General features: G+C 43.2%; 1 protein-coding gene across 1 annotated transcript; it reads right to left on the bottom strand.

Moving 5' to 3' along the window:
- Positions 1 to 20,689: 20,689 nt before the first annotated feature.
- EGFR (epidermal growth factor receptor) lies at positions 20,690 to 65,447 on the bottom strand. The gene is given in 28 exon segments (XM_086615039.1): positions 20,690 to 21,066; positions 22,081 to 22,186; positions 22,287 to 22,334; positions 22,429 to 22,596; positions 23,059 to 23,156; positions 25,627 to 25,773; positions 26,986 to 27,061; positions 27,922 to 28,077; positions 31,404 to 31,589; positions 36,329 to 36,420; positions 36,423 to 36,429; positions 37,682 to 37,804; positions 39,500 to 39,641; positions 41,443 to 41,478; positions 47,215 to 47,372; positions 49,552 to 49,651; positions 50,648 to 50,780; positions 51,817 to 52,016; positions 52,737 to 52,827; positions 54,030 to 54,103; positions 54,196 to 54,322; positions 54,804 to 54,920; positions 55,802 to 55,943; positions 57,356 to 57,474; positions 60,406 to 60,474; positions 62,318 to 62,452; positions 63,161 to 63,347; positions 65,301 to 65,447. Coding segments are annotated over 28 exon segments (3,495 nt in total). The 5' UTR covers positions 65,382 to 65,447.
- Between the last annotated feature and the right edge of the window lie 6,642 nt (positions 65,448 to 72,089).

The following is a 72,089-nucleotide window of genomic DNA, read 5'->3' as shown; positions in this document are numbered from 1 at the left end:
AAAAAAAATTGTCGATGTGTTGTGCTTTTGACACTTTCAGAATTTATAATATTAAGTAGAATCATAGAATGGTTAGGGTTGGAAGGGACCTTGAAGATCATCTAGTTCCAACCCCCCTGCCATGGGCAGGGAAACCCTCCACTACACCAGGTTGCCCAAAGCCTCATCCAACCTGGCCTTGAACACTGCCAGGGATGGGGCATCCACAACTACTCTGGGCAACCTGTTCCACTGCCTCACCACTCTCAGAGTGAAAAATTTCTTTCTTATATCTAACCTAAATCTGCTCTCTTTCAGTTTAAATCCATTGCCCCTAAATGTAAAATATGGAAAATGGATATTTATTCTCCAAAAGATCTGCTTCTGGTGGAAAAGATTGATGTTAATCGTAATCTCTCCCTTATCAGAGATACCACGTTACTTTTAGAGGAGCCATTATGTCTTAACACTAGCAAACAGCTATCGGTGGTGACTACTCGGAGTCTACTGATTGCTAAAGCCGGTTACAGTCTATACCACCCCTGGATTTTTCTTTGCATTCAGTGGAAATTCATACCTGTGCTATTTTGGGTCTACTAACAACATCAGTGATGTATTTTCTGCCTAGTGCCTTCTGGTTTGTCAATGTTGCATTTATTATTATTTTTTTTAATATTGGTGTCTGTGTTGAGTTTGCATTGCCTAGATGACCTCTCTTTTTTCTTTTCTCTCTCTCCATGAAAAAAGAAATGCTTCCCTCTTTTGCGGTTGATCAAGGCTTAGAAACCCACTGCCTCAGGTATTTTGAGTCTCTTTTGAGTTTAACCTTGTTTGACAGGATTCTTGCCAAGTGCCTCAGGATGCAAAAGAATCACAGACGCATCATCTGGGAATAGATTTTGTGTTCGAGCCAGACTGAATTGACTTACTGCTTATATAGGGGACTAGGGAATACACATATTTACTACATCCGTCTTCAAGTCAGGAGTTCACTTATGTACAGGAGAAGCAAAACTTAAGATTTATGTTTTAACAGAATTGTCAGATATGTTCTGCTTGCCAGATTTATTATTTTACTACTTTTTTTTTTTTCACATCTAGTATTCAAGTGAATGTTTTCTGATACCTAATGTTTTCTACCACCCCCATGCTGAATGGCAGTACCACATTCAAACTAATAAAAGGTACCCAAGCACAGCACATTTTGTAGTTCAGTTTTCTTTCATTCTGAGCATTTTCTAACCAAAAGAAGAGCTGAGTTTGGCTGCAAATCTTGCCAAAGCTCAAGTGTATTCCTTGGACATAGTCCATAATAGCGTTGGTCAGAAGCCGTGCAATTTCACAGGGATCGTTGGGAACGCTTTGTCACAGAGAAGGAAAATGCCCTTTTTGGTGACATTACTACCATTTGAGCTTGTGGTGTTAATATTAACAAGATATCATGTGCCAGATGGCCATCTTAACATAGACCAACACCTTGTTTTTTGCAATGTGCAAATATACTTATCTAGTAATTCTCATTTTTCCTAAATTTCACGTACTCATATCCCTGCACTGCCATTTGCTGTAGCACTTGAGCTTTTCAACCACGTTCATTTCCTTTTCATTAATACTACCAAGTCCTTACTTTTAAAAAGGTGAAGGTTGGTGTTGGGCTACTGTGGGAGAAACAGAACATAGAGGGAGTTATTGGGAGTAGCTGGAGCCAAGGACAGCTAGGAAAGCCATTAATTTCATCTTCGGTGCTTGGCATAACTGAAGATGTGAAATCTTGGGATAGGAAGTCTGCCACAAAAAGAATCAAGGTTTAAGGGAGCTACAGGTCTGCAAATTGGGAGAGCATAAGGAAATGGCTTTTGGAGGCTTAAAAATACATGAGATAGGACATTGATTGCTTTGCAACAAAACCATTTCATGCCAGCATTGATAAACTTATTGGATCACAAAGTACTGAAGCTGCTCACAGTGTAGCTGCTGCTTACAGGTGCAGTTTGAAAAGCTGAGGAAATGCTCAGCTTTCATCCTGCTTCCCTTCTCTGCATTCATGCAAGGGCCAAGTGTGATATGGCATGAGATTGTTTTTACTCACAAGATGCCTTCCATCCTTCCCTTCACCTCTGACGCAACATTCCTGTTCCAAACTGCTGAGCTATTTTTGCTAGAAATTTCAACAAAAATAAGCATTTTTGGCAGATACTTAAAAAAAAATACAGCTAGAAAAGGGAAAAGCTATGGCCCACTGAAGACTGCAGGGAATTCTTGCATAATTTGATCTAAAGCAGCCGCTGTGACTCCTGTTCCAATTACTGTTCCTTTTTGACAAACCAAAGATAACCAATGTAGAATTAAACCATTTGGGAGGCAGAATAAATCACAGTCATCAGGCTGCAGAGTGCTTCATTAAGTAAGTTAAGCTATCAGCTTTCCGTGGAAAAAAATATGGGAAAAAAAATAAAACGTATCTATCAAACAAAGCAGCCCTGAGGGGAGAAGGCAGCATGAGTGTAACAAATTCTGTGGCTGACAGGATGGAGACAACTACGGGCTTCAGTTAGAGATCTTCCTCCTCAGCAGGGTGCACGCTCCTTTTCCTAGCAAATTTCCTTGGTCTTGGCCAGGAGGAGTTCCTTGGCCATGTAACACAAATGAGAGGTGAGAGTAGAGTGAGAGAAAAATGAAAAGCCTGGGGGATATTCCCAGAGAGGCGTTTCTTGCTCAAGGAATATGATAACAGATGCAGAAGGTGTTTTTTTAGAGTTATACTGAGCTGTTTGAGATGTCATGAGGCAGAAGAGGTGTCAAGTGGAACAAGAGGATCAGACGTGTTGCTGGCATGAGTGGTACAGATTTAGCAGTCAAAGCCTGGTGAGATGGGATGGGGAGGAGAGGTGTGCTCCTCTCACTAGAAGCATTCCCTCGCATCACTTCAGGCAATTCTGAGCCAAAAGCTCTTGCAGGATGGGAAAAAGGAAAGAAAGTGGATTGATGCCTCCATTCCCACTCTAGATGTGTGCATAATAGGTATATTTTCTTGATCATAGAATGGTTTGGGTTGGAAAGGACCTTTAAGTTCATCTAGTTCCAACCCCCCTGCCATGGACAGGGACACCTTCCACTAAATCAGGTTGCTCAAAGCCTCATCAAACCTGGCCTTGAACACCTCCAGGGATGGGGCAGCCACAACTTCTCTGGGCAACCTGTTCCACTGCCTCACCATACTCAATGTAAAAAATTTCTTCCTTAGATCTAATCTAAATCTCCCCTCTTTCAGTTTAAAGCCATTAGCCCTTGTCCTATCATTACATGCCCTTGTAAAAAGTCCCTCTCCAGCTTTCCTGTAGGCCTCCTCTAAGTACTGGAAAGCTGCTAGAAGGTCTCCCCGGGGCCTTCTCTTCTCCAGGCTGAAGAACCCCAACTCTCTCAGCCTGGCTTAATTGGAGAGTTGCTCTTAATATGCACAGAAAGTTATATTCTGGTAGCTGCAGAGTCTGAAATCTTTAATGTTGAGTTACAATCAGACATTGCAACCTTCTGTGGTACTAAGGTCTCATTCCAAGGATAAACGGGCAGATCTGTCTTCATGATGATTAGATCTAGCATTTTGATGATGTCACCATTTTATTCCAACGATTAAACTGAATCCCTCTTCCTACTTCACATACATCAAACAGTTGTCAGAAGACAACTTTCAGTAAACTCTAATTCAAGATAGCCATGTACCACTAATTTAGAAATTCATCTTGTTTCTTTACCATTTACATGGGTTTTCCGGGTCTCTCTATGACTATTTCCATCTCTGGTTTGGAATATAAACAGATAGAGGGTTTAGAAAAAATAAATAAAGAGGAAATGCTCTGTGTTTTCTAGCTATGGGTAAATACCCAGATGAAGCATCCTCAATAGATTAAAGAAGTAAGCTCTTAAGAAGCTTATCTAGCCTCATCTTCTACTATTAAACCTTTATTTTTTTCAGAATTAGCACTGGTTTGATTTTTTTCCTGAAATTGTTTGCTTCCTGAGTGGTCTGTCTTTGCGATGCGTGTACCTCAAACAACCTCAGATGCCCACCCAGTATACCTTAGCACTGCTGAACTCCAGGCCAAGCCTGCAAGTCGGGCACAATGGTCCCACTGTGGAAAACAACTGTCACAGGAAAAAGTACTGGTAGTTTAGGAGCTTCAAGAGTCCCGCAAAGCTTTGCAGAAGCGAGGGATGGAGAGGGTTTATAGGAGGTGCGCTTCAGCCGTGCAACATGAGCTCAAGCGCTCTTTGAACTTTCTGGTGATGAAAGGTTCTCTGAAAGATGAGGAAACCCTTTGTATGATGCAAACAAACGATGGTTATATGTCTCAAAGAGGTAGAAGATGTGAAGTGTGCCTTGTGTGAAGCTGAGTGAAAGCTTCAGTGAAAAATTTTCAGAAAGTGAATGTAATGATCTTTAAGGTCCCTCTGTGCAAGCCTGCATAAAAGCTTTCATCTGCTTCAAGAGAGGCATCCTGCTTCCTGCAGGAAAGTTAAAGAGAGGAATTCCATTGATAGTAGCCTGTTTGGTGTTTTAGTGTGTCTTGCAACTGTTTCCACACCACAAAACTGAAAATACCCCATTTGGACAACTCTGCTTTGCTTCCAACACAGTTAGCAAATGATGACTGAAGAAAAGGTTCTGATGTTTCCAGTTACTCACCTGCAAATTTATGGATCTAGTTTTCTGCTTGCACGGTTTCCCTTGACTGACAAACTGCTGAAACTAGTAAAAAATTGCAGCTGGACTAGTAAATAGCAAATCCTGCTGCTCTTGTTTAATTGTCAGTGATGCCTGCTTAGGATAATTTTGTCACTCTGTCATGATGGTCATCACAGAAGCCCAAAAACTGAAAAAATGCATGGACTCTGTCATGGCAGAGCCTTTAAAAATGTTCATTTGAAATTAACTAAGTAATATAATCTCCAGCAAAGCCGTGTGATGCTAAAGCAGTCACAACTGCATCAGGCAACAAAATCTATGAGAAAGTCATAAATCATCTGGAGTTTGGTTCAGAGCAGGAAGAAACACCTCCTATGAACACATTGTTCAGTATTTGGTTTCAGGTGGGTTCTTAGACCTTACTGTAGCCAATGATGGGAAACTAAACTTTATGGCCACGTTCCTAAAACAGATGAAGGTTTATGAGAGGGTAAGGAAAAGTTTCCGTAAATGAATCAGGACAGCATTTTTGAAAGCAATAGTAGTCAGATGGCAATCCCTGCCAGGAAACTGTTTAAGTGTGTGTGGACTTTGAAGAATTGGGTCTTAAGTGATCTGCTTACTTAAAATCCCATTGTACAAGAGACTCAGCCACTTAGAACTCTATTTCTCTGAGCTTTCATAAAGGGACTCATATTATGCCATACAGTATTTTTGATGCCCATAAATCTAAGAGGAAATCCATACAGAGTCACGTCATCCCTGGAAGTGTTCAAGGCCAGGCTGGATGAGGCTTTGAGCAACCTGATCTAGTGGACAGTGTCCCTGCCCATGGCAGAAGGGTTAGAACTAGATGATCTTTAAGGTCCCCTTCCAACGCAAACCATTCTATGATTCTGTGATTTAAGAATACAGATTTGACTACAGTTCTACCTTTTGGATTGCAATTATCATCTAGTGAGTTCAGCTCAGGTTTTATAACATGCAGGAGCAATTGATGCTCTTATCAGTGGCATGGCAGCAAGCCTGGCTGCAGTGAAGTTTCGTAGGGTACGCTCTGGCTTTGGCCTTCAAGTGAGCTACCAAGTTGCCTCCCCAGAATGTAAGGATGCCCAGAAAAAAAAGTCAAGTAAGAGAAGTAACCGCAGCAAAGCTGAAGCCCGTATCTATGCATAGAGGCTTGTCTATGCAAATAGAAGCCATGGTCCAAACTGTCAATTTATGCTTATTAGGGCTTTGCTCATGCAAATGTTGCGTGCTTACATTACACCTGGAACAGCTTCACTGAGCTCCTGTGGGACTACTTTACAAAGTTAATCATGTATGCAAGCCTTTGCAGGCCCACCTAGAGAAATTCACCCCAGCAGAGAGGGCCAGTGTGCCATTAGTCATGTTTTAGAGACAAGAGAAACGTAAATGATGCATGAGTTTTTACACAGGTTGTATACATGGATATACATTTCAATCACATCAGTAGTGCTATTTGAAGTATTTATAGAAGTGCTTTGCATTCAGTGGTGAGTTAAAAAAAAAAATCTGTGAATCTGTGCTTCAACTAATATCTTAAAGGGGTATTTAGAAACTTGACTACCATTTTCCCTGAGGCCCTTCCCACGATAACTACAGTACTGAGAGATGGAAGGTTAATTAGTGAATATTTGTAAAGGACTTTGAAGATGAAAAGCTGTCTTTTTTTTTTTCCTCTAATGCTGAACATGCTGATGACTATGAAGGTGGGATTTCTGACAACCTCTTTGCTTTGCATGCTGCACTGAAGCGGTTCGCTATGGATCCCATTCGCTGCCAGATTTTCACTGACACGTTTCCCTGCTCTGCTTTGTCAGTGTACCTGCTGCTGCCTTTTGGTTTTGGTCTGCTGCTGTCTCTCCCACGGGCCAGGGCTGCCCCAGGGTGCCCGCTGCTGCCAGAGGAGGCTGGGCTCAAGTGCCACGTTGTGCATCACCGGCAAACACCACTGTGGGCCAAGTGGAAGACCCTCCCTGTTTGTAATGTTCGAGTCCATCCAAGTTTCTCCGTGGCTTCAGCAAGCCACAGAAGCGTAACCTTGCAACCCAGGAAATGAGGCTCATTGAACAAGACCTGTGAGACTAACCCTTCTCATCTACAAAGGCAACCCACGCTGAGGTTACGCTTAGCATAATACATCCTACCCTGGCAAGGCAGAAAAGATGTGGCAGCAGCTTTGCCACTGGCAAGTCAGACAAAACCTTCTTTCCATGAAATCCCATGTAAAATGGCAATATTTGGGGTAAAGAGCCACGTGCTAAACAGTCTGCATAAGTGCATCTTATTCATTTAAAAACAAGAACTCAGCAACAACAATAGGCTTCGAGTCTAATTCTCACAGCTTTCTGCTGTTTTAATAAAGAACTTCCCATTGTCTTCATTAGACTCATTAGGTTGTTCTTCATCTACTATATGCTTCCAGAGGAACCGAAGCATGGAACAAGGCAAACAACAGTCTCCTTCATCACACAAGTTAGTATATTTTCGTATTCAATAAAATTAGCTAATGTTATTCTGCCAGCCATCTTGATGGGCCTAATTTATTAAGCTTTCATTAAGGTAGACCACTGTAGTACTGGAAAATTTTGTGACTAATAGAAGTAGGTTTATAAAAAAGGTCATATTGATACAAGTATGTTTTGAGGCCTTTAAACATTTGAATGTGTTTGTAGCTGAAACATGACAATACCTTGAGAAGATGGAAATAGCAACTGTTGAGTTTTGTTTTAGCCACTGCTAGTCACTTGATTGCTTGTGGCTTTGTCTGCCTGCTTTGCTTCTCCACATGGTGAAATGCACCTTCCCTATAAAAAGCATCCAGAGCACTATGACAGAAATCTATCAGTAGAGCAAACCAGCAGTGTTACTGAGAGAGTTTGTACTGAGACAGAGCAATGTGCAGAGTGAGAATTTTCTAAAGGTACAAGCTCCCTGCAAAATAAAAAAACAATGCATTTCACCAGTAAAGAGCAAATTCTCAGCCAAGAAGCCTCTTTAGCCCAACCTGTGTTAAAATATTTGTTGTGGAGTAATATGATGTTGGAGGGAAGGCATTTATACCACTTTAATAATTCTCTCTCTTTTTCTTAACATTATATTATAAATTATCACAAGTCTATTGAGCACTAATTTCTCACCGCCTATGTATAAGCAGTTGCTCTCTATGTATTTCTTTTTTAAATATAAAGAGTATCCCTATTACATATTTCAAAGCAAAAATCGTAGTCAGCATACTAGAGGATGAGCCATAAATGTGTAAACTGATATAAAGAGCCACTGGCTCAGTGGATTAAATCAGCAGAGCTCCAATTGGACCCCCTTGTTTTATATTCACTGGAGAGCTGAAGCAGCCCCAGCACCAGGGAATAACTCTTCTACTTGGTGAATGGGAGTCAACTGCCAAAAATGTTTTAAGGGTGGCTGGAGCCAGGCTTGCCTGCTCGTTCCCATCAGTATTATTGAAATTCTAGCTGAGTGTCATCAGATCAAAGGACTATATGGCAAAGTATCTTTCCTCTCCCAGTGGCTAAAAGTAGGTGTTCAAGGAAAGTATGTGAGAAAGAGGGCATGTTTACCTCTTGGGGTAATTCAGTTTGTAATTAACCTGTTTATTCATTTCCCCAATAGCCTCTGGGTATTTTTTTGGTGTTTCTTTGCGTAAGAAAGTAAAAATTTCAGTTGTAGTCATTAAATTAGTTTAAAATAGATGTTAATAGAATAGCAGTCTGTTACCCAAAGAAGTTTTCCAAGCAAACATAAATGATAACCTCAATACTCAATAACCCAGCATTCAGGATGAAATGTCACGTATGAGCTCATTAAACACTCTTTGAGGTAATACCTTCTCTATGCAAGCAGCTGACAGGCTTGCAAAAATCAGAAATTGCATCCTGCAAGAGGAGATATATATATGCGCCTGTGCCCTGTTCTACCTGCTGAGCAAACCTCTTTGCATGGAAAGGTTAGAGCAGAAGACAACACATACGGCATCTCTTTGTAAAGGTCATGCTTGGTACAGGGGTTTTCTTTTCCATGCAAAATCTAAAAGGTTGATTTTGAAGGGACCTAACTGAGCTGCGTACCTGAGAAACCTTGCTAAGAAACATGCAGTACACAAAACAGTCTGCAGCCTGTATGTAGTTCAGCTACAGAGCTAATGCTTGTGACATTACACTGACCCTTTGTTAAAGGAGCTGTATAAAAGGCTAGCAGCACTGTAAATGAAGTCTTAAACATATGCTCAAAAATTGACTTCTATAGGTACTTCCTCCAAACTGCCTCTTCCTACAGCCTGGCACATCTCCTCCTCGCTTCCAGGTAGGACCTCTTCCTGCGGCACTGTCCAAAACACCACTTCCTACATCCTCCTCTACTGAGGAAAACAAGTCCAAAAGACCATCTGAAGAGGAAGTCCACCTAATTGTATCCAAAACATCTCTAGAGTGCTCAATCCTTTGTCATGAAACAGGATACCAACATCTATAAAGGCATTCAGTTAATAACTTAGGAAATGGTGGGTGTGTACATTAATGCACTCAACAACAGTGACCATGTTTTGACACAGATTTATTTTAAAGAAAATGCCAGTTTTCTCAAGCCAGTCAAGAAACCACTGACATGTCTTTTCTTAGCTCATCCCTCCTCCAAGTTTTTTGTTTAGCCCTTAAGAAAGATGTTATTCTTCCATCTTGACAGCCCTTTGTGCAGCCACATCACCTCTTTGCTCCCTCCCCTTCGGTCATCCCACACCAGCCCAGTTTGCATTTTATTTTCTTGCTTCCTCACCTATGTGTAATATGCTTTCCTACCTCCCAGGGTCCTTGTGAGGCAGCCAGGGCCACCATGGAGGTCTCTGCAGGCTTAGTTTGAGTAGTCTGAATGTGCCACCTCCACCCTTCTGCCACCGGCTTCCCCCTGCAACCAGCTTAGTGAAAATCCTCCAAGCTGATCTAGCTACCAGCATTTGAATGGGCTCCTCTCTGGCTAAATAGTGATTTCAGGCTTCTCAGTGAGTATTGTCCTCCTGGGAGAAGTGACCTATTGGTCTGAACCAGCTTCTATTGAAAGGAAGAATTAGAAAAGCCAGTGCAATAAGCACTCTGACAAGGATGCTTACAAAGATGAATTTGGGATCAGTGCTACCTCTAATAACTATCGTGTTGTGTTTAATCATGTATAGATCACTCATTCTCCCAGGAGCTGCCTGGTGCCTGCCTGTCTTTTTGTGTCGGTTTCAAGCACCCATTGGAGGTAGCCTTACCATCGAGTAACTATGGAGATGTACCTTGCTGCTGCCTACCCCATGGTGGAGTAACGCCCCACTGGTGTACAGAGTTCCTCGGCAGGGCTATCAGCATGGTTTTGCTTTGATACGAAACTGAGGAGAAAGCAGCCTGGCTTCCAGGAGGAAAGAAGCTGTATCTTCTGTTGCGTTATACATTATATTATGTTATATATTACGCTTGGAGATGTGCCTCAGAAGCCTGCCTGTAACCCTCTGCCAATACAAAAGCAAGCTAAGCTCCCAAAGATCTCAGGTTTTGGCACATAGGCATTTTGTTACTTTTGCCACCCTATGCAATTGATGTCTGATGGAAGTTACGTCTGTGGGCTTAGCACCCAAAACCCAAGAACAATTCAGAGCCTCACCTGCTTACAAGTCTATGCCAGCATCGTTATTCAGCAAAACATAGAGTGGCCAGATTTGCTAGGCAGATCTCCATCAGATTATGAACCAATAGAACAAGTACTAGAAACAATCTTGCATTATTGAGACCCAGGAAACAATATCCTAATTTTTAACAGTATATGGAGGCATTATTGGCATTAGGGAAGACCGTGGCTTTTGTAAAACTGCCATTCACTGAAAATAGCCTTTTTTATGTCTGCAGTGGGATAGAGCTGTGCTGAAGCCTCCTCATAGGAAAGAGGCTGGACAAAGACTACTCCTCATCAGCAGTTTACTGATCACAAGCCAAAAATGAACCTAAATCTCTTTGTCTTGACACAGCCGATTTGCATTATTTTAAGACTCTTCACAGCATCATGCACAGCATTGCTTTCATTGCAAGACATGAAGCAACCCAATAACTGAGCGTTAAGGAAAAGGAATGCAGCAACATGCACAATCACTTCTGAGGGCAGGAGGACATCACACTTGTTACTATCTTGTCACTTGTACGCTTGCCACCAAGCAGTACGGTCATGTCCTTCAGGTGCACATTGCCATGTCAGACCAGCTCTATCATGCATGCAATTGCCTTGCAAGCCTACTGAAACTAAACCGCCAAAGAGAAGGACTAATTTTCCATCGGATCGGCGCAGTGACCCTTTCCAGTAGTAGCCCTTACTGAGGCTGGTTTAAACACACCATGAACCTGTGCACCAAATGGACTGGAAAAGATATCGCCTATGTAAGCTCATTTTTCTGCTCTGTTTGCTGGGCAACTTATTTTAAAGCTGTATATGTTGTAGACAGAGTTTCTTTCTCTCCCAAGGGAAGGCACTATTAGCTTTCCTTCCGCTGCTCCCAGAAGCAAGGATAATGGTAGTAGCCTTGTTGGCTGGTCCCTAAGTGCTAAGCCCAAGGTATAGGCATTAGAAACTGTGCAGGCTTTGCAAGCTTGGTTTCATTTTGGAAATCTCAAATAGCTGCATGTGTTATCTATGATTGCCCCATGGCAGGTCTGGCCACAGGGGAGAGTGCTGTGCCTGGGCTGCAGTGTACTTACTTTTATGCCTAGCCCAGCTTGGTTTGACCCAGCATGGCTTGGTCTCCATGGGCAGTGGTAGAGGTCACACACTGCTGTATTTCTTATCCATGAGCATTAAACTCACACACAGTCCCTCTGCTTTGGATAATTAACAGGCTCCAAGAGCTAAATGAAAACCTATACAACCAGCTGTGACCCTTATTAGCTGTACTTTGGCTTGTTAAATGAGTGCCAGTACAAATACCTCTACATAAAATTATAGAACAGTTTGGGTTGGAAGGGACCTCAAAGATCATCTAGTTCCAACACCCCTGCCATGGGCAGGGACACCCTTCACTACACTAGGTTACTCAAAGCTTCATCTAACCTGGCCTTGAACACTTCCAGGAATGGAGCAGCCACAAATTCTCCAGGCAACCTGTTCCAGTATTTCACCACCCTCATTGTAAAAAATTTCTTCCCTAGATCTCCCTTTTTCAGTTTAAACCCATTGTCCCTTGCCCTATCACTATATACCCTTGTAAAAAGTCCCTCTCCAGCTTTCTTGTAAGCCCCCTTTAGGTACTGGAAGGCTGCTAGAAGGCCTCACAGAGCCTTCTCTTCTCAGACTATTTTAAGATAGGAGAGGAATACAAGTCTCTGAGACGAGAATAACCATCTCTTGTATCATCATCGCTCCCATATGAGAGTGACAGTGCCCAGTGAAGCCTTGTGCAATCCGTAAGTCTGGGCCTCCTCCCCCCAAAAAAATAAAAGGGAGGGGAAAAAAGGTGCAAACTAGCCCATATGATACTGAATAAAGATGACAAACACTTACTGTGCAATTTCTGAGCACATTCAGTTTCACAGAGTTGTAACTCGCTGAAGGCAGCAGTCTCAGAGGTTAACACATGCATTAAATAACATCCCTTCTGCTCTTTTTAGAAGGAAAACAGGTTTTAAAGTGAAAGGTTGCCTGCAACAAGAGCTCTGGTGTTGAACTTCACACAAATGGTGCTTATTAGAGAGATTTCAATTCCCAATGAACAATTTAAAGCACCACCTGATCTGTATTTCCAGCTGCTCTCTCAACAGCACCAGTAAGCCACATTGTGGGACTGGGGGTTTTACTCCCACACACATGCATACACAAACAGATGAGCCCTAATTGGGCCACCCCACCCTGTGGGCAGCCAGACCAGCCCCTCTGCTGAGCACCCTGAGCAGGACATGTCCCAGTGGCACCCCTGCTGGGAGCTAGCAAGCATAATGCAACTTTAAGAAGGCTGAGTCACCTTCTCTGCAGTTCCCAGCACCTGCCTTTGGCAATCCCGAGGTCCCTCTTTCTTGCCAGACTCATGCCTGGTACAAACCCCCCTTGTCAAACGCTGCTGCAGAAGCACAGCCCCGGATGGCAGCTGTAGGACAGGAGCGAGCAAAGGCCACCTGGCAGCAGCCACTGCTGAAACGGGACTGCCCCAGAGAGCAGTGCTGGAGCCCTTCCACGGTCAGTGCTGTGGTAGGCACGTAGGGCTGACCCAGGTGTCGTGGTGGGTGGTCTGACTGTGGCTGTGGGCCTCCTCAGAGCACGTTGGCTCTTTTAGTGTCCACTTTGGAAATTTCTTACGTGATCTGATGTAATCATTGCATGTTCTGATTAGCTTCCCCAGAGGCTGCCTTTGTTATTTTCCTGGGTTGAGCTCAAGAGCGCCAATAATGATGAAGCACTTGGAAGAGACTTGTATTCCTCTCCTATCTTTACACAGCAATTTTCTTTATCTTATCTTAACCTACCATATCCTGTGAGGCAGACAGCGAGGTTAAACTGCCGCTGTGTTCCTTTGACTGTCTTCTCCTCTTGCACCCCTTGTCACTTTTTATGTTTATTTGAAGTTGGCTGCACTGAGCTCAGTGGAACGCTCGTCCTTCCCAAATACACTTTTCTATGCCTACACCATTCTTCATTTTTAGTTCCTCTCTTTTGGTGCTTTGACAGTGGGATTTAGCCCCATCAATGTCTCCACTTCTCTGGGGCAAGTACAGAGGCATTGCTCTGCCTTCGTTATCCTATCTGTGAAATATGGAGAACAAGAGTTTCCTGTCTGTTTTTGAATCATATAATGGTTTAGGTTAGAAGGGACCTCAAAGATCATCTAGTTCCAACCCCCCTGCCATGGGCAGGGACACCCTCCACTACATCAGGTTGCCCAAAGCCTCATCCAACCTGGCCTTGAACACCTCCAGGGATAGGGCAGCCACAACTTCTCTGGGCAACCTGTTCCAGTGCCTCACCACACTCAATGTAAAAAATTTCTTCCTTATATCTAATGGAAACCTCCCCTCTTTCAGTTTAAAGCCATTGCCCCTTGTCCTATCACCATATACCCCTGTAAAAGCTTTCTTGTAGGCCCCCTTCAGGTACTGGAAGGCTGCTATAAGATCACCCTGGAATCTATAAGTTGTTTTCTCATCTTCACAGAGGAGGTGTATGGACATAAAACGTACATATCAATTTCCTTCTCAATATTAATACTAATTATTATTCTTCACAATATCAATACTAACTTTATATAGAATCTTCCCAAGCCAGCTGAGCACTGAAGGGGTGGGTAAATCATGTGCCAAAAGAGCAAAGATTTATTTAATTACTTTTATTAAAATAAAAATATCATGCATTAATACGCATTAGACATTTCTGAGAACCAGTAATATGAAGATTAAGACTACGTAATTTCTGCATAAAATAGGTTGAGCTGGTAAAACATGCAGCCTACGTACTGGAAGGGACTGGATGGAAAGATGAAGATGAGAAAGGTGCTGTAGTGGCTTTTTTTTTTGTGTGTACAAAGTTCATCTATAAAGACAGAAATGATTTAATTTACTAATTGTGATACGGGGGACTTATCCAGGCTGACTGTGTACTGACAGTTCCAGCTACTCTCTTTATTGTCCTGTCAACCCAGTGTATTTTGCTCTGTTATGCTGAGGACCCTGTAATTCCTTTAATCTTTATCTGCTACACGTGCCACCAGTTCGATAATTAAACACCAATACTCAGGGGACGCCGCAGCTTCATTTGACTGGCTTTGCTAACAGAATTTCTCCTTCTCCTTAGTGTAGTGCAACAATTTTAAGTCACCAGTGTGACTCTGGTCAAGACTTTATTTTGCCTTACGAGGGAGTCCTGCTTTGCTGTTGCACAGCTCATAACTATGCAACTTGGAAATGGCCAGCAGTACGGCTTCATATGCCACGTGTCACATGGATGAGCTTTCGAGGGATTGCTTTGACTCTGCTTCTGCTAATATCATAGAAGTGAAGTGAGCACCTCCCATTCAATTTGAAAGAGCAGCTTTTATTTGTGCCCCGATAAGCAGCACCTGGGCTTTTATATTGCACTTCCAATGGTCACAAGTGTTAGCTCTATTATTGCTCACATTATGAAACTCCAGCCAAAGAGTCTTGGACAGAAGAAAGGGTCCTGTTATTAGCTTCACTAAGCTCTGGATAAATCCCCATGGTGACAACTTTTACCAGAAAAAAAAAAAAATCTAAGTCCATCAATAAAGAATCCTTAATGTGAGTTCTTCTCTGGCTACAAACCCTACAAGCTAGCCACTGATTTTTCTTCCCCTCAAATACAACAGTATATTACAATAAAAGTTCTCCAAAAATTAAAAACAATTAAAAAGAATAATATACACCTTATTTTTGTCGCTCAATATACAAACAATCTTTGATCAACAGTATAAACCATTAAACCATATAAAGTCAAGAGTTTCTTATTGTACAAATAGTGCTTTCATAGTTGAGTAACTTTACAATGCTGTGAGGGTACCATCTGTATCTATGGATATATTGCTTGACAGTTTATTAAAACCAAGATATTATACCTTATACTCGGTTGATTGCATCAATACAAAGCAGCCTAAAACGGGCAATGGATCCATAGGATCTCTGATTATTGTGAGGGATTTTCAAAAATCACTCAATATTAGCCTTGTTTTATACTCTCAGTGTAATCAAGTTAAACATCCCATTAATTTCAAAGGGAATGATATTAGGATCGTAGGATTAAAAAAAGCAACCTAGGTATGTGAGCCAAGCCTCCTACCACTGTAGATAACTACTTTACTTATTCCCTTTCATAAAATATGAGGGTAACATTGATGGTGGTTGCAAATGCACACTCTCAAGCTACTTTGTGAGACCTAAGGAGAAGGGTCTGGATAAATTCCGGCACGACTGGAAATGATGTACTTTTGTCAGCTACGTAGGAACAAAACCTCAAACTAGTCCGGTTGTTAGCTGCGGGTTTGATTTCTGGTCTTCACCATATTAATCAGAAAAATCCGTTACTTCAAGGTGAGAGGTACAGCGAGATCACGAGGCCCGTGCTGTTGTGCGTTCACACAGCCCCATCTGCACCACCCGAGAGGACGAGCGCGAAGCTAGTGGAGCACCAGCCCCGAATCTTGGCTGAAGGCATTTTGCCTGCCAACTTCAGCGGTGCAACGAGTGGCGCGTCTTTCGAGAGCTAGGTCTCCATTATCAATTTTTTCCTCAGGAAACCCTTTTTTTGGATGGTGCTGAGGGTTTGCTTAACCACTAACTGTGCTACAGCCTACTATCACCACACTCTTCTCTCCCTGGATAAGGAGGGGTCGCATGCAGTACCTCTGAGCGACCCACAATTCTCAGTCCGTGCAGCCACAGTAATACAGGTCATCTGCCAAAAAACATGATGTCGAATGGAGGCAGAACACGTGGCAGAAAGTAAAGCCTATAATGGAAGCACTGTGATTTCAACTCCCTCACATAATTTAAGTAATACATAACCTAAAGTGTTATCGTTTTAAAGTCTCACTGCCTGCCTACACACTTCCTCATCTAAAAAGTAGTTATCATGTCTCATCTTCACATCATTGTATTTTTTCCCAATACTGAGCCAAAACATCATGTATTTGTTTCTTTTTTTTTTCTTGACTGTGTCCCTGTTTAGCTATTGCGTCGAGTAGAAAATGAATCGAAGAGGAGTAGAGGTTGTAGGTCTGGCCCTGAAGTGATACCTGGTCCTGATATTTGGTTTGGTTTTCTATGGAGAGGCCTCACCCTCGTGTCAAGCCCTCTTGGCTCAGTGGAGGTCTGGCCCAGCCCCAATGAAGAGTGGAGATCTATAGATTTTCCCTGTAATGAGAGACTCTAGAAGTGGTGATCAATACCCTATTCCTTTAAAGCAAGAAAACCAGACGTTACATCTTTGGTCCTAACGCAGCCCATTTGACAAGCTACTTGAAGGTGTCGTGTTTTTCTTTTTATAAATTTTTTTTTTCTATTATCTTTTTTTTTTAATTAATTTAAAAAGGCTCCTTAAAAGCTGTATGTCAGAACAAAGAGATAACACTTACAAAAAGAAAGGTAGAAAATGGGATCCCAATATAAAAATTTGGACCAGTGGTGACAAAACATTACAAAGCATTCTTGCTAAGTGTTATACAGAGTTTGACATTTCACGAGCATACTGTTTCCATCAGGAAGGAGGACACAGGTATATTTTCGTACTTTGTCCTGGTTCAGATGTTTTCTCACAGGGAAACGCGGAGGGAAACAAAAGCCAGAGTACCGTAACTGCGCATTTGGAGAGGCAGCGGTCAGATTAACAGAAGATGTTGAAGTCTGAATCTGAAAAATGAGCGCTCGTCTGGAAATGCAAAGTTTCTCCCTGGCACCCTGGAGCACCCTTAGACAGACCAAGGACGTCCCATGTGACGGCATCTCTTCAAGCTGTTTGAGGTCCTGTGACACTGTTGTAGCACTAACTGCGTCTCCCAGGGAAGAGAAGAGATTCACCCCATAGCACAAATGCCGTGTACATTGCTTTTCGCACAGCGATCTCTGCAAGAGGGCTTCGCTTCAAGCCAGTAGCAGGGACAGGAGCCACATGTCTATTCCCACCCATACCTACAGGAACAGTTGATGGCCTCAGTGACATCCCTAGGCAAACTCAGCAGCTGTCTCTGGTGAGTGGTTTTATTTGCCTTCTGTGAGGAATACAGTAAAAAGGGAAATTTTAATTTTCTCAATTGGTAAGACTGTGTTAGCTTTTAAAAATGGCTATGGTCTGCTACATTTCCCTATTTAGTTGCGTTTTAAAAATCAGAATTTTCTACCCACAGCTCCTGAGAAACAGCAGCAGAACTTTCAAGCTATTTTTGGATGCTGGTTTATGCTGCCTATCCATGTTCGCCTTCATTAGCACCTATGATCTGCCAGAGTCTCCTTGCTGTTAAATGGTCAGTGAGCTGCAGTGGGAAGACCAGATCATTTCAGCTGCTTATTGATTTTTTTTTTTTTCCATCTCAGTGGAAATCATTTGGTACATTGATAATGTCTGTTACCCTACGAGCATCGCCCCGTGCAGCACCTGTGCCTCCTGCAGCTGCACGGCCCCATCCGCTCCCAGTGCTGCTGTATCTGCCCTTGCAGGCACTGCCCACAGACTACAGCACACTGCCCAGTTTTTAATTTTTTGATGGCTTTTGAATCACTACCTAGCTGCTGACTTACAAATCATGACATACAGGATGCCTATTTACCAGAACTACTTTACGTTACAGCGAATCCCACCGATATGGAATCTGTACATTTGTATCCAGACTTTGTGGTCTTACATCCTCTTTCCCACTTTTCTCATCAAAAACAATACATTCAAAAAGTGATGCTCTCTTAAAACTTACATTGCTCAATTTTTAGATGAATGTCCCTGTTTCTAGCAATGAGTTGCTACTGAATCCCTCCTAAATTGTTATGGGCGAGCATATTAACCTCTTTTAAATAATTTTAATGCTACATAGTGCTGGTGATACACATTGCTAGTTCTTAGTGGCTTGTTTTAGCTAACAGATTAAAACAAAACATCAAGAAATCCTTTTGTGCAATAGCATTGGAAAGATTCTGCAGGAGGACATGCGCTATGCGATTTTCTAGTGTTCTGCTTGGAGACACAACAGATTTAGCAAATTGAAAATTATCTGTGAGTTCTGTTAAGATCTTTTTTTGGTTTTAAGTACATTCCTCCCGGGGCGGTGGGTGGAGAAAAGCAGCGCTGCCTGTGTGTACATGTTGCACGGCTGTGAGAGCAACACAACAAATCTGCTCTCAGGAATGCAAGGAGAAATCTGCCACTAATTGGACGTGGGAACTGAATTTTGGTCAGCGTTTTAAATACAAGCCAGTAATAATCAAAATCAAACATTGCATCCTCTGTATCGCTCTGCCTCGGACTCAGTCACAGTGACACAGATGTACCAAATGGGACAATCTTTGGATTTTGACCCAATATCTTGCTCTACCCTAGACTGCAGTGGGGTCAGTGAGCTACTGCACACACACAAGCTGCTAATGCATTTTACACCGTGTCACTTATAAAAGGGGTCACTTCACATGACCGTTCTTCTCCTTCGCTCCTCAATAAACCTGTAAAAATAACGTTCTGGGAATTTGCTGCTTGGTCCTGGACTCCAGATGCAATACTTACACTGAAACACATACTGATATATTCAAACTACAGTGGCAGCATAAATTTGATTATTTCTTGCTCCTTAATATAGACTGCATAGCCTCTGCGACTCAGCTGCTTATGCTACCTCCAGCAAGTTTCCACCATTCAACTAGTTAGGGACCTTTGTACCAAAATCATCAAATGTACATTTGCTTTCTGATCTGGTGGTTTGATTAAAATAGCACTGCAGAGCTGCTGGTGAGATGTGTCTAAATTACTGACTAAATTCACACTTTAGGCATTTTACTCCTCCTATGTTCATAAGAAACGTTAATGATGGAAGAATCTGAAGTTCTGTATCAAGGGTCCCGGGAAAGAGTAGCTGCTTTTGCTGCTGTGATTGATTTATACTACGAAGCTAAAATCTTAGTCTTGCCTGGTCTGCCTATTTCACACTGATAACAGAAGATGATGCTGGATATTTTAAAGAAGCAGTAGGCACCCCTGTGTTTCAGAAGAGGAAGATAATATTTTCCATAACTCCAGGTTATTCTTCCTTTCCTTAATTCATTCTCACTGCCCCTCCTGCCTTGCCAGGATATGTAACCCCAAAGGGACAAGCAACCAGCTGCAGGCTCTGCCCCAGTGTGGTACAGCAATTGGCAGTATTCTGCCTGGAAGTAAAGTGATATACCCTTTTTCTTTGCCAAATTTATAAGGGAAAATGATTCTCCCTTTAAGAAGGGAAATAAAACTGCTTGGCTAGAGCTACCTGTGTTTCTTGCCCTAGCTGAGTTTAATTTAGTATAGTTCTTCCAGTCTGTCTTGTGAATGCTCCAATTTGCCACCATTTGCATTTCCTTTACATTTAATTAAAGTCTGTTAAGCCTTATTTGACACTTCATTTTTCAGTTACGGCAACATCTTTAACAGTTTTGTTGAATACGAAAGGCATTCTGACAGCTTGACAGCTGCATAAGGGATCAGAAAAAAAAAGTCTTGCGCTTGACCATCAGAAAACAGACTAGCGAGAGCTTTATAACCATGTACAGATGACTCTGAGGTGAGCTCCTCCTGTCAGTTTTTAGCAGTAGTGGTCAGTAAGTGATGCGTCGTGCCATTTTGCTCCTTGTGCTAGTTTTCCCTGGAGCGATCCACTCCATACTGCCCTGGGCAGAATCTCCCATATGTCCCCCAGATGTACTTCTCTTCATGCCAAGAAGCAGTATATGGAGCCAATTTGTAAAAATCCGGCGTTTCTGTTTCTGTTCCAGGAATAACTGTTTCTGTTCCAGGAGTTTTGGAAAACTATTTAGTAACATTATTTTTTTTTTGCTGCTGGTGATCTGAGCACCACATAACAGACGAGCAGTACAAGCATCTGATCTTGTAAAAGATCCAAAAATTCTGTTAGAAACGTTTATAAAAATACAGACTGTAGAAAGGAATTTAACTGTACAATGTGTACAGTTCTCAAGTTCATCCCAGAGTGGCTTCTTACCATGCTACCATTTGAAAATGAAAGGAATGCATCCGTATTTCTTCTGTTCAGGAACATCCCGCTCCATTCCAACGTGCATCCGAGTGCAGGCTATGGGCCTCAGTTATTACGTGGAAATGGGCAAGAACAGACCCAAACTACCATCAGACAGGCTTCGCAGTTTCAGCCGCAACGCTGAAAAGGAAAGATGTGCTTATTGATGCATTGCGGTTGCCCTTCACTCTGAGCAAGAGTCCATTCTTGCAGCAGCCAGGTGGTTCATCGAGAGTCTGGCTTGCCTCGCTGCAAGAAGAAATTCTCTATGGTCATGCCGAGGCTTCAATGTATTCACTTTTTGGTGCTGCTACCCTCAAGTACTCCGGGTTTTCTGCCGCAGGAACTTTCAAGAGACCGTTAGGTTTGGTTTCCTTCGGCAAGAAGTCCTGCTGGTAGTCAGGATTGTCCAGATTTATTTGGTGGTTGCCCGCCTGGATCCAGTAAGGAGAGCTCTCGAAGACTGTCTTGGCCAGCGGAGACTGGTTGGTGTTGAGATACTCGGGGTTGTCCACAGCTGTGCTGTGTGAATTCTGGTAGCTGGAGTCCGTGAGGACCTTTGAGTTTGTTGTGAGAGAGAAGTTGTTGTAGATTGGATTCTGGACTGCGGACGCAGATGGCTTTTTGGGCGCCAACTGGTTTACATACTCTGCAATAAAAAGAATATAAAAATGAGAAGGAATGAAAATGAAGACATATAACTAATGCAGCCATTTGCATCACTAGAGGTGTCGTTTCAACCCAGCTGCCACTTGCTCTTCGCGCACAGCATCTCCTTGAACTTCCCGGAGCAGAAGCAGGGACTGTCCTGCCACGGCATCAAATGCACTGCCCTGAAGTTCACCTTCAGGAATGTGGTTTGCAAAGCAGCAGAAAGGTGGCTTGGACTACAAGACAGCAAAAGAGCGACTGCTGATTTTAGTGACGTGTGGGTGGCTATGTCCCAGATACTATTCCAAAACTGCAGTCTGAGAGCTTAGCTGCCAGAAGCTGTTTCCCTAGAAAAATGTTTAGAGATGAGGAAAATGTCTAGAAAATACAGGACTGGCAGTAGCAGAGACTCCGCGTTTCACTTCAATGCTATCCCTTGCAGGATCTTTCACCCTTTTTTTAGCTGTGGTATATTCTTGGAAGGGTTGGTTGGGATTTTTTAAGGGCACAAAGTATCATGACTGCATAACCCAGCACCAGCTCCCTCAGTGCTCACTGGCTCACTCTTCAACCGCCTACGCTGTAAGTCCACGTGAAACCACGAGCTGCCTTCTGTGTATCGACATCTGAAAGCAGTGAAACTGCCAGAAAGCTGTTTATTTTGCTGAAATGGTTTAAGGGGTGAAACTTGGTTTTTAGAGAATATTTTCCCGAGTAGAAAGCTTTAAACATATAACAACACATGCAAACTGCCTGGCCAGATGGCACGCATGGCAAACATGAGGAACCTGGCTGGTGAAGGAATCAAAATGAGAAACAGCCAGAAGCAGCCAGGTAAAGCCTAGGAAAAGGATATGTGCACACGTTTCCACTCCCGTTTACCAAGTAAATAAAGGTAGGAAGCATTTGGATTGCTTCCTTTCTACAGAAAAGGAAGGACAATGATTATATTCACAATGAAACGGCTTCTGAATGAGTGGCTGTGGGACAGAAACATGGGAGAGGTACTCACCCGGGGCTGGCAGGAAGCCGTCATCTATGCTGTCCTCCAAGAAAGTGCCCGTGGGGTCTGAGCTGTACCTCTGGACAAAGCTGTCTTCCCTCACAGGGTGCCCCTGCTAAGTTGGAAGTAGAGAAAATCAATATTAAAAGCATTGTTTTGTAGAAGTTGATCTACATTGGGGACGTTGGTCCTTTTTTAAAGGTCATTCTACTTACCCCATTCCTGTCAATGCAGGTTGTAGCAGAGTTGTTACTAGTAGCACTCTTAAAAAGAAAGAGAAAGAAAACACAGACATTATGAAAAGCAGTTCACTCTTAAAATTGCTTGTCATGCTTCCACAGAAGAAAAGTTTCATACCAATGAACTCAGGAGAGGAGTGCGGGATGTTGAGGGGCTGTTGAAAAAGCCCTGGTGAGGCACAAGGTACTCATCCGCGTCCACTATATCTTCCATGTCTTCCTCCTCCATCAGGGTGCGATAAAACTTGGAGTCTGTAGGGCTGGGCAGGTGCATCCTGTCATCTCCCTGTGAGACAAGTCGGCGTGAGAGCAGACTCACAGACTCCCTTCAAGCCCTTCTCCCTATCCCCTTCTCTGAGAGACAAAGTAATTTAGCAAGAGACCCAAGATGCAAAATCCTGATCTATATGTTTAACCAAATTTACCTAGAGTTTAGGGGAATTTGGACCTGCAAGCTCTGCACATGCTGCTATAAAACAGCTGTATTTTTAACAGGATCAAGCTCTGTTCTCCTCTCGAGACTTCAGCATGGACTGTTACTAGTCCCAGACTGGGACTAATACTAAGAAAATAGTGACTGGTCTTGAAATGCTGTTTGTGGTTCTAGCCGATTGTGTTAAAGAGCTGGAAATCAAAGATAAATCTGGCCTTAAATTATCCATATTATATGTTTTCACATGCCTTACTAATAATTTTGGGCCTCATATTAAGTGCCCATCAGACATCCTCCTACCATTGGGTTTAGTACCTGTATAACGAGATAGCGCGGAGGGTCACGGGCCATTTTAGAGAACTCCGCTATCAGTTCGCGAAACTTGGGACGGCTGTCTGCATCGATCATCCAGCCTGGAGGCATGACAGGGAAAGCAATGCACAAAGTTGGTTTGGTGATCAAACACAGAGCTTTAAATGAAATGTAACAACAAAAAGAGCAGTGCCATGCGTGGAACAAAGGAAGGAGTTACCCATAAGAGACCATGATAAAAGGTTCATTCACCAGCCACTGGTGGCGAATTTCAGCATTTAAAGTGCACATCTTGGTAGTTTTGGGAAGAATGAAGGAGGTAACAGAAGCCAGAGGCTGGAAAAGCTCCAGGTTGAGCCTGTCTCCTCTCCTGCTGGTCTGTCTCCATGTGGGCAGGCAGGTCGCACTCAAGCGGTAAGGTGGCACGGGTCCTGCGGATAGTAAATGGGTGGCCAGCCTGGATCAGTCCAAATTAGCCTGCTCTGAAAAAGCTCCTGAAGATGGAGAAGCAAACTAAGTTCAGCAGGCACCTGCAGATGTATGGTGATCTGACCATCTAGTCCTCACTGCACTGCTCTGTGAAATCCTGGGAAGCCTAAAGCAGAAGCTATACTTGCATTTTTCTACGCTTTGTACCAGATGTCTCTAAAATTCAAATCATCCTTGCTGGGGACATTTTGAAAGATTAACTATATCTAAGCTGTATTTAATTAGTAAACAGACTTCAACAAAAACAAGTCCTGCAGCTTAGTGTGGATCAATGCTAGAAGAGATTTCGAATATAGATACTGGTGGTTTAATGTGTGAGATTACTTAGGAAAACCACACTTTCTGTCATCAACTAACAGATGAGCTGATGTAGAGACTCTTGTGTTTAAAATTAAAAATAATAAAGGTCAACCTTAGTGTGTCTGGAGGAACTCATAAGAAACAGTCTATCCATAATAATGGAGAAATGAAGTGATAATACGCCATTTGAAAGCTGCATTAGACAAAATGTCTTCATTGCCAGAGACTTTTTACCATGCTAGAAACACGATCCCCCGCTAAATTCTTTAAATGCAGTTCTTCCCAATTAAAGAAATCCTTCTTGCTTTTAGACAGAGTTTGGGAGTTTGCTGCTGTTGCAGAAGTAGCATCTACTATTTATTAATTTATCTCTGAGTTGCATATGTTTAAATACTGCTTCTTGAATAAAAAAATAAATTTGTTGTGCAACAACTTCAAACATTTCAGTTTATACTTCTCTGCTTATAAAAGAGATGACTGGGGATCCTGAATTCAGACAAAATGCCATGGCTGCAAGAGGGTTTGCACCACAGCCTGCAAATATGGGGTGATCAGAGCAGCGAAAGACGTGCCACTGAGTCCTGTGGCACGAGGAAGGCTCAAACCCAAGATCCACTCACACTCTTGCATTTAAATTCAGTGTAGTGGTACGAAAGGGGATGGGGACACTGCTGGTTGTGTTTTAAAAGCAACAGGTACCTGATTAGCTGCCTAGAAAATGCCTCCTTTGCACATCTGCACCGGCCCTAAGGAAAGGCAATGGGCTGAGGTGTCAGTAGGGTTCAGCATCTCTGAGGATGTTTCTAGGACACTGCTTTGGGGTCTGGGCACCTCCTAGCCTAGATGCACACATCTGGATCTGGTTCCTTCTTGCCCTGCTGAGCACAGGATCAGGCTCACCCTGTGTTGTGCCCGTCCCAACAAAGCAACACGCAGGCACTCCAGAATTCCCCTGAAGTGCTGCACTACACGGTGTTTGTGATAGCACGGCTCCTATCTCAGGAACAAGTACGTTTTGCTCCAGTGAGAAGGTCTTAAATGCCACCTAGTGGGCTGCTTATCAACATGCTGATAAGAGCAGGGACACGGCAGTCATGGCCCAGAGATGCGCAGGAAGCCAGGTAACAATCTGACATTTTAGCAGCTGATATAGATGGAAAAGGGGCTTGGGGTTCATGCCCTGAAACTGGCCAAAAAGTGCTTCAGAGACCCTCAGCTCTTGTGCTACTTTACTGCAACAGCTGGAAAGGGGCCATCCAAAGACGAGGGAGAAGTTGGATGAGGAACTCCGGACTCTCATGTGCATCTGCCATTATGGTGGTGCCTGTGTTTCTGGCACCCTTTGAGTAAAAGGAGCACATAATCCATGTGTGTGATTGCGGAGGGAGGCACATTACTGAACTAAGGAGGAGCCTGGAGGAGAAGGCAGTGTTAATTTTATTTTCTAGACATATGAAACAACAGTATCAGGTAAAGTGGGTGGTGTTATGCTAATTTATACTGTCTGACAATATCAGTTTAAAATAATTGACAGTATCGGTCAGTGGTGTGAATGGTGAAAAAAACACTAGTTGGCTGAATTAGTGACTAATGAAGTCATATCCCGTGCTCCTAGCTGAAGCTCAAGATGCAGGAACACATTCTGCTGTCACCACTCTTTTCACATAACCTGATTCCTGTGCAATCACTGAGAACACAGCACACACAAACGCGACATAACAAAGGTGACTGTGCTACTTATTCAACTCAGGTGAACACCCACAAGCCCAGCCGTGAACTCACATTTGACCATGATCATGTACACGTCGATGGTGCAGATGGGGGGCTGGGGCAAACGCTCGCCCTTCTCCAAGACAGAGGAGATCTCACTGGCAGGGATCCCATCATATGGCTTGGACCCAAATGTCATCAGCTCCCAAACTGTCACACCTGCAAGGTGGGAAGAGAAGACCATGAGAGAGGCTTTGCTGCGAGCTGGGGTGCTTGGCCTGGGCACAAGAGAGGCGGTGAGCAGAAAGGGTTCTCCTGGAGGCACTGCATTGCCAGAGCTCCACCCAGGAAAAGCACTTTCTGCCATGATTTTGAAGATAGACAAAGTAATAAAACAGGTTGAAATCATCCTGTTTTCCTTTAAGTTTCTGGGTTTTACTTTTTTTTTTTGGTCTTTTTTTTCTGTTTTAAAATCTCAGTTAGTATCTCAGTGTCAAACATCCCATAAACTTCCCAGCCCCAATGAAAGGAAATGCAGGTTAACACCTCCTGACTCCAGCCCAGCAAGTGGTTTTAAAAATGGAAGCTGTCTTTTTGTTTGGAAACAATCTCTTTGGAGACGAGCAAGAGCAGTTTTTGAAAGACGTATAAACCAGCTGCTTCAGTCTTCTTTGCTGACATACCATGTACCCTTCTGATGTAGCTGTTTTGATTGTCTGGTAGCTTAGGATACAAAACAAGATTTTGGATGCCAAGATACGTAAATGGATTAAGAGGACCGGAGGTTGTACTTTTTCAAAAAGGACACAGGATCTGACCATCTGCACTAAATATTTTCCAGAAATATATGAGTGCCCATGGAGTGGAAATTTCGGAATACATTTTTTGCTTTTTTTTGCTTTTGCTTTGAAAAGTTTCCTTTCTGGTCCTCTTTCTTTGAAGCTGGCTTATGAACTATATCAAACATAAAATGAATTCTCTAAGGAGGTTATAATTTTGCTTCCCTTTTAGCGTTGTCCTCTCCATACCAGGACAGTACAAACATTTCAGGCCACAGCAGAGTTACACTGACTGACACTCACTGACAGCACGGCCGATGGTTTGAAGTCCTCCCTCTAGTTACATGGCTTTATTGTCAGCCCAGTTGTATTTCACGTGACGTTGCTGAAGAAAAGTGTCAGCAAATGGAGCAGAATCTCCTACCTGTAGCCCCTTTAAGGGGAAGGCTCATCATCTGAAAGCATATTCTGCAAAACATCTTACACCTCACTAGCACGCAATTTCATGGGAATTTTACTTTTGGGCGCATTGTTTTATGTTTAATTTCTTGGTCTTCTCATAACAGGAAGAAAAAAGGGCTGTGTAGAGTCACTAGCAAATCCTGCAATTTTCCAACACGTTTGCAATGATTATAACTGGTTTTAGACTCACCATAACTCCAGACATCACTTTGATGAGTGTAAATCCGGTGTAAAATTGACTCCAAGGCCATCCATTTAATAGGAACCTAGGAAAATTCACAAATAAGCCTTAAGAGGCTGACCCAAAATTCATCAGCGATATTTACCACCAGGTGGTGTTTGAACCAACGGTTTGGTTGCAGAAGGGAAAAAAACCACCAACAAACAACTATCTGAGTGGCAGAACAGGCAGCTTTTGAGTCCCTTATTATTATTTTCATTTATTATGTTGAACCTGGGAACTTGTGAAATATTAAGCATATTTGAAGTATCCCTTACAATTAGTTTTACAGTATTTCTAACAGTCAAATTACTATTTTTTTAACCTATCATAACCTCCTATCATAACAGGAGACAAATCCAATCTCGGTCTGTATGACAAAGACTGATCTGCGCTCATATGGTTTCCATTTACGGTCTCTCCAATATTTGCAAGCAGCTTCTCTTTAATTTCTCAGCAGGACACATTCTCTCCATCAGCACGTAGTACAACACGAAGGCGTGTTGAACCAAGTCTGACAGGTCTTTCTTCTGCTATAAATATACAGCATTCCCTTTCTCTTCATAAACTGCACGGTGTTATTGGTGTTGGCTACACTGATGAATTCAAGTATACTTTTTTTTTTTTTAATGTTTTTTTAATAATCTTGCTTTTTCCCAGACAATCTGGGTGGGAATTTCAAAGGCATTTGCTGTTCTACTACCTCTGCTCCCACTGCAGTCCCACTGGCCTGACGCTGCTTCGGCTGATTTCAGAGGACTCCCGCAGGCTTCAAAGGCAGCATGCTGAGATGGCAGCTGAGCGCTTCGAAAAACCCACTCTCTTTTTTCCACCCTGAGTTTAAGGCTCGTGCGCAGGCACAAACACCGACAACGGCGCAGCCGTCTATTCTCCGATGCGCTTTACCTTGCCTCCCTCGGCGTGATACTCCTTCTCGTCGGCACCAAGCAGCTTCGCCAGCCCAAAGTCTGTGATTTTCACGTGTTGAGGAGTCTTAACAAGGACGTTCCTGGCAGCGAGGTCACGGTGCACCAGGCGACGTTCCTCCAGATAGTTCATTCCCTGCAACAGGGCAGATAGTTGGTAGGAATCACACGCTTTGCGCTGGGATGTGCAAACAAGTTACCAAACGTCAGCTGCCCTGTGGTAACTGCACGTGCACCACGATAAACACCGGTAACCTATCGCCGCTTTGGAAAAAGGTTGGTTGTTTTCATTTACACGAAGCTTATTGCAGGGTGAGGATGTGCACTTGTGTAGTTACAAGGAGAAGGAACTATTACCCTCCAGGAAACTTTTTGTGGGTCCATGTGCCAAAGGAGTCATGAAGAAAAAAGGGTCAGTAGCAGGTATAGCAGGGGATGCGGTTCCTTTGGGATTTAGTTCAAGAAACATAAAATTGGGATACGACTTGCAAATAAGGGGGCAAAACCTTCTTTCAGCCGTATTCACGCAGTGACTTCAGGAGAGCACAGCGCTGAATTTAACTATCACCTTCCATACACACACAGGCCAAGCCTACAGAGAGTGTGTAGACACTAATGGCCTGGGAGAAGAGTCCAAGCAAAAATAAATTAATCATTCGAAGTTGCCAATTCTGCATCTCGTTACATTGTACTCTGCCTTCTCCCTGCTAACAATGAGGCGTCCCACCACAAGGTGAGAAAAGGAAAGAAAATTAAAAAATTCATTTATGGCTGAGCTCAGACTTGCATCTATTTCAAGTCCCCTTTGAAAAGGCAAGTTCTTCCAGTTTCACTGCCTCCCATGGGTTTGCCGTAGCATACGTGCTTTTTTGGTATAACTGTCTTTCGAGGAAGAATACGACTAATTGTGCTGATTTGACTTTTAAGGTATGAATCTAATGGCTGCATTTCTCACCACAGAGTCCCCCTTCCCTCAACTCTAATCTCTTGGTGTATGGAATAAAAAGTTCATGATTTCTAAGTTTCCTGCAAGATCCTTTCTAAAAACCACAATTATTCCCAGTTGATAGGTTTCTGCTGGCAGCAGCTTATGCTCTTGGATTTTTATGAAGAGAGAATTAATAAAAAAGTACTTCTAACCTACAAAGTTAACACCAAAATGATCATGTTGATGTGATGACAGAGCACTGGAGGGAATAATTCCCTTCCAGCCTCCACACCCTTCCTAAGCCCACTGCTAGCCTGGACCACCATCGAACCTTCCACCCAAGTCCCTCAGCAGAACTTCACCCATGCGCTGCTAATGTTGCCAAAACAAACCACCCAAACAAACTGGCATGATGCCACTAGGAGCATGCATTTAATTACACAAATAGATCTTTAGCGAGCAGAGCTCTTGAAACAAAAAATCTTGAGCTGCCGACAGAAAACAGGCTATCTTAAAAAAAAATAATAATCACATAATCTAGCCCCAGTAGGACAAAAAATTTCCTGCTAAACATGGCTTGCTGCAGAGACTTATTAAGACGCAAAGCTGCTGAAAGGCAGAATATCAGTTTCACACTAAGCTGTTTAAGACGCTGACGGCTAAAAGACTTGTGCAGGAGCATAACTGTGCATTGAAGACGTTGAATTGCTTGTCTAGAAAGTTCAGCAGATCTTTAATTGTGTGCAGGCCTGGGGTTTGAGCCATTTTTCATCATTAAGTGTGAGACCAATGTGTTCAAAGGGTTACTTCACAGTGTTTCTGCACATGGAGTGTCTATGCTCTGTCATAATATCTCTTCTGAAAGACAGGACTCCATACCCCAGTGAAAGACAATGTTTGTAAAAGATGCAAAGAAAACTTATTTCAAAGCTGTGAAAACAGAAACAAAAATAAGCTTCCCAGGGAACTCACCTCCTGCTGGTTAGTTACCAGACATAAATATATCTGTTTCAATCTTTCCCTGCTCCAAAAGCACATTTTTAAAGAGTCAGAGAATGTAAAAAAATCTGGCATGATTTTATCAGAGTAGTAACACCAGCCACATTGGTGGGAAAAAGCCGTATGCATGATTTACGAGTGCTTTGAGGAGAACTTCAGTGCAGAGCAGCACAAAGGAGTATGCTGAAGGTCAGGCATCGCTGGAGAGGGTAGGGGTTGCTACGGGCGAATGTTGAACCGACATGAAAAAAAATCAAACAGAAGCTAACAATTGTGAATGGCAACCTTTTGGGCAAGTGATGCCCCAAGGATCAATTTGGGGACTGATTTTGCCACCTTAAAAATTAACGAGCAGGAGAGGAAGGGAAATGTGGCCTCCAATTCATCCTCCAAAGGGACCGAAACAAGGACAGAGCAGTAATTGATTTTAAACAAGAGAGCAAAAGAGTCAGAACAAGGCAGTTCACATCCCAGGTGGATGCATAAATTAAAATTCACTTGCTGCTCTGTAAAGAAGTACACACACAAAGATGAAGAATGTGCTCTGTATACTTTTGGTGGATACATTTCTGAGGTCCTCAGCATGTTTCCTGAGAGCAAACCACAGCCGCGCCAGCCTGGGATGTACACAAGGTCTCGAGGGACTGATAAGGCTGTAAGTGTGTGGTTAGCTTGAAGACCAGCATTCCCGAAATAAGCAGCATTAAAGCAGCGGGGCTTTGCGGATACTGCCACCTCATACGATGGATCTCCAACAAAATGCAGCTTTTATGCTCCATTCTTCCATGCTTCCAAATGGCTAACCACCTTCCAAACACAGCATATTGCTGCTAAAGGCTAGAGGCTTGTACTTCAGTCTCCTTTGCTGCTCTTCTCTTTGGCAAACAGTGCCAGGTGTGATAATGAGTCTTTTATTTGGCCATTGCAATTAGATTACAGGCACCTACTCAGTGCATATGAATTACAGAACAGCCCTGGGGTGCCCGAATATCTTCGTCACAGCCAGCCTGCGCTGGAATGGAGCTGGTAGTCATTAATCAGTAGTTTTGGTTCCCAGGCCTCAGAGATTTCAGCCTGAAAAATCAGGGTCATTCTCCAGGGCACACAGGACAACATCACTGTGTGCCCCACGGCACAGCCCAAAGAAAGCCACTGATGGAAGCAGCACTTTGGTATGGCAATTGCCAAATTCTACTCCCTTCCCTGCCACAGCTTTGTTGTATCACATTATTGTATCATTACAGGGTGTTTGGTTTGGACATAAATGCCTTGGTGATAATACTACGCTGTCTAGGAGCATTTTGAAGAGCAGTGGAGGTTTGCACAGCAGCTTGAAAATGGTAAATTGTTTAAGATTGCTAATGGTAAATTGTTCATTATTGTTAATAGCTTACTGTCACGTATCAGGTATCTAGGAATCATCTGGTGAAACGCAAAGACTTACAGAGACAAGTAAGTAAATAAATACATTACGTGCTGTCGGATTTCAATGTTAGTCTGTTTTAGCTGATCTTGCAGTGTGCCAGTCCACTTACCTTTGCGATCTGCACACACCAGTTGAGAAGGTACTGGGAGCCGATGTTGTCCTTGTGCTCTCGGATGTAATCGAGGAGGCAGCCGTACGGCATCAGCTGTGTGATGAGCTGAACAGTCGAAGTGAGGCAGATTCCCAACAAGCGGCACACATGAGGATTGTCAACACTAGCCATTACATAAGCTTCCTGAGAAGAAAGGGAAAAAAGCGATGTGAAACACTCCCTTTGGCAAGACAAATATTTGGAGGCAGTTTAAAGTTGGTCATTCAAGAGGTTGCTGAAATACTATATGCAAACTCTGTGCCTCATATCACATACAAGATACACACATTTCCCACTCTGTGGATCAATTTTTTTTCACTCAGTGAAAGGTCCAGGTTTTGAACACTGAAGCATCACTGAGATGCCACAGAAGAGCCAGTATCCTGCTACTGGCATACCAAGCAAACATTGGACATAAAATCCTGGGGACAAAACTTACAGACCTAGAAGGAATTCATAAGGTGAACATCAACTGAAAGCTGACGGGATTTCCTCATTTTGATCACCTTACGAGGGCAACGCATCTTGTGAACATGTGTCATATGGCTTTTTTCCCTCCACAGATCTTTTCATGAAACTGACTGGAAATCAGTATTTTTGAGACTTCTGTCCCCCTGTCAAGGTTTGTACTAACTCAGAAAGTCCTAAGCTGTCACCTAAGATGTGACTGACAGTTTGACGTTTTAAGAGACAGTGTTCTTCTTGACTGTGTTTGTTCTTCAGTCCACGTCAAACCAAACAGGTGAATAATCAGTTCATCTCTTTGGAAGCTTCGATACGTGTCTTACTTTAAGCAACACTGCTGAAAATATTGTCACCAACTGGAAAGCGTTTTAGATCCATATAGCAATGTAAATGATACCAGGAAGGTATAATGTGGGAGCCCAAGCACAATAAGCCCTTTGGTCAACTGGAATTTTGGGTTTGAGTTCCATAAATATGTGAAAAACTCTTCTTTCAAGCCTGGGTTCACCCTATGTAGCTTTAGGTACCTTGCCAAGGTATCAGAAGTACCCCTTCTTCCTTTGCTCTTCTGTAGGAAGGGAGAAGCCTCTTCAGAGGCTGGTGCAGTACACTCCAGACACACTGAATACATCCTTTAACATGGTCACAGGGTTAAACTCCCTGACTTGATGGGTTTTGCATGCAAAAACTACTTATGGATTTAAATTTGAGATCTGTATTTATACTGACATCCACTGTCAAGTGCAAGCTCAAAGAATGGATTCCAATTGGTGGGAAAATTAGAGCTGAAGTTGTAGTTTTTAAAATTAACTTTGTGTCTGAATTACAGTATTTCACTTCTAGATGCTTTTAGTCATTTGATTGAAAACCAGCACAATGGGAAATAAATGGGATTTTTTCCATGCAGTGAGCTTTTAGGTCAGCATGTTAACTCGGCATCTGGAGTGACACCAACTACTCATCCCTTGGCAATTCAACATTAGGCTAGCAGCCCCCCAAAGCCTAAAATAATAGCCAGGCTACTATTGTGGCAGGGAAAGGAGCAAATCTGCACTTTCTAAGAGCTTAAGAAATTAAATACCACAGTGCTTTACTCATCATCTAACAAGCTTTCCACAGATGTCACATAGCTGTGTAGCTGTTAAGAACTATTATTAAACAAAGTTAGTAAAGCAATGACGTTCAAGAAATGAGCAACCCCAATTCTTAAGCAACACTTTCTGGCCTTGGTATTGTTGTTTGACGTGCCAGTCTAAGCGAAACATGATGTAATGCAGTTTTCCTCTGAGGTGCTAATTCTGCATTTGGTATCCTTGTTTTGGAGCCTCTGAGACTAAAGTGGCTTGCAGACAGCCAGGTTAACGAAGATCTCGGGCAGAACTGGGCAAGGGCTCCTCAACCTCCTGCAGGATGTGAGCAGGGCATTTAAAAACATCCCTCTGTCAAGGCTAACACTAATTCTGTGGGCTAGACCCGAGGAAAGATAAAGCAAGAATACAATGTGCTATTAAATTACATAGATATTTTTGGCAGTGTTTTTTAGAGAACCTCATGAATCTACTATATGACGCTCAGATGTACGTAGAGACCAAAACATGCTACATCTCCCTAGGCTTCCAAACCGAGCCGTCGTACCAATGAAGGGCGTCTGTTCCTTGCCCTGTTTCCTGTTGTGATTCGGATCCATGTTGGATTAATTTCAGCAGGGGGGGGAAAAATCTGCAGAGTCGGAGCTGTTCTCACTGCCCATCTGCCGCGCAGCCCGCGTGGGGCTGACCCGGGGGCTGGGAACTGGGACACTGAAGGAGGGGGTGGGCGCATGGGCCACACAGCTTTTGGAGAGCGTCCGAGTGCTGACACCGTCTATTACATTTGATACTGCAAAGTAAAATAGGCCACCGACTCCTTGCAGGGAGCAGAAGGGAGCTATTGTGCGGCCGTGGGTCCCTCTAAGTAGCCTAAGACATTAAAGTGGGCCTTTGTTTCAACTGTTTATCTTGGAAATCTCTGCGGTATGCTCTGACCTGCTCCAAATATGCTTGGTATTCAACAACAATCTTCTGAATTAGCCCTACCCTGCTAAAGCCAGCAAGAGCTCGCCTGGATTATATGAGCTAAAGCTGCTGCGCTTGTTCTATACCGAGCATGTTTCTGTAAGACAAATCATCTTTAATTGGACATTATTATCTCCAAAGTTTCAGTGACCTTGACAAGTTGGTTGCGTAGCAAAAATCTGTTTTGAGAGGAGCTTTTGGAGTCATCCCTCTGACTTCTTTTACTGTTTTTTATTATTTTCCAATTTTTCCTCTGAAATATAGAATGAATTACACCAAACAAATCATCTGAAAAGGACTGAAAAAAGCTCTCGCTTTGTTAGGATGCTTTTTGTTAAGCATTCTAATTCCAAGGAAAAGAAAAGATAACATGGAGTTATGCTACAGAAACTTCTTTGAAAAGAGGAAGTACTTTGATATCACCGAAGAGCGTGCATCTACTGCCCCATCCTGTGAATATCTTGACCTGCTGAAGGCGAGATGCAGTGCTGTAGACTTATTCATTAACCCTTCCCTCAGCATAGAGGAATTCAATGCAGTAAAGTCCAAAGCATCCTTTGAGAAGCCTGTGTTATGCTTCTTATCACTGCGAAAGGGGAAATGAGGGGCAGAGGGAAACAAGGGGCAGAGCTCAGCGCAAGTGGCCAAGCAGCATCTTTGCCAGCTCCTCAATGCTGTGAACACCAGTGAAGGGAGGGACCGCAGCCCACCCACAGGGACAGGGACCAGGGCCCCACGGGTCGGGGACCTAAAGAAGGGCTGAGACTAGTTGGGGTCTAACTAAACCAAAATCGGGATGGATATTGCTTCATGTGTGGATTCTGAGATGGACCACCTTGTCTTTTGCATTGCTGCAATACCCATCTCAAATCATGTGGTATGTAACACATGATCTGTTGAAGTAATGTATTGGAATAAAACTGTTTACTCAGGGTCATTGGAAAAATCCAGTGCGATTTATTATCAACAGTAGTGCAGGTGGTGGTTTGTTCAGTCATTCATCCTGATACTTCTCACCATAAGGCTTGGCTTTTTAAGACCTTCACCAGCTTGAACCTTTTGAAGCAAGCCTTTCTACCTGAGGTGTCATTTACTGTCCAAAACTTGACTATTTTTTTTTGGTAAGTTTCCTGCTAAAAGTGATTCAGTTCCTGTCAAAATAAAAGAAACTCACAGTTTTCCCCATGGCTGAAGGATTCGCATGTTCGATTATCAGCACCATCACTTTCGCACAAACAGGCTGTCCCAAGCTGTGGACCTGCATTTCACAGGTCCATTTGGGACATACCAGGGATGTGCCCTCAGTCTCTGCAAACAAGCACTTGATGGACAAGCTGCCCCCAAATCCGGGCTTCCAATCTACACTTTCTAGAGGCACGCTGCTGCGGGTATAGCAAGAAGGAGCTTAAAGACTTTGTCTGTACCAAATACATCGCATTGCATGGGGCACCTCTGGGCTGACCAGTCCTCCAGAGCGACTCAGCAAGCTCTGGCTTGGGGCTCAACGGGCTGAACGGGACACAGACACATACACCCTGCAATGTTTCTTCTTGCTGAGGACTGAACCACAGCAAAGGAAAGCTGAACTGAATGTACACTGAACATCTGAGTGCTCCTCTCTGCACTCAGCATTTTCCCTTCCTTGTATGTAAATATATATCCTCGGTGTTACATGTTATGTGGCTTCAGATTTAGTGACAGAGTTCAGATTTTTAGCTATTCCAAGTTCAGGGAACTTTCTATTTAGGACTCTGGCTCACTCATTGTAAACTCACACATTTATAAATTCCTGAAACAGTGTCTTATATCCTTTTTCCCTGTTTTCTGAATGTTGAGCTATGTACAAGCAAGAGAATAAAATGCCCATGCCTCTTTTGGGAAGCGAGCTCATTTCTTGCTGTTCATGGCAGAGAAACCAGACAGCTGGGATATTTTTTTCTTTTTGATTTATAGTTAATTTAATCCTATGTAACCAAGCAATGAGCTTATGACAAACTGCAACGTCAGGATTGAAAAAATCTTTAGATAGACTGTTATTTGGTTTAGTTGTACTGCCATAATGGCAATGAATGCCACAGTTTAAGGCCTGAAACATCAGAATAAAGAAAACAATTAGCTGTAAATGTATAGTCCTGATCTCTCCTGAGGTGCTATCCCACAACTATAACATCAGTACTTGGACTGTGAGTATGGGGTTCATAGGAGAACACAAGACCACTTCACAGACAGGCTGCAAAGCCCAGTACTTCTATATGGAGAAGCAGTTTAGGGTGTAAAATATTTCTTCCCACCCAAAATCCTGAAATCTCTTTCATTGTTACAAAGGAAAATCCACAGACAACTTGGTAAAACAAACATGAAAACTTACATCAGTATTTCTTTGTTGGCTTTTGGAGATGTAGCCTCTCTCAATTCTTTAATAGCAACAGGAATTTTAACCTTCTCCCCTTCTGGATCCAAAGTCCCTACCAAAAAGAAGTACACAGAGTTACTCAGTCTCATATTTAACAGGATAATTCTCGCTATTACATACACGTTTCACATCTTCTGAATAGACTTGAATATTCTTAGCAATGGGAAGACTGGTAGACAGCAAAAATCTGGCGGAAAATGTGTCTCGTGGGTATTGACAAAAATCCTGCTAACGCAGCAAGTGGTAGTTCTCTTTCAGTCCACCTCTACTATACCTTTTGAAAAGCTATGTTCATTACCGTCCCTGTATAAATAGCTCAAGAGACACATAAAGAGCAACTTATGTGGATGGAAATCTAATTAATTAGCACATCATGGCAACTACACATGCAAAACTTTGCTACTTCAAATTTATAAATCATAGGACGAAAAAGAATTGGGATTTTCCTCGTGAAAATGAGATGGCATCTATCCTGTAAAATAATTCAGTCCTAAACGTATGCAGTTGCAGGTGGGTTTATGTCCGACTGGTTCAGTGCTGTATGTCTGTAGTGGCAGGAGACCCATTTCGCAGCAGGTGAACGGCATGGTGCTACAAGGACTTTCTGCTGAAGCACCCAGCAATGTAGGTGCACGTTGTCAGAGGTCCAATGGAATCGTGCCCCTGAAGTTCCTAGCCATAGCTGAAAGCCTGCTTCAGAATATAGAGCTTTATAATGAAATATATGAATCTTCAGTTTATGTTTAGTGTTACTGGCAAAGCTTGAAACACGTATCCTGAGTAAAAGGAGGAGCACAGAAAGGTGGAATCTGATGAAGAAGAAATGCAGAAAATAACAAACACCAAGAGAAAAGTACTCTGTGGACCTACATAAATGAAAGTGTGTAGACACTTCCACACATCTCAGCCAGTTCCAATGAAAGAGTGATTGACAACTATAAAAACAAGACCGCAGACTACACAGAAAAATGGCTTAGCACTAAGCTGACCAAAGTGCATTTCTTTTTTTCCTAATATTCACAATGGGCTGTATTGGGCCACGGTAGTTTTAAAGTAGAGATCTTTGTCCCTCACGTTCAGCAGTATGGCTTTGGCAACATCTTATGCAAAACTTCTCATGTTACCCGACTCATAACTCAACCAATGATGACTGAGTCATCTCTCTGCCATTCCATATCTACATGCTATAAATCTAGTAAAAAAGAATCTACACAATGATCGCAGCTCTCAGTTCATGCTTTGTTTGGGTCGCTTTTGCATGGGGGAGCAGGACGAAAAGGGGAAGAGAAACATGGTGATCTTACCTTGTAAACAGTGCCAAAAGCTCCAGAGCCTAAAACTTTGACCTTTTTAAATTCTGTTTCCTTCAAAATTCTCAGATGAGCCTGGTTTGGTGCCTCCCCGCTGGGGGTCAGTGGTTCAACAAGCTGGTGCGGAGAGAAGATGACTTTAGAATGATTTACAGTCTAGGAGGACAGCAAGCAGCACACTTTGGGGAAGCAAATCAATCTTTCCTTGAAAATAATGAACATTTAATTCCACGTGAAGTTTATGGGAGGGCAGCTCCACTCTGACTTGCAGCAATAAACATCTAGAGTTGCTCCAACTTTCAGAGGTAAGATCAATCACAGAGTGGTGGCCGACATTTTGAAGGAGAATGAAGGAATACTACTGTTCAAATGAAAGCTTTGACTTCAAAGCCTTAAAACACACGGCAAGTGTAATTACCACAGATTCTAAAGAAGATATTTTTTTTTTTTGAACTTCTGAATAAATTAGAGAAACGTTTTAAATACTGGGCAAGAATCGCCTGCAACCTTTGCAGGTCTGCTCTTGTTTAACTGGATGAAATTCCCATGGTTCCAGTGGCTCCCCCAGCCTGCAGGTTTTACCAGCAGCAATCAAAAATCTTCAATGGGATTTTTCTATCAATACAAAAGGTGATGCTGAATTGACTATCGATGTTTTCAGAGTTTGATCTAAGCCTTACTGCAAACAGCAGTAATGCCCTCCAAAGAGAGATATTTAACACTTTTTTGATGATTAAGTCAGCTTTTTCCCGTAGTGATTTTTCTTCTTCCTTTCCTTTGAATAAAACCGTATTTAGCCCGATTTTAGCAGGGCGGCAACCTTTCTGTTGTGATGAAATATCCTCATTTTGAGGAGTTCAGAGGATAAAATATGATCTGAGAATAAACTGAACTCTACTATCACAACTGTAAAATACAGTGGTATTAAAATATTGTTAGGCAAGTGCATTAAAAAGCAGGGCAGCTTTTTTTTTAAAAGGATTTTAGCAGCTGACTCTGCAAAGCCAGTGAGCACATAAGGAAGCTGCAACTGGGCTTTTAGCAGAACGCTAAATACAATTTGCTAGTTATTTACTAGGGTTGGACTAGAAAGAGAAGGGAGCTAATCATAAAAGAGCAGCTTTAATCCAGGATAATGAATTTTGCTATTTTATATGTGAGGTACCCAGAGGGTGATGCTGTAACGCACACAAAACCACACAAAAAGCAATGTTGAAACCTTGTTCATGCCCAGCAGGATGAACCATGCACTTTGATGGTTTTGTGGGTTCTTTGTGCCAAAAACAAACCAAAGACAAGACACGAACACTTCCTCCATTCCTTTCCCTCCTCTCCTTTCCCTCTCATTTTTTTCCTCAGGATCAGATATATGCCTGAACAAGGAAATAAAATTTTCAAAAGGGTCCAAGTTGCCACAATAGCCTCAAGGCTTGTATGGAGGGAGAAACGATTCGGGGCTGAGGGTCTACATGGCAAGGTGGTACGGATCAGCAAACACATTGCACCTCACCCTGAAGGCATAGTTTTTTCCGAGTAGACAATTTCAATGATTTTCATTGGGATTTAGACATCTAATCCCCTAAAGCTTTTGAAAATTATATCCAGAGGGATCAGACTCAAGATTAAGTGACAAGGAGTTAGGTGCACACCGCCTCTTTTCTGACTAGCGTGGGAGACGCCGTGTTGGCCAACCCAAGGACTTGTTGAGTTACAAAGCAGATGTACGGTGCTTTTATTCTCTGGCAGGAGGAGGCTGGCACCCAATACCCCCAATAAAGCAGTGGGTGTTGCAGCTCTGCCAGCAGCGCTCACCTCCCTCTCCTGCAGCAGCCGGCGCAGGGTCCGCTTTCTGACGATGTGGCGCCTCCGCAAGTAAAGGCCGATGCCCAAGCCGACCACCACCAGGCACAGGAGACCCCCGACGACTCCAGCTGCGATAGATGGGATTTTGGAGCTGAAAGACAGGAGGGGATGCAGAAAGAGAAAAAAAAAAAAGCTTAAGTGTAAGATTTTTTAAAAAAATAAATGCTACAGAGATCGCATGAAGCCTTAGGTTTTCATCAAACACTCTGGACATCCACTTAAACCTATCTGACATTTCAGGTATCTTGGACATCTGTATTTTTAAGTTCCTTATCTGGTGGTTGCATTTATTAGTTTTATTCTTTAAAAAAAAGTCAAGGATCAAAAGAACAGAGCTGATATGAGACCATCTAGACTTTTACTGTGCTTGGCAGTGAAGATTTCTGCTCCATTGTTCAGCCTTCTCCTCCTCCTTCTGCTGGCTTGTGCACAGCCTTCTGCACCTACGATTTTTGTGCCATTTACTTTGCTGGATTTCTACTTTTGTCCCATATTTGCAAAACCTCCTTTAATAAATCCAAACACTTTTATTTCTCTTTTAAAACTGCTCCTGTGGTGCGTGGCAGGAACTGAGCCTTGTAGAGGTGGGCCTGCTGGTATATGCTGGTGATTTTAACATCACAAAGGAGGAGGGAAAAGAAAAGGCTGTCCACACAGACAAGGTATTGACAACTCTGTATGCTTTCTTTTCCAAACATTGTGGAAGTTACATTGATAGTTTGCCCAGGGAGGCAGATGGAGAGGAGGCTGAAAACCTTCTCCTATATCCCATTCCTCACTTGAGTTTTTTTCTTCCAGTGGTCAGTAACGATTGCGGGTAACCTGCTCAAAGTCGTCACTCGTCTCTCAAACTTGCAACTGGAGCTGATCCTCGTGGCTTAAACAAGGGGATTTCTCCTCCCTTTGACAAACCCAGGAAGCGCATCAGCATCAAATCTGTGATGCCTCTATATGCCAGCCATGTGCAGTGTGCATGTGATCAGCTACATGAAGCACACGGAGAGAAGGCGCTATCAAGAAGGCATATGCAGTTGCAATATCAGCAATGAAGCTGACATCTCACCATTATGGGGGAGGCCATGCTGTAAGGGTCATGATGTACTTCAAATAATTAGACCTCCTCCCCAGCTGCAAAATGTTTGAGGCCAAGTAATGTGTGAACCATCCACGTTGTACATGCAGATTGCTGCCTGTTCATTAGAGCCTCGGTCGTTGCAAATTTAAAGTTGAAAAGAAAAACCTGTTTTCCCAGGTTGTTTTCTGGTCTGTACTTGGAGATCCACCACAGCTCTAAGTTGCCCCAGGGATTACTATTAACTAGGCTGAATTTGTCTTGCCATAGCATGACTTTGTGGCCAGAAACTAAATCCCTCTGTCTTAGTCAGAGAAGCCTGCTAGCTTGTTGCACGACCTTGAGCAAGTCATGAGGCCAAACAGTGCAACATAAGATCTAGTGTGAAGAATGAATGTCCCCATCTGTGCACAGAGCAGTTGGAGATGTACAGATCACAGGGCTGGAAAAGACTCCCTGGGTCTCTAAGAAGAATCCCCTGCAATGCAGGTAACCATATCAATCCTAAACACATCTCCCTCTGCCACGAGCTCTCAATCCTTTCTTCTTCCAGTTCCTTTTGTTCTCCAGTAACAGATCCCAGGTCTCACCTTGACAAACAAGCTAAGCAGAACAAGGTTTTGGAGTCTTGTGCCAGTAGGAATATTTCTCAGTTCTTTAAATATTTTTTATAGGCTGGAGCCTACTCTAATCTGTCATTTCCCTGTTCAGAGCTGAACACTTAACTTTAGTCCCAGCCATGCAGTGTCCAGCATGGAAACGTAAACACGTATGCATTCTTTCCAGCTCTGTTGTTAATTGTAGCAGATGAAATACTTACCCGTTGGGACAGCCTTCAAGACCTGGCCCTTTGCACCTGTGAAAACAAATGAACATTACAAACATATTAGCTCTGGCATACTATACTCCTATAATTCCGACTAAGAAGAGTGCTACTGATTGCAAAGTTTGTGTTTCAGAGCAGTCCAAGCATTAACATAGGAATTTACAATAGTCATACACTCTATTAAGTGTCAATGGCCTTGCTCGAAAACCTGTTACCTAGAGGCATAGCTATGCTGCACACTCAGTATAAAGAATATTTTAAAACAACTTTTTATCATGTAGTAGAATGGTGGGAGGACACAGATACACAAAATTGAAATGGACCTAGATTCCATGGCTCTATGTGGAAATCTGTGTTGTTAGCGCAGCAGATCAGGGCTGACTGTGGAGGAGGACAGAAGTAGCCTCTTCGCCGCACAAGGGCAGAAAGCCACATGGAAACGTGCCACTGTAGACCCTCCTGCACAATCCTTGTTTCCTGATAAGTAAAAGATTCCAATTTCCAGACTCTCTATTGCAATGGAAAACTTGGGAAGCAGACACATGCTCTCATCAGAAAACAGGATTTGACAGCACTCCTTGGGCTATAGTCTGTTCGTACGTGTCCATGATATTTTTCTTTCAGAATCTAAGGTCTGATGTTACTGGTAATGTAAACAGGAATGACAGTTACCCAGAGAGCCAGAAACTCTACTAGCAAGTCATTCACCCTCCATTTGAGTTTAAAATGCCCGAAATGCATTTTGGCAGCTCAATGTAAAAAACAACACGGATGAAAACACAGTGACCACATTCACTTGATGGTCTAACAGGCGTGAGAGGCACCGTGCATTCCCTAAGTGCTTCTGGGCTACAAGATGTATGCTCTTCATGGGAATTGTGGTCTTTGTGGTGTCTACTGAGGAAGGAGAGCATTACAGAGAGGGTTACATCACCTCTGAAGAACAGAGCACAGCAAAGAGAAAAGTCCAGTTTGTGGTATCCGCTCCCTGCGCTGACTTAAAAAAAATGGATCATCCCAAAACAACACCAGAGGAGGTCAAGTAGGGGGTAAGGAGTGAACCCATGCCGGGAAAACTGCTCTGAATTCCCTCTCGCCGAGAGGAGGAACCAGAAAAATTTCAAAATGGCAGGTGGAGTTGCAGATCTTATCTCATAACTTGATCTAGGTCTGGGGAAGGAAGAGGCAAAGAAACTACTCATTTTATTGGGTTTTTGTTTGTTTGTTTGTTTTCATTACTCTGACCTTCCCTTGTGTATTATTTGCCTTGTTTCTGGGCCAACACAGTGCTCCAAGACCCAGCATCCGGAAGGTCTTGTGAGTTCACTGGGCTCCCATGCAAGAATGTGCATCCTGGTGCCCTGGACACACTGGAAGCGTTGCGCATACCAGTTCCCGGATCCCGAGTGCCCAGCTGTGTCAGCGTTCCCTGTCTGCCTATGGCTTGCTTTGTTTGCTCAGTTCTGTAACTAAGCACAGAGAGGCTGCACATGCAGAGCAGAACCACCGGCCTGTTTACGGTCACAGGAGACGTACCTCACTTTGCACCAGGTTTCTCTCTTCGGATGCTCAAATCTGACCTAGGACCTAAGACCTCATCCTATCACACTCTACCACTCAGAGAGGAATTTCTACATGCTAATGCAACAATGCACGTGCAGCTTCTCCCGATAAAGATGTAAAATTAAAAGATCTCATTTTACTTCAGAATGTGACCGTGGTCCCTCAAATTGTCTCTTCCTAACAATTCTGGTCTGCCATGCTACTTCATGACAGTACGTCCTCCATGTGCTTCCTAACAGCAAAAAAAACGCTAGCTTAGGGGACAGTATCTACAGGCTGAGGAATGACCAATCAGTTATTTTCCTACATCAGAAAGTAGAGGCAGGAGAAGTGCAGATTTTAATCTGTCCCCTTCTTTTTAAAAATCCTTTCCCACACAATCCATCAATATCAAGTCTAACAGGATAAAGCAAAAAAGTGTTTGGGAACAAAATGACAGATTAGCTTGCATTTTTCAAATCCCACGTGATTTTTCTGATTCATTTCACAAGCCAAAGGAGAAAAAAAGCCTGTGACAAATACCCACCCAGGACTAAATCTAACCATCTTTCTAATGTGGAATTTTATGATGACATCCAACATAAGTAATCCAGGTTTTATGAAACCTAAACAATTACTTTTTCCACTCCTGAATCATTTTTCTTCTGCTTACAGTAACCAAAATGAGAAATCTGACCTTGTGTTATGGACTGTCTCAAGATCATATGGATACGTTAGATGAAATCTAGCAGTGATTGTAGTCTCTGAAATATTTCTCTACTTATTGGAAAATTAGTGCTGTGTACAGTCCCTGAAACTACTGCATCCTGAACTCAGCATTTCATCTGTCTACATAAATATTACTCGTCCCAGTGCAGACATAGCTATTTATTTCCCAAATCCATCAAGATTTTAACAACTTTCCCCTCGACCTATAGTTCCTAATCTGATGTAATACAGCCAGGTTGCTATGATTTATGGCTTTTCAGACAGAACTCATACTATAACACCTTAAGTTACTTCACAGTCATAAAAGAAATGGATAACCATTGGGCTTTTTAAAGCCTTACAAGAACTTTTCTCCGCCCTTTCTTTCTCATTAACCTTAGAGTGCGACAAAGGCGCCACGTTTGTGCTGTGCTGCTGCAACCTCCCCTCTCAGACCCACTGGTCGCTTTCTCATGCCCCCCAGATATCCCCTGGCATTTTACATGAAGACTGGCGAGACATGTAGTGTTGGTGGCGACTGTGGAGGCAGGACGTGTCAGCCAGCGCTATTAGCTACAGTGGTGGCTTCTCTCCTTCTTGCTCTTCCACGTCAGTGACTGTGGATGAATTTAATTCCCATACTCTGGGAGAGTGGCAAGGGAAACCCAAATCCTTCAACGTCAAGCAGATTAATCAAGCTGGTGTGTGTTATTAGTTGCTAGAGGTATAAGCAGGGTAATTCCAGGGCTTTTGGGATGTTGCTCTCTTTATTGGAGCGTGTTTTCTCAGCTGTACTAGAAGCAAAAGGAAGCTAGTGTACAAAATCCCCAAGCAGTTACAGTGGAAATGGGAGAGAAGGGGTTTTTTGGGCTGAGCAGAAGAAACCTATCTCCCTTCTGTTTTCTAACGAAGACCGAACAAACGACTCAGCTAGGCTAGATGGGATTCTTCACAGCAATACAAATGAAGCTATGCATTACCCACACACACACCTAAAGTAAAAAACCAAAATTAATTAAAAAGTTCAGTTAGGAAGAGAAATCCTCTTTACTTGCAGCTTCTTCAAATAAGGAGAATAGAGTCAGATCCTGGAAACTCTTACTTGCATGACTACTGAAGCCAGCGCACTTAATCATGCTGATAAGATTTTGTGGGCTCTAAGCCATGAAATTGGACAGGGACAGAAAAAAAGTTGTTGTTTCTTGTCAAGCAGAAATCGCTGAGACTGTGGTTTCTAAGCATGCAAAAACTTTGCGAGACAGACGTTTTCCACCCACTGCTGAACAGATCCCATTCCCGCAGCACAACGAGGGAAAGGCATGAAGAGAAGTAAGCGGCATTACTGATTGCCTTCATGGGGACAATGCTGTGTCAGACTGCACACTCCCATATTATGCCTCTGACACTGGCTCTGTACCCATCAATGCCATTGGCCTCAGATATCCCATCTGTAAAGCAAAAATAGTAACACTACCTTCTTCTAGGTCTCTTGAGCCCTTCAGGGATACAGCCTACTTCTTCTGCCACATTTGGGCAGCAACTTGAAAAAGGCCATTGAGCGTGTCCGCAATATAAATGTGGCAAACTTAGCCCAGTTCTTTCACGTAAGAGATGAAACTATTTTTTATATGCTGCCTTAATAACACAAGGCCGAATACATGGAGCCATATGTTGAGTACTCCTAATTTTGAAAAACTTCTCCTGACCCTACCCCTTTCACCTGCCAGACTCCTGTGGTACACCCATCCACAGCTAAAGACAGGCAGGAATTGACTTTTGTGATGAAATCTGCTCTGGGGAATTGCTTGTGCACAAAGAGCCACTGCGTGGCTTGCCGTTACGTCCACGTCTGGCAGATTATATTCTCCAAGTTTGCATTCATTGGAATCTAGTGTTTGATCTCGCTACCAAGGCTGCGCAGTGGAAAGCCTTGTTCAGATGTGGTTACCTACTACGCAGCTCTGGTAACCAGCTGCATTTTCATGCGGCCAGTTAGAAGGATACTGGTGTATCACCATGGCCAGTTTGTATAGGTAGGGATTACTGAGGTCACTAATAAAGAGTAAAGTTATTAAGATCCCTTCTTAATATGTTCTCATAACCAGTTAGGAGATCACTGGTTCTCAGGAGCATGATGGGAAGCACCAACAAGCCTTGCCTGCAACAGTAAAGAGACGCAGTGGACACTGCTGTAAATCATGGCAAACCCACATGGCTATTACAGCTACCATCTGAAACCAGAGCACTGAATTCACTAGGAGCACTAGGAAGGGCCGTTACTTGCAGTTTAACCCCTCCATAGACGTGGGGACCTGGGCACTCTGCTCTTTAATGACCTGGCAGTTGAATTAGCCAAGTGTACAATGGGATGATGGTTGGTCTGAATACAGTTGGAGGCCAGTGTTATAACTTCTCTCTTGCAACACATATTACAGAAGGATTTTGGATCAGACAGACCTACAGGGTACAGGGCAGGGGTCTGCGAAAGAAAATACACCAAACGTGGGCTGTTTTTTTGCTCTGAAAGCATCACAGTCCAACAACCAAGTCTCAAACCCTAAAAACCTCCTACCGTGCATCCTGTTGCAGGTTGGAAACCAGGAGAGGAGAGAGCTGCAGCCCTCTTACTTCTTGTCATGTAGGTTAAATACAGTTTAATTCACAGTCTATTACAGGTAGGGGCTTAAGCCTGCCCCCAGAAGAGGACCAAACTGGTTCACATAGATTTGGTTTATGGTGAAGCTCATTAATAAAGCCACACTCAGGAGGCAAGCAAGGCTTTAAACTCAGACCAAGTGCTAGCATACGGAAATAAAGAAAGACAGACAGAAAGAAGGAAAGAAAGACAGAAAGAAAAATAAATAAAGAAAGAAAGAAAAAGAAAGAAAGAAAAAGAAAGAAAGAAAAAGAAAAAAAGAGAAAGAAAGAAAGGAAAAGAAAGAAAGAAAAAGAAAGAAAGAAAAAGAAAGAAAGAAAAAGAAAGAAAGAAAAAGAAAGAAAGAAAAAGAAAGAAAGAAAGAAAATAAGTCACTGTGGTACTCCACTGAGATTTATTTCCCTCCTAAAAAAATCAAAGGTGCAGAGAAAAATGGGCCCCGGGAGCCCAGCATCCACCAGATGTCACTGATGATCCTCCCAAAAACCAGAGGACTCAGCACCAAGCCAGGTGGTGAAAAACAAAGGTACATCACTGGTGGGTGAGTTCTGTAAAATTCCAGGAAGTTTCCTACTTAAATGAACAAACCGACCTGTTTCAAACCCTCCAAAACATTTTTTCTTTTTTTTTTTTTCTTCTGTGTAAAAACAAAGTGTCACTGAACTTTTCCTACTTAACAAAGTCCACCATGCTCTGCTTACATTACCCATGTAGTCCTGACCTCTCTCACTCCCTGATGTTTCTTTTTCTTCTTCTTGGTGGTTTGAAATGGGATCGTCAGGAAGAGAAAGAGATCGAAATAGCTGTTCCTCTATTTCTTCCCCCTTCCCCGTCTCCATTCAGCTCGAGGTTTTACTCACCCCCGGGTACAGTTTGGATGGCAGAGCTGGCAAACAGCATTCCCATCGGCGTATTTCCAGACAAGGGTGTCATTCTCGCCCAGAACTCCTGCCGGGCAGGATTTCACACAGTGGGGGCCATCTATAAAATGGGCACACTTCATGCAATTGTCAGGGCCCTGCAAAGAGAAACAACTTGTTTAGAGTGCCCTTACATCAGCCTATTCAGGAGGAAATTCAGAAGATAAATCTAAATGCCTTTGACTGCTAGAAGTTTTCGGCATCATCTGGTTTTATTACCTTGCTACCCAATATTCTTCCAAGTACTTGCTCTTGTAGGATGGACTGTACTAATGTTTAAAGCTAATATTTTCTTGAGTTGCAGTGTTACTGCTTTTTTTTTTTCCCCCTGCCTTCTGCCTGGTTGGAAAGTTTGCATTTTTAATTTAAAACAGGGAGTAATTTAATCACACCTTGATAAGGAGTAAGCTCAAAAGCGGAGGGCCCGGCTGTTGCCTGGTGCAATCTACCATCGCACAATTTAAATCAATGGGAGTTGGACTTGCTGACACCTCCCTGAAGTACTGCCCTCAAATCATTGTTTTCCTGGTTTCCCAGCATGTGTTGTTTCCTCTGTTAGGGAGAAGCAGGGGATTAGGAGGCAGCTCAAGGAGTTCATGCGAGTTTTTTTTTACTTTGAAAAGCATTTAGTTTGTGTTTAAAGGCATTGCCTTTGGCCGTTTTGGCAGAACTGTTTTCATTCAGACTATAACAGCACCAGGAATGTCCTAAATATTTCAAAGCAGGGAAACCAGCAATTCTGGGTCAAATTCTACTATGGAGAAAAACCAGACCAGACCCACAGTGCCAGTTTCAGTGGGACTACAGTAAGACATGCTATAGGAAGATTATTTTAATTACTGTAATGTCTAAGGGCCACTCTAATAGACTAATTACTAGACGCTGGGCAAATATGGAACAAGGAGGTGGTCACCACCTGAAGGAGCTTATAATGTTGATAACATCCATGGTGCTCTGAGTTAGAAGGGAGGATGGAAATGCTTCACATTACTGAGCAGTGACTCCCAGACTGATGATGGACAAGGGTTGAATGCTTAGTGGCTGAGGTGTTTAAAGAGTTGGGTTAAGGAGCACAAAGGAGGATCTCTGATGGAAACAGGAGAATCGATTTCAGTTACCAAAAAAAATTCTCACTGAGACAGAGGATGTGTTAATGAGAATCAGAGTTTTACAATTAAGAGATGAGTTTGATCTGATTAAAACAAAATGATTTTGCACTGTTGCCAAACTGGACGTTTCATAACACAAAAGAGTATTCTCAGAACTAAAGAAGGAAACTGAGGAAAACTCTGGATGACTAGCAAGACTACATTATATTGACTTTTGTAGGAAGAGCTTTCGTATGAATTTGGAATACTTAAACATGGTTTGGGTTGGAAGGGACCTTAGATATCATCTAGTTCCAAGCCCCCTGCCATGGGCAGGGACACCTTTCACTAGATCAGGTTGCTCAAAGCCTCATCCAACCTGGCCTTGAACACTTCCAGGGATGGGACATCCAGAAATTCTCTGGGCAACCTGTTCCAGTGCCTCACCACCTTCGGAGTGAAGAATTTCTTCCTTATATCTAAATCTGCCCTCTTTCAGTCTAAAACCATTGCCCCTTGTCCTATCACTACACACCCTTGTAAAAAGTCCCTCTCCAGCTTTCCTGTAGGCCTCCTCTAATCGTTTTGTTTTGATTGATTTTCTTTAGCCATAATTTACACCTGCAATTACTGTAACATAGGTATTTACAGTAACATAACCTAGTTCAAGGAGGGAACATGGTTTTAAGTAAAACCCACTTCCTGAATATTTTCCAGTAAACATTTGGTTTTGATCACAATTTTATCATGGCTTTTCAAAAAGGTAAAAAGCTACTGTTTTAATCCACTATTACTAACAATACTTTCTGTCTGAATAAGGAAATCTAATTTATTTATTCCAACTTGGCAGTCCAGTAGCTACACGTTCCTGATATGTTCGCCAAATTTCTGTATCTTCACATATTTAAGTAATTTTTTTTTCTGTAAAAAGACACAATCAAAAAAGGCCCTACAACGTCTATGTCTGTGCATTACACGTATGATGGGTGACACAAAAGAGAAGTAACACCCTGAGGATGCCGCTCCTGTTTCTACTCGCCTACCCCCAGATCTTGCCTTCTAGCCCCAGCCCCCATCTCCACCTGATCCCAGAGAAGGGTAAATAAGACCTCAGGATTATTTCAACATGGGAAATACATATCAATACATGGCCTGAGGCACACGTTTGCTAAGCTGAATCTGCTCTTACAGGTCCAGTGCAGGTTGCGTTGTACGCGGTGGAGTTTTGCACCAGGCACTCAGGGTGGCAGGGGAGGCACTTGGAGTCCCTTTCAAACTCTCTTGGCTCCCTGGAAAACAAAAAAAAAAAAAAAAAGAGAGAAATAATTAAAAACTAGGCTGATTAGCAAGTGATAAATTGTGTTTGTCTCTCTTCTTCCTGACTTTTCCACTTTAAATAGATTGAGATGATGGTACTGAGACAGAGGAGGTATAGGGGGACCCTCTTGGTTACACCAGTAGCACTTGCTCAGCACAACCAGGGCGAGGTGAGAGTAAGGAAAATTTGGTTGATGGTGAAACACATGGCACTCCAGATTGCACATTACAAATTAGTTTTCTTTCCCTTTCAAGCTAACGACACAGAATATTCGCAACAATTTCCAAAGGCTTTTAAATGGTAGTGATGCAAGGAGATCAGCAAAAACAGTTCAAGTGATTCTAAAGCTCCAAATAATAATTATGGAAGTTAAACAGGGATGCACTGATAATTAAATTCATGCTCTCCCTACAACACACAATGAATCATTAAAATATGAAAGTTGGGAACAGATGGTTTCAATAGCAATAAAGCTGTTCCACCTCAAGCAATGGTGTTATTAATTAAACTAAATCCACTCATCATTTGACACAAAAAATGCCCAGATCTGCCCTTCAGGTCATAATAGCTGCTGGAGGGAATTCACTTACAAAAAAGACAGCTGCAGAACTGCAAGTTGCTAGACAAATACAATCATCATGGGCATCAGCACCCTGTCAAGTAGTTGCTTAACACTCATGATTCTTAAAAAGTCGAACTTTGAAAGATTTATTTAAAAATCCCTGTAATTTTTTGTGCTCACCATGTCTTTCCTGCCTACATCACCTGTTGAACTTCTAAGAATGCCGAATGGGGAAGGAGAGGTACCCCAGCTGAGTACTGTGCTCACACAACACCTCTGCAAAACCGGTGAAATCCCATGCAACCAGAGACCCTATTTTTTGTGTTCTTCCTAGCTATGACACGTTCTAAAATCTCAAACCCCCAAATCATCCCCAAAACCTCAAGTACTCCCAAGACAACTTACCCTTGCAGGATATTGCACTGTTTCACACACTCCTTCTGGCGTCCGAAAAACCTGCAGGAGAAGCAGTGGAAGGGTCCGGGGCCCCAGCAGCCCACGTCTGAGCACAGTGGGTCACAAACATGCCTGGCAGCAGCTGAGAGAGAGAGATGAGAAAAGCTATGAATGTCAAGGCAGAAGAGAGAGCAAATGCTATCTTGACCAGCCAGTTTGTCCAACCTGTTCCAAAGCAGATGTGAATGTTCCTAGCAGTGTGAAAGAGGAATAAGCATGATTCTCTAAGTCTCGAACCTGAAATTAAGAGTGATTTCTGGCCTTTGGAAACTAAAACAAGCTCCTCTGTGACAGCTTAGCAGCCATATAATAAAGCTAAACCAGTATCAGGCTGAGAGAGTTGGTGTTCTTCAGCCTGGAGAAGAGAAGGCTTCAGGGAGACCATATAGGGGCATTTTCAATATATAAAGAAGGCTTATACGAAAGATGGAGAGAGACTTTTTACCAAGGCCTGTTTTGACAGGACAAGGGGCAACAGTTTTAAACTGAAAGAGGGTAGATTTAGATTGGACATAAGGAAAAAGTTCTTTACAATGAGGGTGGTGAGGCACTGGAACAGGTTGCCCAGAGAATTTGTGTATGCCCTATCCCTGGAAGTGTTTAAGGTCAGGTTGGATGGGGCTTTGAGCAGCCTGATCTAGCAAAAGATGTCCCTGCACAAGGCAGGGGGGTTGGACTGGATGATTTTTGAAGGTTTCTTCCAAACCAAACCATTCTGTGTTTCTATGATCAATTTTCAAAACACAACAAATCTATATTCCGCAAAGAAAAATAATTAGATTTTGGCCCAGGCACCACTGCAGTCAACAGCAGCATGGTTGAACAACATCTTCAGCCTTGTCAAAAAAGTCCAATGTTTGGAGTTAGCTTCTGTGTCCTTCAACCTACATGCTTCACTATGCCCATAGTGGAGAAGCAGCTCCTACCCATTTGCTGGACACCATGAAGCACACAACCTTGGTGGGAAAGATCCCACTTTTCCCCCACTGCCTTCATTAAACCAGTATTACGGATGAATTTTGCAGCCAGGGGAATAGGGATAAAAAAAGCCTTGCTTGAATTACTCTGGCATTTTAGCACGAGCTTCTGCAGCAGGCGGGAAGGCAGCACTGACTTACCGCACTCGTTTTTATTTCTGTTCTGTATAATCTTGGTCTTCTGGCTCTGAGTTGCAAACAGGCTGCGCCAGTCCATGGTGTCAGCGTAGCAGAGGTTCTTGTTCTTCATAATGGCAACATCTCCATCACTTATTTCCTTGAGGGAGCGCAGCCCTAGGGACTGTATTTTCAAGTTAACAACGGCAAGGGAATACTGGCCACTAAAGTGGAGATGGACAAAAATGGAACACATGGAAGAAAGAGAATTAGTAAGCAGAGTTTTACTCAGTGTAATTTGTTTTTGGTTTTCAAATGCATGTTGCTGTGAACTGAACTTTGTTCAAGCAAGATGCTGCTCAGCCCTCTAAACTTTGTGCCTAGTACACGATGTACCTATTATAAAACAACTGCAATATTCATATTTGGTTTTGCATGGGCTTTTTAAGCTAAAACGGACAGGACTTGTGCGCTCTGTCAAATGAACGAGGTGCAACAATGGCTGTAGGTGGAGCAGCTATTATTTTGTGCAGGTCTACCAAGCCATGCTTCCTCTTGGGGTAAGCCCAGGAGGGCACTGGATGCGCTGCTGGTATCTGTGCTGCCTGGCAGCCCTGGTCTCCACCCCCAACCACCCAGCCACATCAAATCCCAAAGTGCTTCCGATCACATGGTAACTTGCCCCAGACTACAAAGAGCGCTCTGTCCTCCTTGTGCCTCCAGGCTGGTGGGGCAGACCCAGGTCCTGAGAGTAGGCTCAGGGCTGCCCCACATGCAGCACAGAGCTGCGTCTCATCCTCCAGGGCACAATATCTACTCCTACAAAGATGGTGCTCTACTCCTTGCAGGCTTTTGCCCATTTTGCATTGGTTTTGGGACATCTGAGTGTGTTCAGACAAGTGCAGGGTTTCTTTTACGGTCACTCTGGCACAGGATTTACTTACTGTTGCTTGGTTCTGCCTCGTATAATCTCCAGATTTTCGAAAGCATAGAGATCAGTAGCATTATCGGGCCAGGCTTGAATCAATAAAAATCCTGAAACGAAGAAAAGAAGATTAAAAAATAATAATAATAATAATAAAGCTGCGGTCAGTATTGGCAGCAGAACCTCCTTCTTAAGCTCCTCCTGTGCTGGGAGAAGGCGCTTGTGCTTTCCCTGTGCTTATCTGAGAATCTCAAAGTGAAACACGACATTTTAGGGAGCAGGGAGATATTTTTAAACCCCGTTTTATAAACAGTTTATTTCTTAGCCCACCATGAGGGCTTAGGAGTGTACGAGACGAGTGTGTCGGTGAGCTGCACATCCTGCCACACTGAGCCACTGGTGATGACGGTTCTTGCCAGCAGATACCCTGGCTGAGAGGCTGTGGGCTCTGGTGCTGTGGCAGAAAGACAATGTTTCGTCCCATTCGTGAGCTGTCCTCAGAGAACAGGAAAACTGAAGACAAAGCAGAAACGGCGCCGAACAGACAGCTGCTCAGAGTGGATTTGCTAAGGCAAGCAGATTTCCCTGCTCAGCTGAGGTGCTCGGGAGGAGAAGGAGAAACTGGGAAATTGCAGGCTGCTGTATGAAGCTCTGGGGTTAGTCATTGCTACCCTGAAGGCGAACAGACAGGTAAAAGAGAGAAAGAAATGGGGAACTGGAGTCACGTCGGCAGGCCTAGCTCTGACATAATGCTCATTTTATAACGGGCTGAACAAAACTACTTTTAATTGATACTTTGTGCAAGACAGCGGCTGAGCTCTCCCCACTGGCCACTTTGTGCTCGTGGAGACACATTCACCCACGGAAGAGCTCTTCAGGCTGGAGAGGGTGTCTCCATGAGGATGACGCAAGCCACTAAGCACGCTTCCCTAAGGAGCTGCTGAAAGGTTTTCCACAAATAGAAACACACTTGGCTTTTTTTAGCTGGAGTGGCACGCCTCTGCATCACCACATGCTTCTTGGGTGGCTGAGGATCTTCTCTGCTTTTACTCTTTTCTAGGGCTGACAGTTCAGCAGATGGGACGGTCTGGCCAAACCACACACCTTGGATGGGAGAGCAGTATGGGTTACGTGGGTGTAACGCTGGCGAAGTGCTGCTGACCACCTTTGTGAAGAGTTATCCCTGGTAGCTCAGAGACAGAAACCATTTGCTTGGGTTTCTTTTCTTGCGCGTGAAAAACTTCCCTCCTCTCCCTTTTGTGTTTTGGCAGTACCAAACAGAGAACATCTCAGCTTAAAACCCTTTGCTGACCTGATATTTCTTTGACTGTTTTGAAGACATCCAACTTCTTGGGATCCAAGGGTAGAGTCTTCGTGAACGCATCGCTGAAAGACACAGAATGAGGAAAAGAATGGCTCAGTCTGAATTTCTCTCTGGTCCTTCTCTGTCAGTGCTAAATGACCAATGGGCAACTCACCCTAGAAATGCAACTGGGAGAATGCTGACGTCCCCGTTGATCTTGGTACAGTTTTTGAAGGAGTCGATGTTTGTGGCGTTTATGGAGAGGATCCCTTTAAGCTCACCTATTCCGATGCCGTTGCACACTGTAAAAGAGAGATACAAAAGTCAAGGGGGTAGAAAAGTGAAGCCCAACCACATGGAAAGAAAAAACCACGAAGATACCATAGTCCAGAAAGCACTCCTGTACAGTCAAACCTACCACTGTAAGATGAGTCTCATAGATCTTTTGTCTACTTTTGCTTTTCAGAAAGCACCACAGGACAAGCGCTTCCTGCTTGCCCAGCTGTGCAGCTTCAGCCCAAGCATCTCTGCATACAGGCTCTGGCACATGCCCTTCTCTCTCTTTGTCTCATTTTCATTTTATTACCCTTGATGAGATACTGGGAAGGACAAAAGGCTGATATGCAAGATACAGATGCACATGACACACAGGTCAGATCTCCAAACTATCACTGGATATTTACATTGAATTTGGACTTAACTAAGGTCAGAGCTCCATGTTCTTTTTCTAGCAAGTTATCTATCATGTCAAAGCCTTGCTGATTTATTCCATGCTTTTTATACCTTTGCTGCATAGCCCATCACACTTTTTACACTTCCGAACACCGTTTTCTTCCACTTCATAAGTATCGGTATTACAAGAGCGAACGCAGGAGCCGTGGTCTGTCACCACGTAGTTGTCTGGAAAAAACAAGGATACAAAGGTCAGTGAAATATGAAAGGGATGTGTTGGTGGATGCACAGGCACTTCAATACTAGGAAGAAAAAGTGGTTTTGAACTTTTGGCATACTTAGCAAAGTACAGGCATTATTAATTCTCACAACATGCTGTCAAGGTAGACAGACACACAACGCTATCACTATTGTAGGGAGAGGGGAATGGTCACAGAAGGATAAAACAACATTGCAAAGGTCAGGCTGTGTAGCAGTGTCATAATCGGGATCAATACACGGCACCTCTGATTCATCACCTTCACTCACTCTTCCAGGCTAAGGGCCAGGCAGGGCAATGGTCAACCTCAGAAAGGGACATCAGTTCTGTAAGTTAAATCCTCTCTTACATATAAGTCTCAATGGGTTAAAAACCAGGGACATGGAATAACATGAAAGAAAAAGCAAGCATCTGTAGAGGAAGCAATGATCACAGGCTGTGAGAGGGAGTGTTTGAACAAATTATTTTCTATCAGTCCTAGTTAAGAACCAGTTAAGAGTTGATAATGCTTTGGTAATTGTCAGGATTGATCCCATATGACTTGTTTGGCTGTTGTTTTGATGATTCTCAGAAGATGCTTTTTTTTTCGCCATCAAAAGAAAAATCTTCAGAAGTCAAAATTTAATGGTTAAAAATCAGGGAAGGTGATGGATGCAGCCAGCTTGAAGAGGCTGTCATCTTTACCAGCTATTCTCACATTTGTGTCATCTGTTCCTGGTTCTTACAGAAGTTAAGGAGAACAAGAAAGTGCTCTTGCACTTGGCCATAATGCAGAGGGATGACACAGGTCCCTTCCCATCTCCCTCCAACCCCTCATCTCCTCTGTGGCTGTGACCTGAAATGAACTTACGTGGACATTCCCTCACACAAGTGGCTCCAAAGCTGTATTTTCCATCGGGGTTGACATCCATCTGATAAGTGGTGGGGTTATACAGGACCAATGGAGGACACGTATCCTTGCATGTAGCATCATCCCGAAATTTGCGGCATGCCTGTTGTTGAACAACAGCACCCATTAAACTACCTTATCCTTAAAAGCGACAATGGTTTTACATCAGCTCTTTAATAACACTCTGATGGGCTCATCTGTTCCCTGCTTAGCTCTAATGGAAACCCCAAGCACCTACAAGGATGGTCCCTTGTGCTTTGAAGGTGAAAGGTTGCTTCAGGTCGGGCAATCGAGTTTAATATTTGAAAAAAAAAAGGGAGAATGTGAGGTTTTCTTGTTCTGAACAAGAAACCTTGGCACACCGGTGGAGAGCTGCTGAGATTCACATGGGAACAGGAGGAAATCTGCATGCATTAGACAGAAGAATTTTCCCTACAAGCAGTAACCAAAACAAGACAAACGGTACTTTTCTTGGCTGCTTTTTAATAACCTAAATCAAATCAAGTCCTTTCCTGCTGATTCCTGACTTTTCTGGCTAAATATTAAACTGAAGCCATTATATTTGGCTGCAGGTAATGAACAATTTAGCAGGCATTTATGAAGGACAAGTTGGTTCTTCCAACTTAATTCTGCATTAAATTAATAATCACTCTCTTTTGCCCTTTTTTCTTCCCTGGTTTTCTAGATGAGAGAGAATAACTGTCTTCGCTGTAAGCCAGTACGGGCATCATAGCCACACAACTTATAAGGGGACCAAGAACACAAATAACAACAACAAAACCCAGAGTAGATGGTTTCTGTGGCAATTACTCAAGTGTAACTTAATTCAGAATGAAGCACAGTGCAAATGAGAGGAAGAGTTAAAAACATAGTGCGCACCAACCTCCTGAAACTCTTGTAGAAAAGCAATAGGATTTTCTTATTCCTAAAAAAGCTGCATTTGCACCTTCTCCCTCCACTGCCCTAAGGTGCCCCAAACACAGTGTTTTTATGGCAAGTGAAAACCAGAAAGCGAAACCTTGATTTCATGTATGAAGCAGAACGAAATGCAAAAAAAGGTGAAGATCCATAATATTTGATTCCTCTAACAAGTTCTTGCTTTGGTAAACCAAGACTAGTGCTGAGAGCACATGGCAAAGCTGTGCTGGCATGGAAAAATGCTGCACCGTGGTGGCTGCTGAGGATCTGTGGACCTGCCTACACAGGGAAGCCGCCCTACAGCAAATGCTTGGCGGCTCTGCAACAGCTTTGAGCTCGCTGGGCTCTCAAAGGCAGTAACGCTGGTTTGGCATGTGCGAGGAAGGTCCACCTGCAGAGTCAGCAAAGACCAGCTAACGGTGCTAGTGAAGTTCACATCCTCTTCCCTCTGACCCATCACCCATGCAGGGAAGCCCTGGGGCACCCTCCAGTTCAGCAGAGGCCTTCTTGGATGGAAGAAGGCTAGAGGACATGCAGCTGAAAGCCTGCCTTGACACAACAGGGATTTAAGCAACGGTGGTGGTGTAGCATCCTTACCAGGCAGTCACTCTCCCGAGGCCCCGTGCACCCCGCGGCACACTGGTTGTGGCAGCAGTCACTGGGCACCTTTCCCCTGCACCGGCCAGAGCACTGCTGGGCACAGATGACTTTTGTCACTGGAAGACACCAAAAAAAACCCCACCAAAAACATCAGGAATGAAGAATGTTTAAGCCGTACTTGCTGCAATGAGATCAAGAAATATGGAGAAAAGGGCAGGATCTGTGCTAGATTTTCCCTGTGGGATGTGTATTCTGTCCTCGTATAAGGCCAAAGCTCAGGAGGGGTGAGAGCTGGTTTAACGGCAGCAAGAAGGGGCTGTGTTCAGCCCATAATTGTCTTGGCTTTTGCGAGGTGCTAAGCACTCTGGTCCCAGCCAGCAAACCACGTTCTCCTTAGGAAGAGCATCCAGGTTCTTGTAGCGTCAATGCCTAAACCAAGAAAAACTCTCTGGAGCCATTGCATCTTACAGCTGGATAACAGAGAAGGATTTGGCTCCATTTTGTTGAGAAAATGTGCTATTATTAGTGTTAAGTCTGGGAAAAACACCACAACAGAACTGCCAGGACTCTGTACTATAATGGGAAACCATACCTTGTTGGTGTCGTGTTAAGATTCATTCAATGCACTAAAAGTATTTCTGAAATTTGCAGAGAGAGGAGACACTCACTCAGCAAACAGATTCTGTATGCATACTGTATTATTTTTCTTTATGCTTCAGTTGCTTGGCCAAATTTTATCTTCATTACTCAACTCCCACAGCTTTTGCTCCAGTGCAGCAACCCGGAGGAAGAATTGGCCCTGATTCAGCTTTTTGCAGGGACGCGAAAACTGCCTGCAACATTTTGTTGAGAACCGGGAAATTGTCTCCATTTTAATATCAAAGCAGAGAAAACGATAACCAGAACAATCAAAAAACCTCCAGAAATTTTTTTTAAAAAAAGGAAACTGGTGTGTGTTTGTACTAGAGACCCAAAATGAGATTGTTTGGTCTCTACAAAAAAATGACAGATCCACAAACCCTGGCATTAGACACCAGGGAAACCTGATGGCTTGTCCGCAGCATTACAGCATCCTGAGCGCTTCGGCTGTGCACTATAAGAACCGTTATCAACTTCCCGGTTGGGCACAAATGAGTTACAATATCAGGAATTCCTGTTAGTCCAAAACCATGGTTGTCAATTAACAGAAAATTATCAGGAAGTGTAACCCGCTACAGGCTATATAGGAGTGATTTTTTAAAATCATATTTCCTATCTTTTTCTGTTACACTCTTTTGCAACCAAATTGTATTATTTCGTTTTCCTTGTAGGCCTGTAAGTAAGACATTATATTTTCAAGGAAACAGATTATCTCCGCAATATGCATTAGCTTCTCTGATAGCAACTCCTCCCTTCAGATAGAAACAGGGGAATAAAAGGCACATTGTTCTACAGGAACAGCATTTTGATATCATTTTTTTCATAAGTGTTAGCAAGGGAGTAAAACAGCTCGTCACTTTGATAGCTATTGACTAGAGCTTCCTGCTGGAAACATGTATCATGGCAAATATTTATATTTCATACAGAATATCCCACGTTCATTGAAGGAGAAAGATACATATCGCCCCAAACTTTCCCACATATGGAAATGTGGGACACATTTTCAGTTGGCCAGATTCTTGAATGCCTGGAGAGGAGAGCCAGAGCCTGCGAACGGTTTCATTTTATGCACTCCTCATCATTCTCCTGAAGCCAGCAAGAGTTTGCAAATGCTGGACGCTTGCAGCGAAGAGACCTGAGGTTTCGCAAGCCCTGGGACAGCTGTGCGGCCTCAACTGTGGGGACCATCCCCAGAAGGGCTTTGTGTGCACAGCCACTGTCCACCTCAAGAGCCAAACTGCAGAGTTGTCTGAAAAAACTAAAACTTATGATAAAAGAAGAGAGAAAATCTGTGTGATCCTTTTTCCTTAAGCTCTAGAAGCCGTGCAGATTTGGCCTGACGCTTGCAAGCAGGAAACTTATGTTTAGGTGATTATTTGCAATGGAAAACCAAAGATAGTCATTTTCATTATGTCGAGATCAACAGTCTTTCCCTTGAACTTTACACAAAACCATCAGGAAAGAAGAATCAGAAACAGTGCATTTCCCTACTTATTACAGAAAAAAGAAACAATGAAGTATTGAAACAAACTGAAACGGGCTTCCTCCTCAGCCTTTACGTTAGGAGAAATAAAGCCTTGCAAAATCTCAAGCACTTCTAAATGGATGTTTCTGTCACCCTCTTAATATCAGGCAAGCATCCTGCCCACAAAATTTTACCGTAAAGCACAGGCAGCCAAACTGAGCAACCTCACAATGCCAAATACCTCCATTTACAAATTAAAAAACGGCCACACATTTTCTAAGAGCCTTCCAAAGGTCCTCTGAGTACAGTATGTATTGTGATCACCCACAAGAAGGTGACATCTTTTGTGTTCACAAAACAGACCTACAGGGATTCCAAAAAGAGGAATTAAAGTCAGCAGGGTTACGTTGCTGCTTCCAATAGTAGAAATTAATTTGAAGTATCGTTACCCAGGCTGCAGAACGGCTCTGCAGGAAACAGCAGGAAGGCAAACAATTCACCATGCAGCTACCGCGTTCTCTCTCATATGGTAAAATAACTTAAAGAATAAATGTTCTCAAGCGCAGATGGGAGAAAGTTGTGGGCGACAGACAAAAGCTTTCAGTGCGGGAGACAGCTGCAGCCTTTTCCCTCTGGAGGAACAGCACATCTGCAGGGAAGCCCAGACCCAAGTCAAACCACCTCGAGATTTCCCTTCCAGGAACGGAGCTACTCGGGGAGAGCTGGCACAGCTGTTGTCCCCGTGACCACGCTCCTGCAGAGTGGGAAGCAGGCCACGTCCCTCCACAGTGTGCTCCACGGAGCCCCGGCGCAGTAGGACGCAGAGGAGGGCAAGCGTGATACACGTGTCACTAGCTCGCGCTTGGCAGGTTACTTTTTTGGTAGATAGAAATTTAGTAGGTCAGAGCACCCAAGATATCTCTTAATTGATCTGCAGGCTTACATGTCTGGCAGTTCTGTTCGCCAGGGCCCCAGCAGTGGTCCTCTGTGCAGTTTGGATGGCATTTGGGACCTAAAATGCAAGAGCAGAGTATTATATTCTATAAACATGGACAACAATGACATCATGTCAGTCACAGAAAACCAAGACTTGAGCTTTCCTTCTCTAAATCAGGGGCGGAAGCAACTATATACCAGTGCTCAAAAATTTTTGCAGCTGGACCTTAAGTCCTTATCCTTTGTGCTTCTCTGGTTTCCTACGTGCAGTTCTCCACACCTTTGAGCAAGCGAACGCAATACCCAGCCAGCCTAGCTTACGAAAGAGGCATCTTTTTCCCAGGAACAGGAATCTCAGCTACTGCCCAGCTGGCCCTTCTGCTGGAGCTTGCATGCAATGGCAAGTCACCGCCGGCTTGTGGCCGGGCGTGTGCCAGCTGCTCACTACAGGCCACATGTAAATCAATGTTTCTGAACAACGTGGTCTTGAAAAGAAAACAAACCCAACTGGATTCACAGGCAACTGCCAGCTACTCCAACCACAAAATAATTCAACTTGTCTGCTTCGCGCCCTCCTCCCGCCCTCTGCCAAAAATACTCCTCAGCGTAGGACTATGCAGCAGATGGACAATCGATGGAGAGGCGGCCGGATGGACGGACACCCCGCCTGACCTTGAAGGTTCAGTGCTGGGCTCTTTCCCATCCCTCCCTCCCTACTCTTTTCTTTTTTTTTTTCTTTCTCTTACTGACAAGCAAAGTCCCAGAGAAACAACTTATTTAGATTACGGGATCGTTATCAAAACCTTAAATGGCTGTCTAAGCAGATGAATCCAGAATTCACTACATTTAAGAGGCATTTCCTACTAGAGTGATTCTTCCTGCTAAAAACACACGATTCTCCCTCCCCTTCCCCCACCCATCAAATAGCTGAACAAACGCCAATACTTGTCCAACAGTTAATTGATTTGGTGTGGGACCAAAGAACTATTTTTTTTTTTTTTTTTTAAGTTGAAAAGTTAAAGGTTAACATTTCTGTGGTGTTTAGAGCCAAACTCCTGTGCTGACTTGTATAGTTCGCAACTCCTTGATTACACTATGGCTCTGCAGAAAAATATGTCAACACAGAAGTTGGCTATTAGCTCTCGGGCAATTACGTAACTGGAAGAAGATAAAGAAAATATGTTTTGCTGCCAATTTTTAGTGCCAGAGATGAAATGCTCAGAAATGAAAATAAACTCTCTTTTCTGCGAAGTGACTGGAGATTTTACAAGGGACTCATAAGGCTGAAGGATTAGCTTGAGCCCATTCTAAGAATACGCTACACAAACTTTTAAATACATGCTCATCTCCATGCTGATCTAAAGCATCAGATTTATCTGCCTGTTTATCATTAATTTTGCAAGGATAATCCGTGCAGTCCAAAACACCAGAGTTTTACTTCACTCAACTTGGGCCTTAGTGCTAAAAAGGCTTCAAATCCCAGAGTAACTCCATAAAGGTATCCATATGAGTTTTCTAGACCAGAACTCTATATTGTAAACAATAAAAATAATAAAATACTAAATATGAATAATAAATATGAATAAGAAAATAATAAAAATAAACAAAAAAGATTGCTGGAAAACAAATGAGTGCATGTTATTCTGCACTGTCTTTGAAGAACACATGTTGGGTACTGTCTGAAACCAAGAGAAGCTTTCCCAAGAACTTTGCTGACCTATGAGTTAAGGATCTAACCACCATGAAAAATTACACCTTAGGCCAGCAATGAAGAAATGAAAGGATCTCACTTGGAACAGGGCTTAGTGGCCCTACATGCAGGAATGGGGGGACCTGAAACCCACCACATGAAAGATGGGATGTTCATTCTCTCTCTGAAATGGGGGAGTGAATAGCATTTTTGGTAAGGTAATACTCACAAGACGACAGGTTGCTTGCAAATTCAAGCACTGTAAGAGGCTTCTTGTTCGTGTCAATGATGTCATTCCAAAGAACAGTGTCCATGTTGCACAGTTTGGGGTTGTTGCTGATTTTAACACCTCCATTGAGAATTTCTGCCATGGAAGGAAAAAAATTGGTAAGTGAAGCAAACTGCCCGAGTCTTCTGTCTCTGATCTAAAGAAAGGGAAATTAAACACACATTTCTTTGCCTCAGTCACGCTATGCTGACAGAAAAAGACAATCTGCATGGCACCAGCACTCCTGATGGTGCAACTAACACCAGGCTCAGACTAACGGTTCTGGTGGGTTGGCTGCTGCTGGATGCCATTACATGTGGCTTTCTACCTGGCGCCACCTCCAGAGGCCACTGCACTCAACAGAGATGGCACTGCTGGTGTGCACAGCCAGAGACCATCAGCCAGAGACTGTGTAAGACCCTAACTCACATACCACCAGCTCCCACCTTCATTTAACAGAAAAAACTGACGTGTATGTGCTGGAATCAAATAATGCAAAACAAGGAGGGGATACTTCTTTGCCATTTGGAGGAAGGCACAAATAAATCTCACCATCCTGTTGATGCTTTGGATTTTCTGGATCTTTCTGCAATGTGAAATGATGAACTTTCTTCATCTTTTGAAGGAGGCTGGCTAGCAGGGAAGCAATTAGGAAACCAGGAAACTACATTCAGATCCTTGTTTTTAAAGCAGGATTTGATGGTATATGACTTTGAGAGGAGATCTTCAATTGGATCTTGATACCAATAATCTAACAGTTGAAATCTGCTTTACAGGTGCCTCCACCTCTTGCCCTCGTCTTACCTGATAGCCGTTTCATTGGCAGCTCTCGGAGTCCCTGGGTTTTATTCATGTGGTAATTGGATAAAACTGCCAGGGCGTAAGAGTTGTCATACAGCACATTGCCTCGGATGATCTGGAGGTTTTCTAGGGGAATGACATCCACCATGTTAAGCGCGATGAGCACGTAGCCTGCAACCTCCTGTATTGTCTGAGAGAACAACAGAAGAAACAAGGTGCTTAGTCCGCAGAACTCTTCTACCCTTGACAGAGTTGCTTTCCTTCTCCCACCCCTCCAATCCACCATCTTTCAATTTTAAGGAACCATAAACCACTTAATCTCACTGAAAAATAAATAAAAAAAATGTGGAAAATTTTGCTGGCTAAGCAGGTGTAAACTGACCCTTAGAGCAGCTACCAGGGGGTCATTCCAAAGGTCCAGCTTACCGCTGTTCCGTCCCCAAGCAAGGGCAAGTGGGGCTGTCTAGGGGATGCAGAGGAACAGAGCAAGCATGTATGACGTGGCAATTGTGATTCTGCCCCTGGATACTTGCCCAGCCTCCAACCATTGACAGGACAGAGATGTCATCTGACTGAGGCTTTTACCCTCTCTCTTCTGTGTCACTTCCCTTGCAGATCCTCCAACGCTCAACAGCGGGGAAGATCAGGTAATCTTCTCCCTCTTAAGTAATAATTAATTACAGGACAAAAAGATAAGTGAGGCACTGTCTGTAGATGTAGGTTAATTTCTGCCTTGTACTATGAAATGTGTGCATTTCTATCTCCTACAAAAACCACCATAAATGAAAAACCCTCAGGCTACCACTTAGAATATTTTCCTATTCTGTGAAGACCACCAGTGAGTTTTCAAAAAACCTGTTACGTTCTTGGGAACACTGAGCTCCATGCTCAAGTTGTGCTTGGGAGAGAAAAATGCCAATACCATCATATTTGTAACCTGTATGCCTGAATCATCTCTTTTCTGATGTTCTTGCTTGTTACTACAATGAAACGGGGGGATGTTACTACAATGAAATGGGGAAATTTTTTTCCCCATTCTTTGTTCCCTGAGAAGAAGAGTTCACACAAAGAGATTACTCCTCTCAACTCAGAGGACTGACCTGTTTATTCAAAGCTACCGTACAAGAGCTCTTGATACTAGGCATAGAATCATAAAACAGTTTATGTTGGAAGGGACCTTAAAGATCATCTAGTTCCAAACCCTCTGCCATGGGCAGGGACACCTTCCATTAGACCAGGTTGCCTAAAGCCCCATCCAATCTGGCCTTGAACACTTCCAGGGATGGGGCATCCACAACTTCTCATGTCAAAAAACTTTTTTTCTCTCCTGCCTCTTTCTTTGAAAAACCTCCTGATCTGGCAACCAGGCATGCGAAAAGCAATGCATTTAAAACATCTTCTTTAAAAAACAAAATACAACCAATGGTGTGACGCCGTTGCCACCGGCAGCAGCCTAGCAGCGGGCGAACAGAGCTGTACCCCTTGCCCAGTCTTTGCTGGTGGAGAACCTGGAGGTCCCCATGGCAGACAGTGCTCCTCCCCATGTCAAGGCTTCATTTTAACATCCATCCCCTGCCTGTTCCCCTCTCAGCTTGCCATGGTCGCTCATGCACAAAACAAACGTTGAGATGGGAGCAGCCTGAGTGTCAACCGCAGAGGATTACCTTGAAGATCGCTCAAAGTGTCCATGTGGGGAAGCCTGCTGCAGGGCCAGGGAAGGGGTCACAGCTTGGAGGGCAGGGTAAGGGCCTCCACACTTCAAAACCTGCCATCAGCAGGACGCTACTCGCTGCGCTTTGCTTTGCCCAACAGCACCACAAAGCCTTTTGCCCTCTGACGAGTGAGTCAATGAGTAAGGACATAATAATATTTCTAAATAAGAAGAAACCCATCTGCCTGGCAGCCAGCACAGGTTGGCAGGTGCTTGAAAAGCTATTTCTCAAAGTACCTGATTTAGTATAGTAGGGTTGAGTGTATTCTGCAGTCTACAGGTATGCTGAGACTGCGATCTGCAATTTCTCTGACATTAGCTAGCTATGGTTTTGGATCACCACAGAATTTTATAGGTAGCTGGTCATTTGCACTTAAAAAATGCAGTAAGATTCCTTTAGCAGGGAAGGCAACGTTGGCCAAGAACACTAACCTTCAGGAAAGAGAGGTCACGATTGTGCTCCACGTATGTAATCTCCAGGTTGCTGAGTACCACCTCGCAATTGTTGTACATCCTCTGCAGGCTGGTGAAATGGTCTTCCACATGTCCCAGTTGTGTCAGCTTGTTATTTGTCCCTTGACAAACTGTGGAGAGAAAAAGAAAGCTCCATGAAGGAAAGTAAGAATAAGTACAGGGTAAAGACTTGTTGCCCACGTATCTTCAGAAGCACCACAGTCAGCGAAGCGTCAGCACGGATGGCATAGGGAGCGCGTGACATTTCCCAGGCTCAGAGATGTACCCGACTTAAGAGCTGGAATAACCCTCCATCTATATAACTTTCTGTTATATAAAAAAACTCCAAGATGAGACTTTTGTAAATAAGTGGCACTAAGTTTTCTGTATCACAAACATAACTCAATTCCTGCAGAGAGGGCATTGATACAGTGCCAATACACACTTGACAGTGGTACACTGCTAGGTATCACCGAAGGCAATCTCCCTGTGGACCCATTTACAATACTTTCGGGGTGCTGGGTCTCCTTGTAAGCTCAGTGGGAGAGACTGGGGGTTTCCTGCAGGACCTCTCAAACTACAAGTCCGCGTTTTAAGAGCAAACTGAACCTCCAGGGCTCACGCATCTCTTGTCACCCTGACACACTGGGAGTATGATAGATTCAGGAGATTTCCTGGCATATTCAGCTTTGGTACACAAATTCACCTAAGCCTGCTTTGCTGGTGGGGAAGGAAGCAGTGCCACACAGAGCATCACTGAGACTACAAACATTTATAGTAGCATGATGGAAAAATTAGTCCCACCTGAAATTCTATTACTCTGCTTTACCAAACCTAGAGGAACTGACAAAAGTTATCACCACTATATTCAATTGCATTCAAAAAGTAAAATGAAAATTGCTTTAAAGAAAAAAACACTACACTCAAGCCCCAGAAACTCTGTACTCATCCAATCATTCCCTGGACTATCCTTACATGGCTAAAATTAAAACATCTCCGAGTTACACTAATACAGAAGAAAGGAGAACGATACAGAAGGCAACATGTTAAAAAACCTCACAATGCCTTCCAGAAAAAAGCTTCAGCCCAGCTTTGCTCATCAGTAGGAGCAAAAGGAGGCCGTTAACTCATCATCGCTGTAATGCAACCCCAACCTGACCTCATGGCTTTCTATAACATGCTGAAAGAATTGCATTCTGTTAACTTGGAAAAAATAATAAAAGCAACGATACTTTTGTAGAGCCATAATTCCTATAAGCACCAGTCACAAACTGGAACACCTTTGTGTGGAGTGCTGTAAAGCAAATAACAAAGACTCTTGACAAAGCTGGAAATAAGTTTCAGAGCCAGTAACATAAGACAACACCTGTTGAAGATTTACCAAACAACTGATGTTTTATTAGTAGGAAAAATAATAAGTGGTGATAAAAGCACACTTATCAATTGTCAAAACCATCCGCTGAACATGTGTTACTTCTCAGTACAGTCAACACCATTAAGGAGCTCCAGTGATAACAGATTAAATACTCTTCATCCATGTTTAAAGCAAGGCTATTCCCTCACATTCCTCATTTTTTTCTCATTATGCGTCTAGATAAATGTTACGGTGCTGGGGATCAGAGAGACAACTGCTAGTAAATGGGGACAGTCTACAGGGGCCGTGATTACACCATCTAAGCTGCTTGTTACTACATGAGCTTCAAGTATAGAAAATGACCCTTTTTACATTTGCCGAGAAATTTCTAAGCAAGATTTTCTGTTCCAGTTTCAAACTTCACTGTTCCAATGTGTTCATGCTTAAAATCTGCATTTCCCACCTTCTGCCTCAAGTATGAGGACCATGAATTATCAGCCAGAGTCACAGGAGGAGTCTTATTCTGTAGAGTGGTCACATTTTGAAGGCAGAATGTTAGAAATATTGTCATGTGCTGGTCTGCCCTGGAAAATGTGTTGTTGTTGGGGACAGGGGTGAAGAAGAGGTTTTGAACTGATTGGAAAGTCAGAGTTCTCCCAGAGGTCGTCTTGAATTTTAAGCAATGGTATCCTCCAACCAAGGAAAAAGGCAGTAATGAAAAATTCTCAGATGCTTCAAAACCTCAGCTCAGATGCTCAGTTTAGACATCTCAGGTCTGATTTCCAAAATGGTGTGGTTTTGAAATGTGCTCAAATACAATGCAGGAGCAGGTGCAGTTTAGACTGCTCACAGAAATGAAGACATGTAAGTCAGACTGTTATGGTCTTCAGAGTCCACAAACGGCCTGATGCTCTTGCTGCACCTCTGGTGTTAACAGCAAAGATCTGCCCTGGTATTCAAGACAGGCCCCACACAAAAGCTGCAGTGTTTACACTACATCTGAACTGAAGGAAAGGTAGAAGGAGGAGCCTTCTCTTACGGCATCCTCCTGGCCATTTGTGCCCATGATCGACCCTACACAGCTTGGCACCAGTCAGATCATACAACAAAAAAGCCCAGCTCACCAAAACAAGCCCTAGGAGAAACTGCACACATTTGAATATGCATCCCTTGGGATCCAACAAGTATTGGAGCTCTGAACTTGACTCAGCTGTCTTGAGAAACACAGACTTTTGCAGTGCTTACTAGGTCAAGACTGACACAGCAGGCAGAGGGCATGGTTACTCTTGTGCTTCTCCCTCTCCCATGGGACTGCTCAGTGAACCATGCCAAAGAGTTGATCCAAGCTACAAATAATGCAGAACAGTAAATACATACATGGACAGAGGGTATTTTTAGCTCAGCAAAGCTCGCTGATTTGGTTCACCGTGATGCCCCATGAACAGCTGCTCTGGAAACAGCTCTGAAGACAGCAAGGAGGCAGGAGCAAATGGCCAAGAGAAGGAACTTGCCAGCTTGTGAAGCTGCAGAGGGAAATCCAGACATAAGGAGTTCTGAAGGAGTTTCAGGTTGGTTCTCCAGAACCTACCATCTTCCTCTGTTCAGTGAGTAGAGAGCACTTTGGTGGCTCTCTACTAAAGGTGTCTTAGGCCACTTGTCCCCTCCGTCAGACTTGTCACACCCTCTACGCAGTAAACAGTAGATGTAGATGAGATGTTAGTTAAGATCCAGAGAGCAAAAGAAAACGGGTCACTACTGTTAAGATCTCAACTGTACATGGCTAGCCTCTGCCATACCAACCTGTAGGAGCTTTCCCCCTGTGCACAATTTTTCATTTGCTCAGAGAGATACAAGGCCAAATCCTTGCCTGCTGCAAAGAGATCTAAGTACATCCAAAAAGTGACCTTCATCACAGCAGTATTTACCAAATGAGAACCTGGGTCATAAGCAGTATATGCTGAGCGAAGAAAACCTAAATCAAACAAAACAAGCTAAACCCCTGCAGCGGCATTACTGAACTCAGGCAAAGGTGCTAGAACTACAACATTTGGAAAGAAAAGAAAATGGCCTGCTTTCATCTGATGAATTATACCATTCCTGCAATTTCTTTGCTTATGAAAACCGTGTTCTGAAAAGATACATGCTATAATTATCTGTATGTAATACCACAGTGTGAATGCCGTTCTGGCCAGAGGCAAAAGCACAGACAATGCACTGCTCACCTTGCTCTGCGGAGTTTTAAGTGGGATGTGCATGCTTGACTGCGTGGATTATATTATGATTTAACCTCTTGTGAGCTCCACCTATTTGCTCTCCAAAGGACAGATTTTGATGCCACATACATTCATTATAAACTTTTGTTTCAATGTGCAGCAAAGCCAGCACTATCCAGGTTTAGGAGAGTACCATTTACATGGTACTGCTGGGGGTTGTGGTAGTATTTATCACATAATATATGTCCTATGTGGACACTTACATATGTCTGCAGCATATTTTAGCTATAAAGGAGAGTAAAAAACCCAGAGAAGTTTCCTTATGAAAATTCAGGGTGAGAATGTCTCTGACCTGTAGAGGAGTTGAGATCCAGAACTGAACTTCAGGGCACAGGCTGATCCCTAAAAGACGAAAGCTTTGCCCTTATCTCTGATGTTAATGTAATGAAACCACAGCCAGTCTGGAAAGTAGTTCTGACACAGAGAGGATGTCCCAGGAGGCCATCGTCTGCAGCAGCGCTAGGAGTGGGGGGATCTCCTGCCCGAGGCTGGGCGACCCGCCAGACCCTCAGAGCCCGAATCACAAGCCCTGCAACACGGAGGCAACCCAAAAAATCTGCAGGGCAGCAGCAGGCAATACCAATGCAAAGCGTTTTATTTCTGTATGGTGTTGCTCTTAGCACACACGCCGTGTTTCTGAAATGCCAAAGTAACGTTGATCTCGAATCCGTCAGAGTATTACCTCAACGGACAGCCTGAAAAAGGACAGATATTGCTGAAACGAGCCAAAATGTCAGGTGCTGTATAAGACAGCAGCGATCAAAGAGCTAAAGAAAGAGGCACTCTGTACTGATAGATGCAAACTTGCTGAATTTTAGTGCTTATGAGAAGCAGAGGGTTGGCTGTCCTGGATACTAAAATCCACTCTCTGTTCCTAGACATGCTTGCTCTCCTCCTCTGCCTCAAACTTGGCCTTTTGTATTTCTAGGTCATGCAAACGGGTTCATCCTCTGCAACCCTCGGCTCCTGGGCCCTTTTTTTTCTTGTGCAGCCCAAAGAAGTGGAGTGGAACCAAAGCATTTCCTAAATGGCATTTTCCATGAGTGGCGGTAGGGAGATAGAATACATCCATCCAGCCGTAACGCTAAGCGGCTGTATTCTCACAAATCCATACAAGCTCAGATTAAACAAAGTGGTCTCTGCAGCAATTGCCCTGATACAAGTGAAATCTGTTTTCATCTTTTCCCCAGAAAATCTGATTACTGAAGTCCCAATCCTGTCACGCATATTTGTCCCAGACTTCAGAAAAACCCTGGAGAATGCTTTGAAACCAAATTATCATCAATTCCCAAATCATCAGGTGTTTCTGTCCATGCTTAGCCTGTGTTAGTCATCCTGCAGCTCTGATGGACACATCAAAATAAAACTCACAAAGGCAATTTCAGAGACGTGCAAGTGCATTTCCATGCTTCATATATCACTTATAACTCTATACGCCCTGGCATAATAAATATATATTTTTTTTCTGCATGTTTTCTAGCCATTATTGACAATAATGCAAAACTTGCAGACAAGAGAGATTCATTTAATCTGCCAGCATATTTGTAAGTATTCCTCCCTCCTCACTCATTGGCAGTAATTTCACTTTTACTTATTTTTAGGCATTTCAGGAAAAAGCAGTACCTTCCAGGGCACTTGGTCCATATACAAAGTTGGCTCTGAAGGCCAGGGGAGATAATGATAGAAAGAACCATTCAAATGCTTTCCCTAAAGAAAATGGTATGAAACGTCAGAGGTTGGAAAAAGGCAGCGACATTATGCTATATGTGATTAACCATTTAAACAGAAACACTTTTTATATGCATCAGTTCCTCAACACTACAGAGAGACGTGATGGAGAAATTTCAGTACTACTGGGTTAAATGTGTTTTACACACTGAGTACGAGTTTCAAGAGGGAGGAAAGTCCAAGTGACATAAAAAGAAAACCAAATCTTCTGTGATGTGCTGTGGGAAGTTACGAAAAAGAAAGGAGAAGCTAGAAAACAGGTGAGAAGTACCAACAGTGCTCAGACGCGGGCAGATGTTTTCCCTTGAGAAGGCTGGTTGCAAACAGATACGACGCCTAAAAAGTCCAGTTTCAGCTTAACAACAGCAGCAGCATTCGGGCACTGGAAATGCTGGTGCAGAAGATAATCCTTTTTGCACATATTCAAATACTATAATTTAAAACATTGTGAAAAACAGCCTTGCGCGGCTGTACTACATCCCTCCTCAAACAGTGTGGTTTAGAGTAATGCAGTTACTGAGATTAATTCTCACTTTTAGACACACTAGGCAAAAAAAAAAAATAATGACAGAGCTCTTAAAAATACTTAGATGGAAACTGTAATCGCAAAAGTGACCCAAAACTAATGCCATAGTGGAGAAAGAGAATATGGTTTAAGGGAGAGCTTTCCCAGATGGTTTCTTATTTCTATTTACTTGATGAAAGCAACTTTTCCAGTTAAATCTAATTTTATGTTTCCCTTGCCTCAGTTAGGAGTGGAGACCTGCCCTCCAATGGCAAAAGTCATGTCCTGAATTGGAAGGGATGGAGGCAGTGTGACAGTTGGATGGCCCGATTGCTGGTGAGTACCTTCGCATAAAGAATAAACAATTATATACGAACCAACTTGCTCCTGAATGAAGACCTCTCCAAAGTCAGAGCATTTCTGACAACAGGGGATTCAACCTTAATAATTCCCTAGGAGGTTCCCCACCCCCCCCCCCAATATAATTTAGTAATATCTCTTTTGACATTATTTAATTCAGCATGTATCTTCATTAATCCACCAGATTAAGGCCAGACCGGGATGTGCTGAAATCAGTCTTTCCCCTGGCTTCAATGCAAACTGGACAGGGACTGAACTCTTCTCTCGCAGACGCTGGTGTAAATTTGGAGCAACTACAATGGCACAGTGAGCTTTCCACTCTAAATGCTTTAGGATGTAACTGCGGGAGGGCTACAGCACAAAACAAGCTTTTCTGTAAGTACTAGCAGAATTTCAAAGAAATGGGAATCGTCACCAATTTTCTACAGTTTGGAAAAAGTTCTAAAGGTGAATAAGAAATTGTAATTTTTTTGAGGGAGTGTTTCTAGCAGGGTACTGAAAGATAACCTGGTTTTAGATCAGTTTTTGTCTGATGGCTTTGCTAGTGG

Source organism: Tauraco erythrolophus, chromosome 7 (assembly GCF_009769465.1).
Source record: "Tauraco erythrolophus isolate bTauEry1 chromosome 7, bTauEry1.pri, whole genome shotgun sequence".
Taxonomy (NCBI): domain Eukaryota; kingdom Metazoa; phylum Chordata; class Aves; order Musophagiformes; family Musophagidae; genus Tauraco; species Tauraco erythrolophus.
The sequence above is the reverse complement of the archived record's forward strand: the minus strand, read 5'-3'. Positions and strand labels throughout refer to the sequence as shown.